Here is a 72089-nt window from a genome sequence, read left to right as displayed (position 1 = left end):
TCCCCCGAGCCATAACTAACTACCAGAAAGAGAATTGGTGCCCCCCCCCCCATTTTAAAATGCATGTCATTGTGGAGAAGGATCATGACAAAACTGCTCCCCGAGAAAGCCTGTGATATGATTCATCCAGACACATTTCTAGAACATTGCAAGGAAATGGAATAGGATACAAATCCTCTTTTTATCACAGTCATTCCCAAAATAACTCAGGTACTAATTAAATCACCTGTGCTCAAGCTCGGATATCACTAAAACCTACACTGTTGGTGTGCCTTGAGGACCGTGGTTTGGAATGCCTGTTATACCACATTCGTTGAGTTACAGTACCCTTTAGTAAATAAGACATTTCTATATACTGCCATACCCAGGAGTTAAACCCAATACCTGTTGCATTCCAATCAAACACCTTACTCATTAAACTAGTCAGGAGATGCTGGACCTCAATAAGGAGGGAAGCTTACAAGTGAAACTAATTAAAACATATAATTGACAAGTATGTACCCCCTACCCTGCAACACTGTATGCAGCGGCCCCCTCCCACCACCCTAGTTATGGCCCTCCCTCCCATCGAGGTGTGTAGAATTGAGCCAAATGCTGCCATAAGCATCAAATACAATACGTTACATCTGCAAATATATAAACATGTCCTTTGCAGTCCCTCAGTTGTGCTCATAGATAGTTTATTGTAGTCTTTGATGGTGCATTTGTTGTATTGCCTTTCCCTACACCCCAGTTACAAGTCAGAATATGGTTTCCCAGCCACGAGATATAACCAATGGGTCACAGGAAACATTAAAGGGCTTCAGATAAAAATGTGACTTATTTATCCAGCGGTGACTGAAGAACAATCAGTTGCCGGGGAAACCTTGCCTTCAAAGGAAGTAAATATTTGTGTTGACATTTAGAAATATAAGATGCTGTGTGCTGTATGTACTGCACATGTATGTACTCTATGGACCATATTCTGATTGACTCGCAAGGCTGCGAACGCACGGAGGACCGAATCAATCAGAATAAGGTCCCATGTGTTGTATGGACTGTATGTGATAGGACTGCACGGGTTGGGATCATTTGGTCTATTGCATTATGGTCGAAAGTCATTAGGTCGAATCCATTAGGTCGACATGCTAAAAGGTCGACATGACTCTAGGTCGACATGATTCTAGGTCGAAAGGTCATTAGTTCGACAGGTCATTAGTTCGACAAGGTCATTAGTTCGACATTGTCTATGTCGACATTCACAAGGTCGACATGGGGTTTTTCACTGTTTTTTTACCTGAATGTCAACACAGTCGACATGGACACAGTTTAAAGTGCACTGCATCCCCTCGCAACGCTCGCTGCGCTCGCAATGTGTCGGGCACGGTGCCTCGCTACGCTCGGCACACTATTTTATTCTCCCACCACGCCCTAGTGGATGGTAGGGCATGAAATACCGCCTGTCGGCACATGTTGGCTCAAAAAACAGTGAAAAACTCCATGTCGACCTTGTGAATGTCGACATAGACAATGTCAAACTAATGACCTTGTCGAACTAATGACCTGTCGAACTAATGACCTTTCGAACTAGAATCATGTCGACCTAGAGTCATGTCGACCTTTTAGCATGTCGACCTAATGGATTCGACCTAATGACTGTCGACCATAATGCAGTAGACCAAATGACCGCATCCCGACTGCACATATACAGTATCTGGGAAGCTTTTTCTATGCAGATAAAGAGAAACTAACGAGCAGCATAATCTAAATAAGGTCATAAATCTTCATGTCTGTAAAAGCTACAGTAAATGAGTTAGCAAGTAAATTGATTATTAAACGTGACCCCTAATGTTCTGTTCATTTCCATGTGAATGTTGGAGAATACCTGCTGAGCTGTAATGGATTTCTTTACACAAACGGGAAGAAGAGGGAATTACTAATAGATAAGATGGCGCAGAATCTATAGAGAGCTCCGTACATAGGCAATAGGTACAGTACACGTAACATCCTCTGCTATACGCTGAGAGAATAATACATTTATATTCAGTTGTATCGTCCATGTACTCACATTGCTGCTGAGTATTACATGGGTCATGCCCGCTTCTTCAGGGCTATGGGATGCCATAGATGACAGATGGCATGAGACAGCAACTTGTGGGCGGGCACAACTCGACAATATATTGAGGGGTTGATTTATTAAGCTTGGTGAAGTGATAAACTGTCTGGTTTTTATCACCGGCCAATCAGCTCCTACCTGTGAAGTTACAGGCTTGGTTTGAAAAATAAGAGGTAGGAGCTGATTGGCCGGTGATAAAAACAGTTTATCACTTCACCAAGCTTAATAAATCTACCCCTCAGTGTATTGGGTCCACCCAGGGCCAGCTCTTCTATTAGGGAGATGCCTAGAGGCACCAGAATCTGGGGGTGTGCCTGAGTCTGACTATCACATCATTTATGATGAAACGGCAGGTGCTGAAGACGTCACCTCCACATCTTCACCCAACGGTCTGGAATGGGGGTATTTGGGTGTGCAGGGGGTGGGAGGAAGGAAGCTGAGTTTTGCCTAGGGCACCAAAACAGTATGTACCGGCCCTAGGCCCACCTCTGTGTGGAATTGAAGGAAGCCAAATCGGGGCGCTTTATTCTCCCACATGGATGCTTGGCATCAGAGCTCACGCTCACCAGCCCTGTACTGGCTGCAAATATATGTCTGAAAACACATGTGGGGACAGAACTGAAATATGGGCGACTTGGGATCAGCTGAGTTCCAGTGCATGCGCAGAATGAGAACATGCGCAATATGCTCCACAAATGCAAAAAGTACTGTGTGTGTACTCCGCTTCTTCTCCTGGTGTTTGCTGACACCAAGTGGTTACCCGCACTAAGTGGTGTCCAGTATTGTCACAAGGGAAAGGGGGCCATATTGTCACAGCCCATCTGTCCCTGGCTTGTGGGGTACACGCAGAAGCAGCCAGTAACTGAGCAACTGGGTAACACCATGCTGTACTGCAGGGGCGGATGTAACATGCGGAGATTAGGTGTGGGAGGGGTGTGTCCTAACTCATAGCTGTAATGCAGTGTGAGAATAAAGCTGCCCAGCATGTGTGGGCTACATGCAGTAGCAGCCGGTAACTGAGCACCTGGGTAACACCATGCTGTACTGCAGGGGCGGATGTAACGTGCAGAGATTAGGTGTGGGAGGGGCGTGTCCTAACTCATAGCTGTAATGCAGTGTGAGAATAAAGCTGCCCAGCATGTGTGGGCTACATGCAGAAGCAGCCGGTAACTGAGCACCTGGGTAACACCATGCTGTACTGCAGGGGCGGATGTAACGTGCAGAGATTAGGTGTGGGAGGGGCGTGTCCTAACTCATAGCTGTAATGCAGTGTGAGAATAAAGCTGCCCAGCATGTGTGGGCTACATACAGAAGCAGCCGGTAACTGAGCACCTGGGTAACACCATGCTGTACTGCAGGGGCGGATGTAACGTGCAGAGATTAGGTGTGGGAGGGGCGTGTCCTAACTCATAGCTGTAATGCAGTGTGAGAATAAAGCTGCCCAGCATGTGTGGGCTACATGCAGAAGCAGCCGGTAACTGAGCACCTGGGTAACACCATTCTGTACTGCAGGGGCGGATGTAACGTGCAGAGATTAGGTGTGGGAGGGGCGTGTCCTAACTCATAGCTGTATTGCAGTGTGAGAATAAAGCTGCCCAGCATGTGTGGGCTACATGCAGACGCATCCGGTAACTGAGCACCCGGGTAGCACTGTGCTGCGCTGCAGGGGGGTAGATGTAACCCCACATGCAAGCATTCGCCCCTTCCTTCGCTTCAGACCATTCGTACCCAATGCAGCCTCCTAAGTTTGCCCAATACTTTCCCTGGCACTGACTGTTATTTGCAGCTTCCAACCCCTTGTTCTCAGTTTTTGATACTATTTGGGTAGAGGATCTTCATCAGTGGTTAATTAATGTAAGAGAAAGAACACCTCTCCTCTGAAGATCTACTTTAATTAAATCCACACAAAAAATGTAAGCGACCTCTGTCTATGAAACAGCAGCGACTCTCTCTCCAGCCGCCGCCAGCTTTGTGCGGTTATCCTGGCTATTGTTCCCGGCGTGGATTCTTATTAAGAGATGTATGAATTGATGTATTTCTCAGACACTGCGTTATTGTCTTATCTACAGACATGAAACCCAGAGTAATGTGCCAGAGATGTCTCTGTGCAGTATCACAATAAAGCCTGGAGCGTGGGGGGGGGGGCACCCCGAGACACTGCATGCGATCAGCTCCCCATCTCAGCGATGTCCTCGCTCTGACATCTTCGAGATAGGAAACATCAGCTCACTGCAGCCAACTCTTCAATGACTTCATAAAAGCTCAGCGCCAGAGAATGCAGCCCTTTCAGGGAGGATCTGCCATGCGAATTGGGATGAGCTCAGACAATGCGATACATTGGGGGCTTCAGATCCGCCCTGGTGGACAGCGTGGGATGTCTGTTGTAAGCAGATAAATGGTTACATACATAGTAAAGAAGATATTCAAATATATTCTTCCAGAACAGAGCATAGAACAAACGAACATGAATTTTTTTTCTAAAGAAATGATTCTGTCTTCGATTCTCTTAGCATCCCTTTGTATCAAAATCCCCTCTACCCCACGTACTGTACTTCTATCCAGGACTACATATATTTGAGGACTGCGGTGTTTCCTATTTAAAATAAAAACTATCAGATTAGATTCCGGGCCTGGTCCTAAGTCGCCACAGAAGGTCGCACATCAGCCTCTATTGGCCATTGCCCGAGTGCCACTTTCTGTAAGTGGTGCAACATACTCTTCTCCTTGTGGACATCTGTGCAAGGACTGTCGCCCACCGCCAGCATCACTGTTTGTAGTGACATCCGATGCCAACTCTGTGTCAACCTCACTTGCCTCCAGTGCTCACTGCTGAAAAGGAGGTGTGGCCAAAGATAAAGGGGCATGGCCTGGGTTGGAATATCGATGATGTGACTGGGGGAAGCAACAGCATCGATTTGATCAAAAGGTCAACACAAGCAAAAAGTCAACATGGGACAAGGTCGACGTGAGGTTTTATTAAGGGGTTTTTGGTATCTGTCGAAATATGTCAACATGGACCGAGCGCTTCGGGCATGGTGCCCCACTCTGCCCTGCACACATGTATGATAAATGATAAAGTATGAACAACACGTTCAAAGAAAAAAATCAAGATGACCTTTTGCTTGTGGCAATCTTTTGTCCATGTTGACCTTCTGCCTGTCGAATAATAGTAGTCGACCTATTGACTGTCAACCTAGACCCTCTTGACCTAATGACTGTATACCGTAAAGCACATGAGTGTCAGCTCTGGGACATTCTTGTAAATCACCGTCAAATACAGTATATCGCAAAAAAAAGGCCCCGTACACTAGTGCAATATTATTCCTTCTGATTCTGCTGGATCGGTCCGACATATTGGATGAAAAGTATCAAATCAAATGTTATACAGCTCCTTCTTGTGCGCTCCCATACTCATTGGATCGGAGCTGGGAATTTGCCTTTACTATAGATTTATCAGATCCTGCAGGCCTTGCTAGGATCGTATACAATAGGCCTGCATACAATGTCTCATAAGTGATCCTGCCGCCACAGAAGCTGCTGGGCGGTTCAAGGGGGATCTTATGTGACTTCTTCCCTCGGAGGAGTCGTAGTAGTGTATGGGGACCATTAAGCGATTTCAATGTGGGAAGGGCTGGCATTCCTTGTTCCAGCACCTGCCACTACACCTGTGTCAACTCCAGCAGCAATCATACATTTGTATGTGCAGGTGGGGGAGAGCCGCAATATCCGTTCATATGGCGTCAACTTGTACTGTATTGTCTTTGGCCTATCTGTATATCCCACTGTCATCTTTATATTGTATATATTTGCCACAGAACTAAATTAACCCCCTAGTCCCCATCTCACACGTCGTTAAGCGAGCCGCCTGATCTGTCTGCCCAGCCCTGCAGTGATGGCACCGATGGCAGTTTATAAGAAGAGGATAATTCTGTCTGCGCAGATGGCAGCATCAGGAGTAATTGGAAGTGTGGGCAGGTAACACAATGTAATGTGTGTGTCACAGACACTGATCACGCTGCTTGACAAATGTTTGCACAATAGAAAGAAAACACAACAGCAGAAGAAACCCATCCGGCATTCAGCAGCAAGAACTCCCATTAATATCCCCAAACACGGGGGCGATGCGTCACTGTCATCGCTCCGCCTGATGCTTCTGCAGGGTGTCATGTTATCTCTGAGAGACAATTGTATGTCAGGCTCCAGGTGGGCACCGATTGTGTGCGGGGGCAATTAATGGATCTCTGCCGCTTGGTAACATTTATAGGCGACCTACGAATAGGTTTCTCGCCAGGTCCCTTTAAACAGGGACACTGATGAATTACACAGGTTCTGGGGTTGGCTGCCTTTAGACCTGCATGTCACCTGGTGTAGTCAACCCCAGAACTTGTGTAATCCATGAGTGTCCCGGTTTAAAGGGACAGTATGCAGTATCAACAAGCATTAAAGTAAAGACACGCCTTGCTTTTCTGCTTTCTGAAGTTTGTCCTTTTTGGAATTAAGGGGTTTATTCAGAGTTAATCAATACGATTATCGAATGATTGCGCATGCATACAGTTCCCAGCGAGGGTGTGCGAGCCAAAATAGCGACAAATATCCCCTCACAATTTGACTGACAGGAAAGGCCCCCATACACTATGCGATTTGGTCCCGATTTCACCCGATTCAGATGGATCGGGCAGTGAAATCGTGCCAAATCGCATGTCCAGACACCCGGTCCGACCCGATGACCGGTCCGGACCGGCTGCACATAAGATTTGCTAAATCTAATGTGCAGCCGGGCAGGGGACGCCAGAGCAGGGAGCTGTGCTCCGGGTAGGTGGAGGAAGCAGGGTGGCTGGGACGCTGCGGGGCGGATGTCGGGGGACGCTGCTAGTAGGGCAGAGGCAGAGGACACTGCGGGGGACAGTAACAGAGGCGGCAGTAACGGAGAGCAGGGCAGGGGGAGCCGGGAGCTGTCAGTGCTGGGGGAAAAAGCCCATACAACAAATGGGCAGCCTGTGATTGGCTGAGCCAGTCAGCAATTGGCTGAGAGAGCGCTCAGCCAATCACAGGCTGCCCATTCATTTTATGGGCTTCTTTTTTCTCAGCACTGACAGCTCCTGCCTCCCCCTGCCCGGCTCTCTGTCACTGTCCCCCGCAGCGTCCCCTGCACGCTGCCTCTGCAATTCTAGCAGTGCACCCCACCAGCAGCCCAGCAGTGTCCCCGCAGCTCAAATTTTTAAATAGGATTTTCTCCCGCTGCTCGCCACTACACCGGACCCTGCGGCGAGCGGGAGAATAGAAAAAATCCTATTCAAAATACTGGGCGGCCACTGATTGGCTGAGAGCTCAGCTAATCGGCGGCCGCCCAGATTTTGAATAGGATTATTTTTTCTATGCTCCTGCCGTTCGCCGCTGCTGACTCTCCGGCCCCCGCGGTGCCCCCTGCCACGGACCCTCTCCTGCAGCCCCCCCTCCCCGGGTTTGCATGTGATAAATCGAGCCGGTTTATCACATGTAAAAAATGGCACATCAAATGCCAAATCTTATCAAGCTCCCCCGGGGAGCTGCCGGGGAAGCTCAGGGGAGATCGGGGCTGACTTGCCCTAGTGTATGGAGGCCTGAAGTGATCATTTGTGGGTGGTAACCGGACATTTTCCCGCGACTGTCAGAAAAAAACGCAGACGTGCCCAGGCGTTATCAGGGAGGGTGTGTGACGTCAGCATTGTCCTCGGTCACAGTGTCGTGGAAGGGTCAGAGTTACCCAATCATTCCACAGTGAGTGATTTGCATATGGATGCACAGGGCAGGTTACCTTTATGTGTGGGCAGCGGCTATCTACTCGCAGTCATGTGCAACTATGCATATCAGCGCTCAGTCATGAATCAGGCCCTCAATGTATTCAAAATGAACCGCAGAAAATTTCCTGCAGCTGTAGCAGAAGAATGACACAAATCACAAGTGGGGTGAAACGGTGAAAGCTTTCTCCTGCAGCGATGACAGCCCCCCACTTACGCCGCCGCTCGGAACGCCCTTCATGTACAGAACATTACTTAAGCCAAAGTGGGGAAATATTTGTGACAATGATGTTTCAGCATTGTATTATACTATAGTCGGCCCATAGGGACCCTTTAGATAAAAGTGCCCTGAGCTACGTCTGCCATTGTCCTGCTGTCTGGTCTAATCACGAGTATTCTGCTGTGAGTGCTGTGCGGCGTCCGCCGATAATACACAGTGCAGCGCCCGCTTCCTCTTTCATGTGACAGATATAAGTTCATCTCCTAATGATTATTTAGAAATTAAAGCGTATGTTAGTCGGGGCTTCAGCGCTGCGGACATTCAGCTTCGCAGCCTGGACACTGCTCTATCTGCATTTACAGTAGATATCAATTAGGCGAAGGCACGGATGTGTGCAGAGGAGTCATCAAAACAAAAAACCCAAATTTACTTTTGAAGTCAACATCAAAGGATCATTATGCAAATGTGGATTCTTATTGTAGCATCTACTGCAACATTGTATCCAATAGCATCTTTCTTATAAGCGGCATTTAGAATCTGGGGAATAAACATCATTAAAGTTGATGGTATCTGTCACATACATACATACATATATATACATATATATATATATATATATATATATATATATATATATATATATATATATACACATATATATATATACATATATATATATATATATACACATACATACATACACACACACACACACACACACACACACACACACACACACACACACACACACACACACACACATATGTATATATGTATGTATATCTGGATAGAAAGATGAAGGAGAGCGCTTCATAGTGCAAATATTGCTTTTATTTTCAAAAGACATTCGGTCACTTTCAAATTCAATAAGAACAAGACACTGCGTACCCTGCTTTTCAGCAGCGTGGGCTGAATTATCAGTGTTACCGCGTCCACAGTCAGTATCTCCTTGGAGCGATTGCTGGAACGGCTGCCGCGTCTGGCATCTGGCTGATAACCAAGGCTTGCTGGCGCACTTTCTCCTCACCGCTCTCCTGACCTGTGCCGGGTACAATGGTATGCGTCTGGTAGGACACGCCCAGACGCGTTTCGTCGATGACTTCGTCAGTGGGCTGTCATCGACGAAACGCATCTCGGCGTGTCCTACCAGACGCATACCATTGTACCCGGCACAGGTCAGGAGAGCGGTGAGGAGAAAGTGCGCCAGCAAGCCTTGGTTACCAGCCAGATGCCAGACGCGGCAGCCGTTCCAGCAATCGCTCCAAGGAGATACTGACTGTGGACGCGGTAACACTGATACATTTAAACCATGTGGTATTTCAGCCCATGCTGCTGAAAAGCAGGTACGCAGTGTCTTGTTTTTATTGAATTTTAAAGTGACAGAATGTCTTTTGAAAATATTTGCACTATGAAGCGCTCTTCTTCATCTTTCTATCCAGATCAATTTTAATCCCGTGGGTTCCCGGGATTCTCTTCGATTGGAGAGCAGCGGCCTGGAAAGAACTGAGGTCTAGTGCATAACCCCGTGGTTTGCAGGGGCCAAAATCTAGAGAATTACATCAGATTTTATTCTGTGAAGAGAAGGACTAGCACTCCTCCGATCTGCCTGTCTGATATATATATATATATATTATATATATACATACATACATACACACACACTAAACATCGGCACTCACCTTTCCTAAATTTGGGGTGCCCTATGGTTTGTGACCACATTGTTTAAACAGACATTGTAGGGGCTCTGCACTCTCTTAATTAACTGATATTAATAAATAGTGGAGATTTAGTTCATAAATTGATCAATGCATTTAAGCCAGCAGGCCCCCTTCACGGGACCCCACTTTTCTGCAGGTCCTAACACTATCGCTCAAAATAGGACCTTCAGAAAAGTGGGGTCCCGTGAAGGGGGCTGCAGGCTTAAATGCATTGATCAATTCATGAACTAAATCTCCACTATTTATTAATATCAGTTAATTAAGAGAGTGCAGAGCCCCTACAATATATATACATATATATAGGAATCATTATAGCGACGCGCCTGGCCAGAGCGGGGGCAATATAGGATGTGCACTGGCGTGCGCAAATCAGTCATCTAAGTCATCTAAGGGCCTGATTCAGAGTTGCTCATGAGGTTGTACAGAAAAAAAGGGATCCTTTAAACATTTGCAGGTATTTACATTGTAGAAGATCAAGTGGTGGAAACTTATACCTTATAGGGGTACAGTCACTATAGCTTATGTAAGCGTTCCTTTCCAAATGGTATCGGGAACTCCTATCCCTGAGTGATTAAAATAATCAGGCTTTTCACTAATACCCCTCTTTCCCATATACATCGCATGGAGGCTGAAGTGAAAATGATACATATGGACATTATTTCATCTGGGAATTATCTGAACTTTCTTGATGTGAGACAGTTTTTTTAAAGTGGCAATCATTTACACTTCAAAATCAAACTGGTTTAGCAGTGTAAATGATTGCCGCTTTAAAAAAACTGGAGATTTCTTACCAAATCTCTCACTTTCTGAATCTCTCATCCTATTAAATCTTTGGCGCAAATGGTACTGTTTTCCTCTGCATAAATTGCTCATGAGGTTGCATACTTCCCTCCGCCTCACTTGCATGCGAGCAGATACACTCACTGACACATCCACCACCCTTCTCCCCTCACTTGCATGCAAGCGGATACACTCACTGACACATCCGCCACCCTTCTCCCCTCACTTGCTTGCAAGCGGATACACTCACTGACACATCCGCCACTCACTTGCATGTGAGCAGATGCACTCACTGACACATCCGCCACCCTTCTCCCCTAACTTGCATGCGACCGACCTTGCTTCCGACCCCTTCCCACGGCCTATTGAGCAAACACCCCAGCAAGTATAATTGTGTGCCCTAGGCTTGTCGATCATAGAGTTCATTACAGTGCAAATTATAATTTCAATATGTTTAATATAATATGCATATATATGAGCAATATAATAAAATAAAACTAAAGGTGGGTATAGGCAATAGTTATTTTAAACATTCTGCGGGTAGGGTTGGACTAGGTATAATTTGGTCAGCCCATCTAAACAAGATTAAATAATTTTGTTTCATTAAAAGAATTAGATTGAGTTGGCACTGATATTATCAGTATAAGATATAAATCCTGATCTGCTGGGCGGAATCTATTGTCCGCTGTATGGATACTGGTACCCAGAACAGCGGGAGAATGGAATTATTGCAGTAATTCTGTTGGTCGCAAGATGAAAGCAGTCGTCTTGGGCAATTAGATGGTTTATTTGCTCAAAGTAGAAGCTCTTAAAAGAGCCCTCACCTAGGTCCCTAGGAGGTACAGCATACAAGTAATGTTACAGCATTCAGATCAGGTAGATACGGATGGTGTAATGGTTAGCATTACTGCCTCACAGTGCTGAGGTCATGGGTTCGATACCCACCATGGCCCTAACTGTGCGGAGTTTGTATATTTTCCCCTTACTTGGGTTTACTCTGGTTTACTTCCACAATCCAAAAATATACTGGTAGGTTAATTGGCTCCCAACAAAATTAACCCTAGAATGTCTGTGTGCGTGTACATGTGGTAGGGAATATAGATTGTAAGCTCCACTGGGGCAGGGAATGTTCAAATATTCTCTGTAAAGCTCTGCGTAATACAGTATGTGTGCGCTATATAAGAAACTGACTGTTAATAAAAAACAAATAATAATTAGTATATTGTGTCCCTGACAATTGGGATGTACAGCTCACCTGTCTCCGTAGTCTCCGTCAATTTGGTGGTGGCATACGATGTCATACGATGCGATACGATGTTTTACCGATTTTTGAGCAAAAATGGTGAAAAATCGGTAAAACATCGCATGGCATCGTATACCATCGATGCGATACGATGTTTTACCGATTTTTGAGCATTTTAGCTCAAAAATCGTATGCGATCGCATCGGATGCCATACGATGGCATCCGATGCGATGGCACCCGATTTTGCACTGAAATGCATCAGAATGCATTGAAATGTGTATTAAAGTAGTGAAATGGCCCCAAATGCCATTTTTCATAGTGCACCACCCCCACTATCAACGTCAACCCGAAGCGTGGCGAGCGCAGCGAGCCCGCGAGGGGCGGCGGTACGCGTCCTACGACCTTTTCATACCCCCACTATCCACGTCGGCGTGGAGTTGAGAATAGAATAGTGTGGCGAGCGCAGCGAGCCACCGAGCCCGAAGCGTGGCGAGCGCAGCGAGCCCCGCGAGGGGACGCGGATACCTGTAAAGCCCGCGAGGAGACGCGTATAGCTGTGAAGGTATCCGCGTCCGCTCGCCACGCTTCGGGCTCGGTGGCTCGCTGCGCTCGCCACACTATTCTATTCTCAACTCCACGCCGACGTGGATAGTGGGGGTATGAAAAGGTCGTAGGACACGTACCGCCGCTGCTCGCCACGCTTCGGGTTGACGTTGATAGTGGGGGTGGTGCACTATGAAAAATGGCATTTGGGGGCATTTCACTACTTTAATACACATTTCAATGCATTCTGATGCATTTCAGTCCAAAATCGGGTGCCATCGCATCGCATGCCATCGTATGGCATCCGATGCGATCGCATACGATTTTTGAGCTAAAATGCTCAAAAATCGGTAAAACATCGTATCGCATCGAATGACATTGTATGCCACTACATATGGCATACGATGTTATGCGATGGCATACGATTTTTGAGCAAAAATAGTCAAAAATCGGTAAAACATCGCATCGCATCGTATGCCATCGTATGCCACATGCGATGTGATGCGATGCGATTTTTAGCATACGATCTGCATACGATCTGCATACGATGCAGGTCGTGGGAGCCGTGATACTCCACAAGTACCCACTACTTTATAATATTTGCAACTGTAGTCACAGGAATATCAAGCTGCTAGGACTCGTATAGCCTTCACCTGTACCATGCTTCTCTATCATTTTCTGATCTCCTCCCTCCACCGTTTCCCTTTCTTTCTCAGGTCCATATTCGGTGTGGTGCATATGATGATACCAAACAGCACAGGCACCACATCTCCCAGTTTAAACAGGCTGAGCGACGGATTCGAAGATTGAGGACGTGATACAAATGGAGGAAATCAATTAACTTGAAAAAGCTCTACAATCCCATTTCTTTCATTATATTGTCTAAGAAATACCAACAAATCTGTCTGACCAGGATTCTGTCAAGAGCCTGTAGCAGCTGACACCCCCCCCCCCCCCATCCCCCCTTCATCTGTGAATTATGCGGCGGCGCACATTACACCTGTTCATTATTTTTTTCTGCCAATGTAGTAATAATAATAAAAGTTCATATCTGTGATTCCACAGTGAATAAGATCCCGGCACCTCTTGCAGGAGCATCGCTCACCCGCGCCTGGGAGAGATTTACGGGGTTCTCACAGGCAATGAAAATAAGACAATTAACACTACAATTTGTGTCCCAACTGGCGGTGGAACGCGCCATAAATCCTGGAAATAAAAGGCAGAAGTGATTGCTTTCCTTTTTGGAGTTTATGTTGTTTGGGTGGTTTACGGCTGCCGGGGTCATTCACATCAAACTGGTGCAGTCCGCTCCTCCAATGTCTCATATTATACCTGCGATATATGGAGCATAGTGCTCCACCAGGGCCCACCGCCACCAGTGCCATGGTGAAACACACAACTGATACTTCTGCAGCATCCGATAAGCCAGAGCCGGCCTTAGGCATAGGCAAACTAGGCAATTGCCTAGGGCATTTGGAATGCCTAGGGGCATCGGCAGCTTCTGCTGATTAAAATGAGATTAAGATTCAGCATGTATCTGCGTATGAAATAGTGTATTCATGGAAATCACTGACATAGCATTCCGTAAGCAGGTACAGCCACAGTCGCACACAGAATATAGGCATGCCACATATCATTTTAATTATTGGAAGCTCCATTGCTGGTCATAATGCAAATAAGATGAATTTTCAGCAAAAAAGGCACCCAATGTTAGCAGAACTGGCCAGGAGCTGCATGGCCTATTGAGGCAAGATGTATGAGGAAACATCTGTATCCAAGCAGAGGCAGAGGTCACAGTGTTAGTGGCTGTGCGAGTGCTGTCTGCGGGTGGGTTGGTTGTGCAATAGTGTTCGGCATATGTGTAAGGGGCATTATGTGTGTCATGTGTATAAGGGCATTAATAATGTGCAACATATGTGTAATGGGCATTATGTGTGTCATGTGTATAAGGGCATTAAATATGTGCAACATATGTGTAAGGGGCATTATGTGTGCCATTATGTGGATGAAGGGCATTAATAAAGGTTGGCATAATGTGTAAGGGGCATTATGGTTATAAGGACATTAATAATGTGTGTCATGTGTAAGGGGCATTACTGTGTGGTATTATCATGGGTGCCGAGAGAAAGGGGTAGGGGGTACAAATTATCCAGGACAAAGTCTGATGGAAGGGCCCCGGGCCCCTTCCCCTTAAGTGACAGCAGCAGCTGCAGCTCTTCTCCTCTGCCCAGCACACACTGCTTTGTGCTGGGTTGCAGTGTGGCCATGGAGGTGCTTAAAATACAATATTTTCTCAGGATTTTTTTCTAAGGGTATAATGTCAATAATATGAGGAGTAATGTATATAAGGTAAAGTGGTACTACTGTGTGATGTAACGTGAATAAGGGACACCATCGCATGATATAATATGAATAAAGTTGCACTACTGTGTGGCATAATTTGAATTGGGGGTACTATTGGGTGGCCATGCCCCTTCCTAACAAGAACACACCCCTGTTTGGTCCGCACACCGAATGTGTGCACTGTTTCTATTTAAAATATTGCGGGTAGGAGCACCAAAATGATGACTGCTATGATGAGGGTTGATGGTGCTGGGAAAGGGGAGCAGGGTCAGAGGCGGAACTAGTGGCGGTGCTAGGGGGCACCAGCCAAAATCTTGCCTAGGGCATCATTTAGGCTAGGGCCGGCTCTGCAATAAGCATGATAGCTTAGGTAAATTGAGGGGGACTAGGCCCAAAGGCTTACAATCACCAGAGCTTGATAAAGAGGTACAGTTCTTATTGTTGGCACACTGCAGGGTGGAGCAAACAGGTGGAAAGGTGGTCAAGTCTCCGCATCCCCCCCGGACCCCATGCACCAGCCCAAGTCTCCCACTCATGAGCAAAATACCATAGTCTACTGCGCAGTGAAGAGGAGGGGGGTCATCCAGAGTTTGCACACAGATGCCCTACTCCTGCTAATGGGTCTATTTGGAGAGAGATATAGTGGTTGGTACTTTATCTCTCTCCACGGCTTCGTAAACAGACTTCAAAAACTTTTTTAAACCAAGATAAACTTTCAATAAAGAAATCCAAAGCGATATCGGCCACAAGTTCCTACGCAGACAGTGGTTCTTGCAGTTGCTTATAAAGTGCACCAGTGGTTCTTGCATGGTAAATGATAATTATAAACTGGCGGACTTGTAAGGCTCAGATCTCTCAGCATCCTGGGATCCACAGACATTTTTGTTGCATTTCCAAAGGGAGTTTGAAACGTATTAAAAAATATTTTGATGATTAAACAATCTGCAATGTCTCCCCCTTGGTATGTTGTGACATAGGCCCTTATTCAGATCTGATCGCAGTACAAGTTTGTTCTCAAAATGGGCAAAACCATGTGCATTGCAGGTGGGGCAGATGTAACATGTGCAGAGAGTTAAATTTGGGTGGGGTGTGTTGAAACTGAAATCTATATTGCAGTGTAAACATAATACAGCCAGTATTTACCCTGCACAAAAACACAATAACTCACCCAAATCTAACTCTCTCTGCACATGTTACATCTGCACCACCTGAAGTGCACATGGTTTTGCCCATTTTGAGAACAAATTCTTAGTGCAATCAGATCTCAATAAGGGCCATAGACTGGAGTGTGCAATGGTTAGGTGATATCGGGGCCTGTGTGATGGATTGCACCTGTCTGATGGATCCGGCTGGTTACCATATGCGAAAGCAACAGCAGAGGAGTGCAGATTCTGCCAAGACAACCCCTATGCCGTTATAAGCTGCAGCGCTGTGCGAGGGATCTGAGCAGCATTAGGAGAGTCGGCAACTTTGCAGGGATTGGAAACGATGTTTCAGCAAGTGGTGTAAAGGGGACACGAGTTCATCTGGTCTCTGTACCCTTGCGCCAGGGATGTTTCTAGACAGTTTGGTTTCCAGTGCGATCAAAAAAAAAATGCACGTCCCCCCTATTTTAGGAATAAAACTTTTGCACGTGCCAAAAGGGGTGTGGCCTTGCTGCAATGGGCGTCACCTGGCCATGACTGTATGGAAACAATATAGTGCCCCTGGCACCATATTATGCCCCACACATTAATACCCCATGCACCATATTTTGCCCCACACCTGAGCATGTGGGCCACCTACCCTTACTTTGCTTCGGGCCTGGTGCCCTGCTCCACTGTTGCCATGCTCTGCACAGTTTACTGTTCCCTATCCAAGTCCACGCGGGAGACAAAGCATGAAGTGTGAAAAACTCATGTCGACATTTTCACATGTTGTCATGTTCATTGCCATGTCGACATTTTGCTTGTGTCCATGTCGATCTAGTTCATGTTGACCTTTTGGTGTCGACCTATTAACTCCTGCCCAAGACATTGTCTGTGAGCCACCCCGATACCTCGGTGCAGGTGTAGATGTAATGGGTGCCAGGTCTTGCAGACAAGCGAGGGGGCGCAGTAAATTATGATGCAGGTATAGAGAATGGCATCCTATGATATTGTCTGGTGGGGACGTTCTCGCCTCCCCCAGTGCCGGTGTCATCAGCTGCACTTTTACTGCTAAGAAATACGCTCTTGGAATTTCATGAATTACTAATTGGGCTGTAAAACACTGCGCAGATAACACGGTCGAGGGAGACGCGAGAGCCCATAAAACCTGCACCTGTACCCAGCACACTTTTATTTCTTCCTCTGCTTATTATCTCCTCCGCCGGCAGCTGCATAAGCATTTTCCTATGACGGAGAGTTAATAATAAGAAACCAGAACCAACTTCCTTCACAATTTCCCTGGTGCCCTGAATCCGCCATGAGATGCTGACACGTTTCACAAGCCTGGGAGATGCCACCAACCTTCCAAAACACGATAAAGGTTATCAGAAGGCTATAGGCTTCCCTGTGGCAGGTGGCATGTGAGATAACTAGATAACGTTTGCCACCATTTCAGTGGCAAAATACTAAGGTGGTGTAATGACGGGTTATACCGTGGTTAGGAAGTCCACCAGAGCAAGGAGTCTGCTTCTTCCTCCCCTCTGTTCAGTTCTCCTCATCTTAGTTATCACTCTGCAGTGAGGCTTTCAGATAACTCTGGGGTCATGTCAGCAAATGGTTGGGACCACAAAGCCATAGGCACACACATAGGCAGTTTCCAGTTGGGGCATGTTTTCCAGATGTCCTCAAAATTGCAAAATTTAGTACCATCTGTGGATCTTTTATAATGTGCACCGATGGGTCCCTGAAGACCATGCTTGGTAATCACTTCTATGGATGATCTATAATGGTAATTATGAATACTATAGTACATACCCCATAGACTGTATACGGAGACGAAGGTGCAAACATGTCCAGGACTGTTCTAGGCTCTGAGACCCCTGCTCGTGGTTCAGTGCTCTGTAAAGGAGGAGACTTGGAATGGGGCCACATCCGGGTATAAGGCCATAGGCTTCTATGTGGTAGCGCCATCTACAGGTGGTGGTTTCAAGCATATGGGCTTCTCCCTATAGCGCTGTGTGAGAGATCGGACACTGGAGCTGGTACACAGGAACGCAGGGTGGAAATGCACAAATTCTCCCCTCACCTTGTGCAAGCATTGTATTGAATAACATAAATGGAGGCGAAACCAGCTGTGGCGGTCTCTCCTTTTTGTTGTTTGCCGTTTTCTCGCACACCCCGGTAGGATGAAACTTTAATGAAACATGTCGTCAGAATCTCCCATGTATAAATTATCTTCAGAATAAAAGTAGAGGTCAGCGCACTGGGCTACTACTCCGACGATTTACATAGAGCGGACCCTGGAAGGGTCACCCCCAGACACCTCAGGGCCCATATAACAAACAGCCGGTGGGGGATGTCAGGTTAGAGGTGAGATTGTCTCTGCAGCGTTTATGTCTGTGTGATATGTTTGTAGCGGTTATCTCTGCCTAGAGGACACAATTATACGTACTAACCGCTGCTCTGTTACATTGTATCACAGTCCCTATGTCTCCCACAATACAAATCCTGCTACAGTAGGTTGATTAGCTTCTGAGAACAATTAACCCTTGTGTACATATAAATACTGTATTTGGTAGGAAATATAGATTGTAAGCTCCACTGGTTTGTTCTAATGCCATGTAACATCCAGTGCTACTATTAGGATGTGTTGCAAGTTGCAGAAAAATAATGTAATGTAATATATAATTGTTTGCTTTCTGGTAGAGGGTGCTTTCTGGCAAAGGCCACAACAGTCCGCACCCTAAATTAGACCAGCTTCCGTGACAAAACCACGCTGCATTGCAGATGGGGCTGGTGTAACATGTGCAGAGAGAGTTAGATTTGGGGAGTTATTTTGTTTCTGTGCAGGGTAACTTCTGGCTGATTTATTCTTACACTGCAATTAAGATTTCAGTTTGAACACACTCCACCCAAATCTAACTCTATCTGCACCTGTTACATTTGCCCCACCTGCAGTGCAGCATGGTTTTGTTAATTAGAGAAAGATTTTGCTTTTGAGGTCCCTTATGAATAAGCCCCATAGCCGGGTATTGCTGGCTTTCCCTGTTTGTTCATACCTCGTACCGTACCAGCTCTGAGACAGGGGCCACACACTTATCTCATGATACCTATACTGATATGATACCGATCTCGCTCCCCGGGGACAAGTGAATACAACGCACTAATCATCAGTACTAATTACAGCTTGCTGGGGTAATGAGCTGAAGCAGAAATGGGAGGCTAATGAAACATTATTTATCCTAATAACATATGTCACAAGCTGGCAACAAGGAACTGGCGTCTGCATGTACCAATGTCTGAGAACTGCTCTCTGCAATCTGCCCAAACTGCCCGCCCACATCCGGCCTGAGCTCCATATAAGTGACCCTGGGTGTTAGGCCCGGATCTCTGGTGTGACCACTGGGAGGGCACTGTGTCTGAGCCCCATATAAGTGACCCTGGGGGTTAGGTCTGCATCTTTGTGATGACCAATGGGAGGGCACTGTGTCTGAGCCCATAAGTGACCCAGGATGTTAGGCCCGGATCTCTGGTGTGACCACTGGGAGGGCACTGTGCCTGAGCCCTATATGTGACCCAGGGGAATAGGCCCGGATCTCTGGTGTGACCACTCGGTGAACACTGTGCCTGAGCCATATATAAGTGACCCAGGGGGTTAGGCCAGGATCCCTGGTGTGACCACTGTGAATGTGTCCCATATAAGTGACCCAGGGGGTCAGGCCCGGCTCTCTGGTGTGATCACTGGGAGGGCACTGTGCCTGAGCCCCATATAATGACCCTGGGGGTTAGGCCTGGATCTCTGGTGTGACCACTGGGAGGGCACTGTGTCCGAGCCCCATATAAGTGATCCGGGGGTTAGTATAAACAAGCAGGCCTGAGCTGAGACATAAAGGTGAGAGAGTGCGAGGCCAGGTGAGTTACCTGATGGCACCTGCACAGCAGCGGGCACCACACTCCTCTTACCAGGGTTCAGAAACAAAAGGAATAATCCCAGTATTTGCCAATTAGAGGCTTTTCGGGGCTGTTGATTTCTTTTCAGGCAAAATGTATAGTATATCTCATATCTAACCATTCGGATAATGAGGGATTATTTACAATATTATTAACCCTTTCAGAACGGCCCTGTACACTGTGTTGCAGCACCCTGCTGGGGCATCTGGCAGTAGAAAGGTTACCCAGGCCGGCCCGCTGTGCGATGGTTCTAATCCCTTTTTAGGATGAATACTGGGGGCAGCCAGCAGTCTTTGTATGTGATGAGGATTAGTACATCCCTGAGGGAGAATTTGCTGGTGTGTCTCCCTGGAAGCGCAATGAGCCTGAGATATTAGCAACTTTTTCCAATTTCACAGAGCGCTGCACCCCACTTCCTGGAAGGGTTTTGCATAGAATTAATGGCCCGGGGCTGTATTATGAGGTAACCTGATAGTGCAGGCTCCTGGCCTGGGCGCGCCGCACGTTTTACTCTGCCATCACTGCACAGCTCATAAATTTACCGGAGGGGGCAGAGCCGACTCAGACTCATAAATGTCTTTCCCAATTGATTACACATGTGTATGAGCCCAGCACTTCTTCAGCCGGTGACAACTGCACAATGAGAGCCGCCAGCGCGCACCATTACCGAAGTCACCGCGCAGAGTCGTAAAGTCCAAGGTAAATTTGCAGGTGCATCCATTTCAGTCATATCTCTGGCAGGATTTACGGAGGCAGCACTAGAACTGTCCTGTCACACCCCACTAACAGGCCGGGAACCTGTATATTATGTACAGGAGTGCTCTGCTAAACCTGGCATGCCAGGACGCTGGCCGTCATACTTGCTAAGGAATGTCATCAGTCTACTCAACTCCTATTGGCTGATGCACATAGTTGGCCACTAATAGAATTTGATTTGGTGGTAGTCCTCTCAGGCTGGTTCTCCACCATCAATGGCAAAAATATTCAACATTGGTCATAGACAGTGGCGTAGATAATGTAAGGCAGCCCCCGCTGCTGCTTGGAGGAGCAGGGGCTGCGTGGGCGCCGGCACACTGAGTGAGTGTGACAGTGTGTATGTCAGTCAAAAAAAAAAACCTTCCTCCCCACTCACAATCGTGACTGCTGCCTGCCTCCCTGGTCCAGCTGCTCCTGTAGCTGCTGTAGCCGGAGCTAACAAAAATGGCTGCCTCCATAGGGCTACAAAAAGATGGCTGTCGTCCTCCAATGAGCAGCTAGTTTCATTTCATAGAAACACTAGAGCTGGGTAGAGAGAGGAAAAGGGGCAGGGCCTAACGGAGGAGTGCTCTGTGCTGGCCAGAGGAGCTGAAGGAGGAAGTTTTGATGAACTCCAGGAGCCTGAGACACAGAGGTCAGGGGTGAAGATACTCCAGAGAGCAGAAGACCCTGCTGCATGCCTACTCCACCTTTTCATTAATCAGGTAAATGTCTTGGGGGAGGGTAGAGCTTATCTATCTATCTACAGCATCCATCTATCTATCTATCTATCTATCTATCACACAATATATGTGTCATTGGGGCAGATGTATCAACCAGCGTTAAGTGCAAAAATGCACTTAACGCTGGTTAACTGTGGGGGATTACATCTATCCCTAATGTATTACTAGCGCACCTAACGTGCCTGTCCCTGCAATCCCCCCCAGGGATTAGCGGCCGGGGCGATGTATTAACAGCCTTCAAGGCGTTAATTCGCCCCAGCCGCTTCGCCAGCTCAGGGCTAGCGTTGTCCTATCCCCCACTGTGGGGACAACGCTAGCCCTGCTTCTGGCTCGGGCTGCGCTGGAGATCTCGCGTTTTTTGCGAGATCTCGCGCATGCCCAGTAAGCCGGGCAGGGGGGGCGCGACGGCGAGTGCGCTTGTGCGGGGCGGCGAGGGAGCCGATAAGGAGAGCCGTTAACGCTGGGGATAACGGCTCTCCTTATCGGCATGGGGGATGTTAATACATCTCCCCAGTAACGAGTGCCAGCTTCTCCTCGTTATGCAGGAGAAGCGGGACGTTATTTCACAAGCGCAAAGGGGGGGGGGGGGGGGTTAGTACATCTGCCCAATTGTGACATATGAAAGCTTTGCTGGTGTGGGGTATCATTTTGCTTAGAATATGTGTAGACTATGGGCCTTATTTTGGTTCATTCTTTCTGACAAAATCCTTCTTAGATGGACAAAACCATGTCCACTGCAGGGGGGGCAGATGTAACATGTGCAGAGAGAATTAGATTTGGGTGAGTAATTTTGTTTCTGTGCAGGGAAAATACTGACTGCTTTATTTTTACACTGCAATATAGATCTCACGTTGAAGTAAAACCCCACCCAAATCTAATTCTCTCTGCACAAGTAACACCTGCCCCACCTGCAGTGCACATGGTTTTGCCCATCTAAGAAGGATTTTGTCAGAAAGAATGAACCAAAATAAGGCCCTATGTCCGGAATTCAGGATACATACAGATGGCCGGCAGTTGGGATGCCGGCAGTTAGAATACCGACACCAGCATCCCAAAGGAGGGAATCTTGTCCCCACAGCCTAATTCTTCCCCCGAATATATTGAGGGGGGGGGGGGGGTCGGGGAGAAACTTTTTTGGCAGGGAGGCGCAAAATTTCTAGTTACGCCACTGGTCATAGACCATCGATTCTGAATCTGTGATGGCGCAATTTTTTGTGTGGGAGGATTGCCCACTATCACAGCCCTGCCACCACAACATCATTCTGACCCCACCTCCCTAAGGGCGGGATGTATTAAAATACATCGCCGCCCGCCCCGATGCTACCGCATATGTACTAACATATGCGGATGGCATCGTGGGGTTTTACCGCATTTTCAGTTTGATACATCTCAATGTGAGCACCTTATGTAAAGTATGTCCTCCTGGCCTGATGTAATAGGTTTTCTCATGTCGCCTTATCACATGGTTGCCCAACAGGCTGCACAGTACAGGGGGTACAGGATAACCCAGTAGCTTGTCACTGCTTAGTTGTGTCCAGCCAGGACAGGTGAGTGAGGGCACACCTGTATGTCTACAATGTAAGTGCACTGCTGCAGATTCGGATGCATGGCAACAAGAAAGATTTTGCAATGAGCGCCGTCCATTTTGCCCTTTGCACAGGATGCCCGATGCCAAGAATGGCCTAGAGAGGATGTTGGATGCAGTGGAGTGATTTTTGCCAGTGGTTATGCGTAGAAGTCACACAGGCAGCGCAGACATGTGTCGGCTATTTTGATGGCGTGTTACAGCTTGCTTCTGTGATCCCGTACACCGTAACAATGTCTACAGCATCTTCAGACAGCCATGCTCCATAGGGTTACACAGAAGATCATTTCTAGACCAGTGTGCGCCCGTTGTCTGCGTCTTGCTACAGAAGATCTCAGGCGCCTCCCGTGGACATCTCCAAACAAAACCCGGGGGCTGCGTCACTTTGTCGCACATTACACACGAAGTAACACTGCTGGGAAGATGCGGGTGATGGGTTAAGAACTAAACTGTCTGGTTCTGAGAAAGCTGAAGTTAAACTTTCCCAGTGCGCTGACCACACAAAATCCTGCTGTAATCTGAAATGAGATCCGGCTGTTATCTGGCCCTCTCTCCTCTATAATTCATGGGATGTGCAGAGCGGCTGAGCCGAGCGCCAGCCATCAGATGCTCCAGGATTCCCATCTAATATGAATTCCACATTGATACAGTCTCCTCATCCTGAAGGCTTTGGGCGCGGCCCGGAAACGGTTTCTGACCCGCAGCAGAAATGAGGAGGCACTGGGACTATGTAAAAACCGGACCGGACATCAAAATCTGCATTCCGGAGCTTGTAGTGTCCAGTCCTGGGAGTGTCCCGTCTGGAGGGATGCCTGTGACAGCTTTCCCCAGGGACATTGTCTGATCCGGACCGGTCCAATTTTTGATATATGCCCAGACCATACAGGGAGGCTTTATTCTCCCCCTCCTCCTCTCCCTGGTGACAGCTGTCATGTGAAGCCCCCCAGGACGGGACATCCTCGTCACGGACACTACAGGCTCCAGAATGCAGATATTAATGTCCAGGGTCTTGCCCGGGTCCGGTTTTTACCCATACCTGGGGGCACGGACAGTGCTGGATTTACAATGGGGCACCCGTACAACACTACATCGCCAGCATAGGGAAGTGTGACATATGTGATCTGGGCTGTCTGTGTGGTATAATGTGAACTGGGGGCACTACGACATTTGTGGTGCTGGGAGTATTATACATATACTTTTTATATGCATTGCCAGTAACATTAAGCTGCTCCAAGGGTCCCACAGACATTAATCCAGCGCCAGAGCCATTGTGGTTTCTACAGGATAAGGTGCAGATGTACCAAGTCTTGGAGAGAAAGTACCATCCAATCAGCTTCTAACTACCATGTTACAGTTTGAAGAGTGATAGTTAGGAGCTGATTGGCTGCTATTTTGTGGTCTATCACTTTTCAAACACAGCCTGTAAGCCTGTGACTGTCAATAGGGCGGCACCAAAAGATCAACATGCACAGTCTATCTAGACACAATCAACCCTTTCATCAGGAACCGTAGTTGGGGCATAATACAGCTTCAGTTTTGCAAAAATCCCGGCTTTCCCAACATGCCGTGTCATTCCCGTGTGCTCCGATAACTATGGTAGTCCGCTGTCTGCACAGCCTGGCTGTGATGGCAGACACTAGGTAAGTAGTCATGCAGCCACTGCAAACTGCCCCGAAAACAGTCCAGGCACACCTCAGTGATCCGGATCATGCCCACGCAATGCCACCTTGAACTTGGTTGCATTTTCCTGAATGTGAAGTGGAGGTTGCAGAGGTTTTGCTGCATCACAGTCCAGAATACAAATAGGGGAACCTCACCCATTGCCCATGAGTCCTCACTGGCCTTGTTTAGCAGTACTTGGGGTGTCACTCCACGCCACTCCCCTAGTCTACAGTCCTAGCCTGCAGGGCAGTCCCATAATATTATGTAAACGTTTCAGCCAATGCCATGAAGTTATTCCCAGTAGCTCTGCGCAGATCCAGGACGCTGCGTCTACCTGCAAGGGTGACCTGTGCGACCAGAGTTTATTGCACCCCACTATTATTCAGAGAAAGTTTTATACAGACTTTTTTGATGTAAAAAAAAAAGAAAAAAGAACAATGAGAATTGATTGTGGTCCGTATCTCCTGTCCCTCGGTGCTCGGCCCAGTTTCTTGGGTCCTGGAGAACCAGAGAGAAGAGCTCTCAATTTATTCTGGTTTCTCAGGTTCATTGTGCAGAACGACAGGAGCTGCCCAGAGAGAATCTGTCGTGTTCTGAAGCATCACTGCCGCAGGAAAATGACTGGAGACAGTGGGGGATGTCGATACAGGACAAGCCTGTAGCTCTATTACGTTGGTCGTTACAATAAAAAAGTGGGGGAAGTAATATACAAAGTATCTGTTTGTAACATGTTTTTCCGTCTCGTTTCCTCCCCGGTGGCACTGCCCTAGGCCACAGTCAGGCAGATAGAAAGCGGTGTCCGAACGAGACAAATATATGAAAAGGGGACAAATTCTGAAGCTGTCCATTGTTGCCGCCAATCTGTTTAGCACAGATAGTAAATGGAGATGTTTCTTTTAGCACAAGCGGCTGTGTGTGAATTGAACCTTCTGAGTGGGTGACCTCCATTTATTTCAGCCGCTCTGTTCTATTCTCACCTCCCTCAGCACATACAATAGATGGCATCAGACAGAGGACGATGGACAGGGAATGGCGTGGCAATGCTGCCCTCTAGTGGTGCTGCGCTGGAAATGCCCTGTTATCCTTTCTGCAGCAGGAACTTGTCAGCAGTGTTATAAAGTAATGATTGTTGCACACTTCAATTATTCATCTGGAAACCAATCTCGGCAATACCTCTATGGATTTCTTGAGCACACATCAGGCCATCTGAAAAAACAATGACAACCACGGGTGCAGTGGGCGTGGAACGTACGCCATCACCGTGTAACATGTCATTGGGCCTGCTGCCTACACATAGTGGTGGATTCTGTGGGGGGAGCAGCGGGCTCTGCACAGGACATGCTGACAGTAAATGATCGGGTTATACATTTGTCTCCTCTCAGCCAATGGTCCATCTTCTCCCTAAATCCTGCTCGCTCTCAGCTCACATATAGACAGTCTTTTAACTCGCCTTTGTATTGAGATAAATGGGAGCCTCTTTAATATGACAGAGCGCCAGACAAAGGTCCTATTCCTCTATTATGTTCTATGATCGCAACGCTGCAACAACAGACGGTAACTCTATAAACAGAGACGTCTTCATGGATCCTGCAATGCGGGGCTCTCAACTTGCAAGGCTGACCTTGAAGAAAGACACTGCCATGTACTCTATAGTGCGCGGTACATGCATTCTCCTTACTGATACATTGTCGTTGCAATGATAAATACTTTGCAGATCTTCAGCGCACACAAAACATTTCCTAATGCCCACTAAAAGCCGCCCCCGCCAACAACAATCCTATTCATATAAAATGTCATTATAAGCTGCCGAGCGGAGTCCTTTAGATATCTCACCTTTCACATAAAATAAAAAGCTATTTACTGCGCACACAGAAGCCTTATTTACAGGGATCCGCTTAGATTTCTGAAGTTGCTTTGGAAATGTAGAACACAGAGTAAGCAAAAAGCGAGTAAAGGTTTACATCTTTGTGAGGTTCTACCATCACCGAGCCGATGGTCCACAAGGTACACACCAAGCATATCGTTCAGAAGGGCCAAAATTAGCAATATCATTTCAAATATCGCTTAGTGTGTATGGGGGGGATTACATACACCCTTTATGTCCACAGACCATTTATTGTGAGTATGTGATATCCAGCTGCTCTCCATTCTTAGAGACAGAAATTATTAATGCGCATAGGACAGAAGTCCGATGTAGACCTCCACGCACCTTAACAGTCCAGGTTTCAAGTATGTCCATGCGTGACCACAGGTGTATTAGTACCTCAGTCTATTTGATTTAACTGTCTGTGCTGAAGCGTGGATATCCTTGAGACCTGAACTGTTAAGGTGCTTTGGAGGACTGTATTTGGGGATCTGGCCTAGGACATAATCTGGTGTTTGACAGATCATTACACTATTGTCTAGTAATATACTGTGTATAATGTAAGGCAGGCTCATATGTGTATGCTGGTTCAGTGTCTATCAAAAGCCAATTACTCCACAGGTGGAACCTTCCCCATCTATACTGCTGCAATGAAGGTGACTCAGAACATCTCAGCTGATCAGAGTCTTTAACTGTCAAGAATTCCACAGACTTCCCATACTGGAGGTAGAATAACTCACCCACACAGCGTGCTAGTTATTTAATTCATTTTAATATTACCTTCATTTAAGAGAATCATTGCACCAATCAGCTGCAAAAGGCAAAATGTGATTTGATTTCAAAATACAAAAATGAAATGAAATAAACAAAGTTTAGCCCCGGTATAGGGTCACAGACCCCAGTAGGCAGCCATAGTGATTTATTTGGCACAGTGAGCTCCGGAGAAGAAGTAGACACCAATATAGACCAGTGCGCGGGAACATAATTCAGGAGACACATAGCCTGCAGGTAAATTCACTGCCCAAGGGTCGGCAGTTCGATCCCGCTGCCCTCTCCCAACACTAACAGGATATACTGGGTCATGCAGGTGAATAAAGCTCCTTCCTGTAGAGACCACGCAGCAGCTGAATGCACCTGGGCACAGAACGCCGCTGCCAGCACTCCTAATCCCTCCACGTACCAGACAAGAATTAGGGTACAGTATGGATTGGGATGAGATGGGATTTATTGCTATAACTTGATAACAGATTCTGGGAGATTTATGGACAAACAAAATGCTATTTCAGCACCAAGTGAGTCCTCAGCAGTAACTACTAGTATTGCGTCTCCGTAATGTCCCAAATTTGTGCATTCTCCCCCCAATCCATTACCAACAAAAGTGCAATTATTAGTTCAAGTAAATGTGAGTACAGTAGTCCCAGCACAAGTTATTATTCCGCATATCGTTATCAACGTCTCGGGATTAATAAATTAGGTCCAGAATAGATTCATAAAAAGGAACGCCCTGGTTTCATACAGTCCCAATGATTTGCATAGGTAATAAGAGAGCTTACAGACCGATTCCGGAGAGCATCTTTATGTAAGCTGGATATTAGGGAGACCCCTTGTGTAGACGAGAGGGGATTAAGAGTCCCTTCTACTCATCCAATCTGCAGTGTCCCATTAAACCTACATTTTGGGGTGCACCCCATGCACGCTGTCCTCTCTCCACCCTGGGTTTGCACAAGTAGAGTACTATACAAGACAGTACATACAGTATACATCCGATGGTCCACGCCTGTCCGCTTCCAGCCAAACCCCCAACACTGGAGAACTCCACCAGGGCCACAGTTATTTCTCGGTCACCTTAGCTTCAATCATAAAGTTATCGAACTGCGCCAATTCAAAAGACTTGGTTCCTATGGCGGCCCAGCCCCGTACAGGCCCAAGGGTGAGGACGTCTTTCCACAAGGGATTTCCATTCAGTAGTCCATAAGCCGTAAAACCCTGAATGATAAAATTTGGATATTAATATAATACATGAGTTTCCAGGGAAGAACAGGGCACAGTATAGAGACTGCAACATCAACTGCCTCCAGTATCTTTACCACAGTGCACAGACCAAAAGATAAACTGCCTCCAGTATCTGTATCACAGTGCACAGACCAAAAGATAAACTGCCTCCAGTATCTGTATCACAGTACACAGACCACACCACAAACTGCCCCCATTATCTGTACCACAGTACACACCACAAACTGCCCCTAGTATCTGTACCACTAGGATGCAGAACAGCAACCACGTGTATGGTAATGGGGGGGGGGATCCTCTGATATTTACAGGGACACTTCGATTTATAGAAAGGATCTGCTAACAGCACTCAGAAGAATTGATGTACACATTTCAATACCTTGACAACCTGAAATCTATATACAGTGGGCAGAAGATGGCAGGATACGGCTATTACTGTCTGTATCTGGCATGAGCAGTTTTTTTTTGTATGAGACCCTTACATCAGGATAATATTTACATACAATAGGAAAGAGATGTGGGCGGAGGAGAGCACAGAAAGAGAGTGTTAAGAACGGATGTGTGCAATGGGAAGCTCTCCGCACGCATCTTACCTCAACATGGAGGGTGAGCGTGTGCCAGCTCCTGGCACGGACCCCAGACTCACCCTTATGCAGCACGATCTTCCCCACTGTTAAAGGAGAACAAAATTATTAACATGTAACATTGCAATATGCTGAGTGAGAAGAGACGCAGTGCCTCAGTGAGGTCGCTGTCTTCTAGCGGTACTAAGCTACGGATGCCTCAGTGAGGTCGCTGTCTTCTAGCGGCTCTGTTAAGCTACAGAAGCCTCAGTGAGGTCGCTGTCTTCTAGCGGTACTAAGCTACGAATGCCTTAGTGAGGTCGCTGTCTTCTAGCGGCTCTGTTAAGCTACAGAAGCCTCAGTGAGGTCGCTGTCTTCTAGCGGCTCTGTAAGCTACAGAAGCCTCAGTGAGGTCGCTGTCTTCTAGCGGCTCTGTAAGCTACGGATGCCTCAGTGAGGTCGCTGTCTTCTAGCGGCTCTGTAAACTACGGATGCGTCAGTGAGGTCGCTGTCTTCTAGCGGCTCTGTAAGCTACGGAAGCCTCAGTGAGGTCGCTGTCTTCTAGCCGCTCTGTAAGCTATGGATGCCTCAGTGAGGTCGCTGTCTTCTAGCGGCTCTGTAAACTACGGATGCGTCAGTGAGGTCGCTGTCTTCTAGCGGCTCTGTAAGCTACGGAAGCCTCAGTGAGGTCGCTGTCTTCTAGCGGCTCTGTAAGCTACGGATGCCTCAGTGAGGTCGCTGTCTTCTAGCGGCTCTGTAAACTACGGATGCGTCAGTGAGGTCGCTGTCTTCTAGCGGCTCTGTAAGCTACGGTTGCCTCAGTGAGGTCGCTGTCTTCTAGCGGCACTGTAAGCTACAGGTGCCTCAGTGAGGTCGCTGTCTTCTAGCGGCACTGTAAGCTACAGATGCCTCAGTGAGGTCGCTGTCTTCTAGCAGCACTGTAAGCTACAGATGCCTCAGTGAGGTCGCTGTCTTCTAGCGGCTCTGTAAGCTACCGAAGCCTCAGTGAGGTCGCTGTCTTCTAGCGGCACTGTAAGCTACAGATGCCTCAGTGAGGTCGCTGTCTTCTAGCAGCACTGTAAGCTACAGATGCCTCAGTGAGGTTGTCAACTTCTAGTGATCCGTAGGCCAGGGCTTGACAATTTATTTATTTTTAATCTAGGAATAGGGGCAGTGCGCGCCGAAGGTGTGGATTTTTTTTTACAATGCAATGCGTAGTACACGTCACACACCCATTACATGTTATTCCGCATGCCATAATGCCCAATACACATTCTACAAACCACTGGCATGAGCATTACATATAATACCACACGCTGTAACGCTTAGTACATATTATGTCACTTATCGGCCACTTACCTACATGCCCAGGGGTAACTTGCCCCTTTTTCCCAGGGGTAACTTGCCCCTTTTATATTGTGCTCTACTTGATATATGTGCGTGGTGCTGCTTGTCCTAGGGGTTGTCCGGAACCCCTCTGGTAATAGTTTTAACAGGATGACGGATAGCGCACTCTGTGATTGTTTGCAGTGTTGGTCAGTTGAGGGGGGGGAGGGAGGCCAGTTGTAGGGAAGGAAGGGGAACGGGGGGGGGGGGGGGTGGAAAAATGGTGGGGAGGGGGTGAGGTGGTTGACAGGGTTATCTGGGTATTTAAATGATGGTCAGAGAGTGGTTTATGATAAAACTCATGATTTATTCAATAAGGAAACAATATGTAAGACTTGTGCTCCACTGGAGCTGGTGGTGACAATGTCAATGATTCAGTTCAGTGGGTATTGGGGGGGGGGGGAATCACCTAACTGTCCCTATTTGGAGCCCTTGTAGGGACTGGAATGCCAACGGGTTCCCTTATACCACACGTCCTAATAGGACCTATGTCTCCTAATAGGGGTACAGTTTAGGTGTGGATAATAAGATGCCTTTGTGTTCTGTGATAATCTCTGCGGATAGCGTCTGGCTGTACTGATCAGGAGCCTCGTGACGATCAGGAAACCAACAGGTACCTTTAAACCATAAATCTAAGTGGACTTATGTCTCCTGGAGTCTCCTGAAGTGCTTTGTATGCTGTTAGTACATGCGTGATGTGGAAGTCCTGGAGGGGAGAAAGATAAGAAAGTGGCGGCGTCCCGCACCTTGCTTCTTACCCTGTTCCTGGTGGATATGTTGTGCCATCCAAAGGCTCTCTTGGAGTCCAGAGTGTCTGTGTCGGGATCGGTGTGGCGTCTGCTGTGGGTGATGGCGATTCCCTGCTGACAGCGTGTGCTCCGAGCTGCCGGTCTGTCGGACCCAGCGTGTCTCAGCGCACCGCTAGTGATGTCAGCGCGCTCGACTCACTTGGAGGAGACTAGTGAAGGTCTGCAATGCCTTGTGGGTGCTGCAGTTTTGCTGTGTCCAACGCGTTTCGGCTACAAAAGCCTTTGTCAAGGATAATGTCTTGGAGTGTGGACAATCTTATATAGGGCATGGGGGTGTGTCTGACCTCATTAATTAGTAGGAGTGTCTCCTGTTGTGTTTTAAGCTCCTTCTACTATAGAGTGGCGGTTGTCATGGATACTCCGTCTCCTGCGCTACGTTTTGGACAGGATTTAGTCGGTTGTGTTTATCATGGGAAACGGAATATAGTATTTAGGGGATAATGTTAGGTATGATAGTTATGGTGCCGTGCTTGAGTTGCTTTTATGAGTTTTAATCAGATTGTTTGATTTGATGCGGTTTATTTAAATTAGGGCGGGAGGTTAATTCCATTTATCCAATTTTAAATTTGGTTAATCATAATGCATTGTATTTTGGTAAGTGATTCAGGTCCTGTAATTACATTATTATATAGTGGGTAGTAGCCGCTGTCTCCCTCTCTGATCCACATAGCGGGAGAGTCAGGAGGCGCAGCGGCTCTGTGGGGACTCGGTGCCCAGCGTCTGTCAGGATGACGCACGGCAGGCTAGGAAGGTCAGAGGTCTCAGCCTCAGGCCGCCCTGCAGTGATTGGAAGGGGCAGCGGCGTCGCTGGGGACTTCTATTGGCTGCTGCAGGAGTCAGACTCAGGACCAAGCGTATTTTAAAAATGTGTTCTGCTGCCGCCGCTGAAATCCCGTAAAGGATGAGAGGACCGCGCTGCCGCTGGCCTGACAGGAGGGGGGAGATGGGTGGTCGGGCTGCCGACAACCAGATCCTGCTTCCTCCCTCCCTGCAAAAGATGCCAGTTACGTAGGCTACAGAAGCCTGCCTCAGTGAGGTGCCGGTTACGTAGGCTACAGAAGCCTGCCTCAGTGAGGTGCCGGTTACGTAGGCTACAGAAGCCTGCCTCAGTAAGGTGCCGGTTACCTAGGCTACAGATGCCTGCCTCAGTGAGGTGCCGGTTACGCAGGCTACAGATGCCTGCCTCAGTGAGGTGCCGGTTACGTAGGCTACAGAAGCCTGCCTCAGTGAGGTTATTACTATCTAGGGAATGAATGCTGACATTTTAATATTTATATGTTATTTTGGTGCTGACACTATAACACAAACGGACAGAAATAATTTTGTGATGGCCTCAAACATCTGACGCTACAGATCTTATTTTGCAGACTGACTACTTACGCAGATCCCCGGTGACTCTGTAAGTGCCATCTGCAAACACCCAGAAATAGATCCCTCTGGCCAAGTGAGTGGGAGACCCACCCTGATCCACTCTGGCAGCAATAAACACCCCACCGGTGTCTTTAGTCTCAATGTAGATGTCACAGGTTACAGTGACATTAGACCTTTGCCAAGAAGGGACAAGAGACAGAGTTAAGGCCCATACTAGAAGATATGAAAGACTAAAGACATTGGGGAACAATTTAACAGGAGCTGATCATGGAAGATATTAAGCATACACACTGAACGATTTCATAAACAATATCAAAGAAAAAGATAGAGGCTAAAATCATCTGGGACACTTCAGTGATTGTTAATTTAAATAATGGGCTGACCTTACAGGGAAGGTGGGAAAATCCTTGCACTGCATACATGTAACGCCCACACCAGTTCCCGACAGTAGTAGCGCTGCTTATCCGTAACCCCCACACTAGTAGCCGACAGTAGTAGCGCTGCTTATACATAACCCCCACACCAGTTAACGACAGTAGTAGCACTGCTTATACATAACCCCCACACCATTAGCCAACAGTAGTAGCGATGCTTATACATAACCCCCACACCAGTTACCGACAGTAGTAGCACTACTTATACATAACCCCCACACCAGTAGCCGACAGTAGTAGCGCTGCTTATACATAACACCCACACCAGTTACCGACAGTAGTAGCGCTGCTTATACATAACCCCCACACCAGTTACCGACAGTAGTAGCACTGCTTATACATAATTCCCACACCAGTTACCGACAGTAGTAGCACTGCTTATACATAATTCCCACACCAGTTACCGACAGTAGTAGCGCTGCTTATACATAAGCCCCACACCGGTAGCCGACAGTATTAGCACTGCTTATACATAACTCCCACACCAGTTACCGACAGTAGTAGCACTGCTTATACATAATTCCCACACCAGTTACCGACAGTAGTAGCGCTGCTTATACATAACCCCCACACCAGTTACCGACAGTAGTAGCACTGCTTATACATAATTCCCACACCAGTTACCGACAGTAGTAGCACTGCTTATACATAATTCCCACACCAGTTACCGACAGTAGTAGCGCTGCTTATACATAACCCCCACACCAGTTACCGACAGTAGTAGCACTGCTTATACATAATTCCCACACCAGTTACCGACAGTAGTAGCGCTGCTTATACATAAGCCCCACACCGGTAGCCGACAGTATTAGCACTGCTTATACATAACTCCCACACCAGTTACCGACAGTATTAGCACTGCTTATACATAACTCCCACACCAGTTACCGACAGTAGTAGCGCTGCTTATACATAACCCCCACACCAGTTACCGACAGTAGTAGCACTGCTTATACATAACTCCCACACCAGTTACCGACAGTAGTAGCACTGCTTATACATAATTCCCACACCAGTTACCGACAGTAGTAGCGCTGCTTATACATAACCCCCACACCAGTTACCGACAGTAGTAGCACTGCTTATACATAATTCCCACACCAGTTACCGACAGTAGTAGCACTGCTTATACATAATTCCCACACCAGTTACCGACAGTAGTAGCGCTGCTTATACATAATTCCCACACCAGTTACCGACAGTAGTAACACTGCTTATACATAACTCCCACACCAGTTACCGACAGTAGTAGCACTGCTTATACATAATTCCCACACCAGTTACCGACAGTAGTAGCGCTGCTTATACATAACCCCCACACCAGTTACCGACAGTAGTAGCACTGCTTATACATAAGCCCCACACCGGTAGCCGACAGTATTAGCACTGCTTATACATAACTCCCACACCAGTTACCGACAGTAGTAGTGCTGCTTATACATAATTCCCACACCAGTTACCGACAGTAGTAGCGCTGCTTATACATAACCCCCACACCAGTTACCGACAGTAGTAGCACTGCTTATACATAATTCCCACACCAGTTACCGACAGTAGTAGCGCTGCTTATACATAAGCCCCACACCGGTAGCCGACAGTATTAGCGCTGCTTATACATAACTCCCACACCAGTTACCGACAGTAGTAGCAATGCTTATACATAACTCCCACACCAGTTACCGACAGTAGTAGCGCTGCTTATACATAACTCCCACACCAGTTACCAACAGTAGTAGCACTGCTTATACATAACCCCCACACCAGTAGCCGACAGTAGTAGCGCTGCTTATACATAATGCCCACATTAGTAGCCGACAGCAGTAGCGCTGCCTATATGTAACACCCACACCAGTTACCAACAGTAGTAGCGCTGTTTATACATAACTCCCACACCAGTTACCAACAGTAGTAGCGCTGCTTATACATAATGCCCACATTAGTAGCCGACAGCAGTAGCGCTGCCTATATGTAACACCCACACCAGTTACCAAATGTAGTAGCGCTGCATACACATAAGGCCCACAACAGTACCCAACAGTAGGGGTGTTTGAGTTCAGGGATCATTGACCTAATGTACCCCCAACAATGTTTATCAAATGGCCACAAAGAGGCACTAAAATGTTCACGTGTAATATCCTCACAATGCGCATCACAGGAAGAGAACGGATTAGTGAATATTACAGCACTCACCATGTGAAGTTACCAATCACACTTATTGCCTGATCTGAATCTGAAACCCAGGTGATTGGGCGCTGAGTCAGCACCTGGCGGAATGTGAACACGTGGTCTCCGGGGTCAGAGGTGTTGGTGAAATACTCGAAGACACCTGACTGGTCTGCAAAATAAGGAGCCTCGCTGAACGGTGGGTTACCTGGGCGCAGAGGGAACAAAGATACCAGACTTAGAAGACATTGGGTATTTATACCTCCCAGACAAAGTTAGCTCTCTGCCCATCTGTATAGTATGTGCTCATAGCAACCAATCAGATTCTACCTCCCAGACAATGCTAGCTCTCTGCACATCTATATAGTATGTTCTCATAGCAACCAATCAGATTCTACCTCCCAGGCAAAGCTAGCTCTCTGCATGTTCTCATAACACCCAATCAGATTCTACCTCCCAGACAATGCTAGCTCTCTGCACATCTGTATAGTATGTGCTCATAGCAACAGGCGCTATATAATGGCAAAACTACATAGTCTACGGTTTCGTGAACAGTGACACATTGGAGTCACTTTATTAAGAGATGTTGCCCATAGCAACCAGATTATACTTCTCATTTACTTCGCACCTTCTAGAAGATAATACACAGAATCTAATAGGTTGCTATGGGCAACATCCTATCTTCATTAGAATTCCCATCTTAGTAAATTTACCCCATCACTGGGTAGAAAAGTAGCCTGTGTTGGGCGTGACAGTAACACATACTGGGTGCCACTCTCTATGGTTCAGATGCACTAAGCTTCAAAAGTGATACAATGGAGAGTGATAAACAGCCAGCCAATCAGCTCCTACCTGCCATGTCACAGATTGAGTTTGAAAAATGTCATGCAGGAGCTGATTGGTTGGTTGTTTATCACTCTCCATGTTATCACTTTTGAAGCTTAGTGCATCTGGCCCTATGTCTGATAGTTGCTGCACCTCCACTGACTTACGGACATTGAAGTCATCCTTGTATTTCACCGGGAAAGGCTGAGACTTTGGGGGGTCTGGGAAGGAGCCTTTCTGGCCGGACGTGATGGTTGTCAGAGTGTAAACTTCATCCACTCCAAGCTCCATGCTGAAGGATCCATTGTTAACCTGAAAATGATGACAGGGGATCAGTGACACCATTAGCGTCCTGCAGGGAACGTCTGTCTGTAACATGGATCCCCAGCTACTACAATGATAACTCAGCGATTTAGATCACTTTTCCAGGGATCCCTTTCTCCTACACCCAGAGATTGCTGCAGAAACCTTATCTAGTTACATTCAAGTTCCCCAGGAATAAATCATAAAATACTGGGCACTACAATATCCTCCACAACACAAGGAATAGAATCCTCACAGGATGCACCTAGCAACTCTTTATAGGGATAATGTCAGATGCAGGTACACGGACCTTCCCAGGGTTCCCTACAGATCGTTCAGTGGACATTCTGAGTGCAGCGATGACACCCATCCTACAGATCGGGGCTGATGGCAACGCAACCAATTATGGGGGTACTTGTGTATTATAGCGGCGCCCCCTGATTTCCATCGCGCGATGTTTTAATCGAATCGCATGCCATGCACCCGATGGCATGCAATGCGATGCGATTTTTGGCCCCTATACGATGAAAGATTGTATAAGCACCCCAAAGGGTGCTTTTAAGCACCGTAATGGGTGCTTACAATGTTAAATGCACCCCCACGCCCCCCCCCCACTATAAACGTGAACCCGAAGCGTGGCGAGCCCGCGAGGGGCGGCGGTACGCATCCTCCGACCTTTTCATACCCCCACTATCCACGTCGGCGTGGAGTTGAGAATAGAAAGTGTGGCGAGCGCAGCGAGCCACCGAGCCCGAAGTGTGGCGAACGCAGCGAGCCCCGCGAGGGGACGCGGATACCTTCACAGGTATCGGAGTCCCCTCGCGGCCTTCACAGGTATCCGCGTCCGCTCGCCACGCTTCGGGCTCGGTGGCTCGCCACACTTTCTATTCTCAACTCCACGCCGATGTGGATAGTGGGGGTATGAAAAGGTCGGAGGACGCGGGCTCGCTGCGCTCGCCACGCTTCGGGTTCACGTTTATAGTGGAGGGGTGCATTTTACATTGTAAGCACCCATTAGGGTGCTTATACAATGTTTAATCGCATCGCATTGTATGCCATATACAATGTCATACAATTTTAAAATTGTATGGCATTGTACAATATCGCGCGATATTGCGTCGCATCGCATACCATCGTATGCCTTATGGTATGCGATGCGCGCCGCCAAAATACACAAGTACCATTATGGGTTTCTGACTAATTAATCCAGTCTGACTGCTTTCCCTACATTTTAGCTAATTTTCTGATAATCCCAGCGCAATTGACTGTAACCGTTACCTTTATCGTGGGAGCCTTCTTAAATAAGACCGGTGCGGTGGCCTGCACACACAGCTTGGAGTACCAAACCTGCAGCGTCTTCACATTGTTCTACAACAACAGAAACAAGGCGACACCGTAACAAGGCGACACAGTGTAATGATAGAGTAAAATAATTGATATGGAACGTATTCAATTAGTTCTAAAACATACTTAAAGTGAAGGTGACTTTATATAGGGGCAAAAGCTAAAATATATATTGTCTATTAAATAGACTGATTGACCCAATATCAATGGAGTTGTTTATTGTACATGTTCCTCAGGAACCGGCATCTCTTTGTCTCCTGTCAAACTAGAAGTCCCAGCACGGCAGCTCTGCCTATGGCTGTGGGTGGATGATGGGGCTTGTAGTGTTCCAGACTCTTAGCCATTACTGTACATATCACTAGAGGCGGCTCGCCCAGCCATGGGAGTTACGATAACACACACGGGAAATGATGATGGTGGAAGTAGCTTTGTGCCAGACACATTATAGTAGTTTGGATACTTACGAAAGAGCCGTCAAGTTGGAAGGTGACGTTCTGCGGGGAGACGTTGTATTTTGGCAGCGGAGGTCGGATACAGATGGAATGGTCATGAGACTGCAGAGATAATGAGAGGTGGGTGAGACTCGGTGACTGTCAGTGTGTAAAGCCCCCACTTATACTGGGAGACTGCTCCCCTGGAGAGGTCGCAGCCGATCCCCCTTGAGCCGCCCAGGAGCACCCCAGACGCAGTATCATATGCGATATATTGCATGCAGTCCCATTCCACACTGCAGGGAAGCTGCCCAAGTCAGAGTACAGACATGCAGCCTGGGACCACACACCAGATCAGAGTCAAACACACACGATTTGGTCACTTTTTACCTGATTTCTCAGGCCAATCCATCGGAATCGGCTAAAAAGTGACCAAATTGGACAACTGTATGGTCAGCTTAAGAACCCTGTGGACGGAGATAAAGTATCAGCCAACCCGCTCCCAACTATCATGTTACCATACCAACTACCGGTATTGCAAAATGACAGTCAGGAGCTGGCTGCTACTTCCTCTCTTTCTTTACATAGACCCTATAGATTGAAATAATATCAGAACTGAAGATGCTTGAGATGAAGCTGTGCTTATAGGGAAGATATATCCCAGCACACTTCCTGTCAGTATACCTATTAAAGTACATTGTAAACAACCTCCTCCCAGCCTGAAATGGCTGACAACAGGGAACAATAGCTTGCCCTTAGTCCTGTGACTAATGTAAACAAAGGCACCCCTCTACTTCCCTTGCATGGAGCTACAATACTTTTGTGGAAATGTATTAAAGATAATACATTTTATAACGGTCTTGTTACATAAGGTAGCATAGGGGTGATATTCGGGCACTTTCTGTATAAGCCCCATGTAGTACATGCTCTCTGCATAATATGAGGATGGAAGCTACTTACCATGGTCTCAATGATAATGGTAAGGTTCCCCAGTCTGTCCGTGAGGGCCACATAGCTCCCACCTTTGTCAAAGTGACCGACTGTCCTGAGGTAGTACCAGCCCGGCTGTGTGAACTGAGTGGTGTGAGCTGGAACAAGAGACACAGATAACTGAGAGCCAGCCTCTAGGACCACGACCGATAACACTGACTGAGAGCCAGCCTCTAGGACCACGACCGATAACACTGAAGACATTATCTGTTACACTAGAACCACAGACTTCTATGTATCAGTATCCGGAACAGACAGAACATGGAACAGAAGTCGGAAATGCTGCTGCTCAATGTGACAGTGACCCCACAGCTTCGGGGTGCCGGACTCACCTGTAACCCATATAGGTGGTGACACCACGTAGTTACCGCTCCATGGTTCCTTGGCTGTCATCAGTCCTTCCAGGCCGAACGGCAGCTGCTCATAGTAACTGGCCACAAGATTCCAGGAGATGGTTCTGGGGATGACACATATAAAGCCAAAGATCAGCGTTGACAGTGCTGTCAAACTCGTGGCCCTCCAGCTGTTGTGGAACTACGCGTCCCAGCATGCCCTGCCACAGTTTTGGCAATCCCCTATATAATATCTGTGGCAGGGCATGCTGGGATGTGTAGTTCCACAACAGCTGGAGGGCCATGAGTTTGACACCACTGTACTAAAATAGAGGCCATTTTCTTAGCATTGCTTATATAGGATTTCCCACCAAATACAGAAAATGTTTACAGCAGCCGAACACAATACTATGAAACGCAGGAAGTCAGTGAGGTTATCTCTGGCGGCAATAACGGAATTGGCTTTGTGTCATGTGACATATAGGAGAAGTGTTATTACACTGTAATTACCAATACCACCCAGTAAGGAAATGGTCCTCTAGGCTAGATTGTAAGCTCTTACAGTGAGCCCACGCATTACAACACTGCTGCTCAAAGTGCGCCTGCAAGCATAGAGCACCAGGAGCATAAAGAGGAGACACATGCTGCGTAGCGAGAACTCACGATGTCATGTTGCCGTTAACGTAATTCTGGTTCAAGAGCCGTGCCCAGCAGCCTCCCCCAACCTCATCGTTGTAAGTGCTGTAATCCTCGGAGGCCCACAGCTTCTTGCCCGTGGTCACTGCGTCCTTGACAGTGTACGTGCCGGGGTAATGGGCTCTAGGTTACAGAGGATGGACAATGTTAGGGAACTTCTGCGACTGTCACCAACAGCATAACACAAGGTGTAAATACATTTCTATGAACCAAAGAATATTCTCCAGTATCTGCCTCTAGCGATCACCGGCAGCCATGTTCTAGGCCAGTGGTAGCCAACCCTAGCCCTCCAAAGCTACCAACAGTGCACATTTTCCAGACAACCTAGCTGCTGCACAGCTGCACTCATTAATCACTGACACATTTTAAAAGATACACAGATGGAGCTAATTAGCTCACTTGTGATTCTGTGAGGAGACCTGCAAAACATGCACTGTTGGTAGCTCTCGAGGACTAGGGTTGGCTACCCCAGTTCTAGGCAGACTCACAATGCCTACGCGTGCAGCCTATCCAATCACCAGTGGCATGTTAGGGACGTGTCATATAGGACACAAATTAAGGTGCGCACACACTAGACGATAATCGACCATCGTTAGTGACATTAATTGTGCACATTGTCAGTGTATGTACACTATATTGGTAACAATGCGCTCCCACAGCTCGTTAGCGATGTCCTCCATTGTCTGTACATGCAGGACAATGGAGGATATCAGCAGCGACAGCCATGGCCCCCTTTCCACTCCGCCCTCGCACATTATTGTGTTACCAGCTTAAGTAAATGGAAGAGCTGCACTCTGCTTATTGTGTAGTGTCCCAGTGACACAGACTCACACAAAATGGCTGCCTCTGCTGCATTAGACACACAGGGGCAGATTTATTAAGCTTGGAGAAGAGATAAACTGGAGATAAAGCGTAGAAAAGGTAAAAGGAGATAAAGCACCAGCCAATCAACTCCCAACTGTCTTTTTCAAACACAGCTGATTGGAGATAAAGCGGAGAAAAGGTAAAAGGAGATAAAGCACAGCCAGTTTATCTCTTCTCCAAGCTTAATAAATCTGGGTACTTGTGTAGTTTCACGGCGCCGCCGCGCGCACAGTCTGTCTAAGAAACTTGGCAGCTTGCCAGACGCTCTGTTTAACTGTGCGCGTGCCGCTCTAGTTGTTCTATGTAAGCTACGTTATCAGTTTAGCGCCGGGCAGCAGCAGCGCGCGCTGCCCAGCGTTTACAGGTCACTGCGGTACTTGTAGTTCCACAGTGAAATAGGCAGTCCTGCGCACCGCTGACAACGAGGGCATGTAAAACTTGACACCCCTGCACTCCGCTAACGTACGGGGCTTACAAACTAGACACCCCGGCACACCGCTATCAAAGGAGGTGTCCCACTAAATTTTAGACGCTAAAGTGTCTGAATCTAGACTCCCTGCAATCCGCTAAGAAGGGGGACATCCAAAATTTAGACGCTAAAGCGTCTGAATTTAGTTGGGTGTAGGGGTACATCTAAATTTAGACGCTAAAGCATCTAAATTTAGTTTAGTTGTAAACCTGTTCACAATGACACTAGTCGACGTAACAGCTGTCGACCTTGTAAATTCCACTAACCACGCCAACCCGAAGCGTGGCGAGCCCCGCGAGGGGCGGCGGTACGCGTCCTACGACCTTTTCATACCCCCACTATCCACGTCGGCGTGGAGTTGATTCCATATAGTGTGGCGAGCGCAGCGAGCCACAGAGCCAGAAGCGTGGCGAGCCCCACGAGGGGACGCGGATTACTTCACAGGTAATCCGCGTCCGCTCGTCACGCTACGGGCTCGGTGGCTCGCCACACTATATAAAATCAACTCCACGCCGATGTGGATAGTGGGGGTATGAAAAGGTCGTAGGATGTGTACCGCTGCGCTCGCCACGCGCTATGCTACATTACATTATAGCTAGAGTGGCACGCGCAGCGTCTGGCAAGCTGCCAAATTTCTTAGACTGTGCGTGCGGCGGCGCTGTGAAACTACACAAGTATCTAAATCTGCCCCACAATGTTAACAGTTATGAAGTGGAGATGACAGAATATAAAAATCAAAAAAAGGGACAATCGGCTAGCTGCCAACAGCATTAACTGAAAAGCAGGCAACAACCTTTACTAATGACTGCAGTAATTTCAAGCCCATATATACGGGCTCACAGACATGTCACCCAGCATCCCGAATGTCATTACTGGTGAGACTGAAGATGGGGTACTGACATGCAGGAACAGTCATGTGATGTCACGGGGGGGGTAGTAAAATGCAAGAACAGGTATGTGTTGTCACTGTGGGTGGGGTAATGACACAGGAACAGGCATGTGATGTCACAGGGGGGTAGTAATGCAGGAACAGATATATGATGTCACTGTAGGTGGGGTAGGAAAAGGTATGTAATATCACAGGTTGGGGTAATGACACACACAGGAACCAGCATGTGATGCTATGTTGTATATAAGGGGCACAGTGAGAGAACATAAAGGCCACTCAAGTTTGAATTCAGTTATTGGAGATTAATTATCGCTCAGCTTTGTGTTTCTTTGCAAATCACCATAAATACAAGAGCGAGTTATGCTGGACTTCAGCAAAAACCTAGAGCACAAAGCTCTATTACATTACAAGGACATCTGTGGGAGACAAGTAAGGAAAAATACACACTTGTGTACTATTAAACTATACTTATACAATGAGTGCGTATTCAATATCTTTATTTCATAACGTATGGAAAGGTTGACATTCCATATATTATAAGATTGTTACATGTGTGGCTACAGGTGTGTCCTCATACATCATTGTTGCAGTCACATCAGAGTGTGTCCCGTCCCCAGACTAGATGTATGAGGCGTCTCACGCTGCATGGTGTACTGAGGCTGGATGTATGAGGCATCTCACGCTGCATGGTGTACTGAGGCTGGATGTATGAGGCATCTCTCACTGCATGGTGTACTGAGGCTGGATGTATGAGGCGTCTCACGCTGCATGGTGTACTGAGGCTGGATGTATAAGGCGTCTCACGCTGCATGGTGTACTGAGGCTGGATGTATGAGGCATCTCACGCTGCATGGTGTACTGAGACTGGATGTATGAGGCGTCTCACGCTGCATGGTGTACTGAGGCTGGATGTATAAGGCGTCTCACGCTGCATGGTGTACTGAGACTGGATGTATGAGGCATCTCTCACTGCATGGTGTACTGAGGCTGGATGTATGAGGCGTCTCACGCTGCATGGTGTACTGAGGCTGGATGTATGAGGCGTCTCACGCTGCATGGTGTACTGAGGCTGGATGTATGAGGCGTCTCACGCTGCATGGTGTACTGAGGCTGGATGTATGAGGCGTCTCACGCTGCATGGTGTACTGAGGCTGGATGTATGAGGCGTCTCACGCTGCATGGTGTACTGAGGCTGGATGTATGAGGCGTCTCACGCTGCATGGTGTACTGAGGCTGGATGTATAAGGCGTCTCACGCTGCATGGTGTACTGAGGCTGGATGTATGAGGCATCTCACGCTGCATGGTGTACTGAGACTGGATGTATGAGGCGTCTCACGCTGCATGGTGTACTGAGGCTGGATGTATGAGGCGTCTCACGCTGCATGGTGTACTGAGGCTGGATGTATGAGGCATCTCAGGCTGCATGGTGTACTGAGGCTGGATGTATGAGGTATATCACGCTGCATGGTGTACTGAGACTGGATGTATGAGGCGTCTCACGCTGCATGGTGTACTGAGGCTGGATGTATGAGGCGTCTCACGCTGCATGGTGTACTGAGGCTGGACGTATGAGGCATCTCACGCTGCATGGTATACTGAGGCTGGATGTATGAGGCATCTCACGCTGCATGGTGTGCTGAGGCTGGAGGTATGAGGCATCTCACGCTGCATGGTGTACTGAGGCTGGTTGTATGAGGACACATCTGTATTTGTATCTTCATGGTCCTGTAACCTACACATCTCTAGTATGATAGCCAATCCTGGGGTGGACGTTGGCTGACAGTCTGCATGTGGCTGTAGATTGGACAGATAAATGAATGCACCTATGTGCGAAGTACTCAGTTCATCCAAACGTCAGTACCAGAGAGCAAGTAAGGAATTGCGCTTCTCATACCCTATCACATCGACCACCTGGAGGAGCTCGGCGTCCTGCAGCATCCGGTGAGCGATCGGCTGCCAAAGGTTATCACTAGCAATGATTCTCACTCGCTCCAATCCACTCTTATCCAGGGTGTAGCGCAATAACTGGGCAGGGAAGAGCGCAGAGGAGAAGAGAAGAGGCAGATCAGGACATTACCTTGTGCTTTATTGACCCTGTGCAGTTCCATTCTGTGATTATATAGGATGGTGTAACAATATCCATGCTGCAGGACTAGTCCCAGTTACCATAATGGTGCTACTAAGAGTTCTCGTTGCCAACAGAACCATAGTTTATGTTGCATGTCCCATAATGATCCAGTCTCCTCTGACAAGACACCAACTTGGAGCGGAGTGGCGCAGTGGCAGAGACTGGTCTTAATCCACTAGAAGTAAGCAGTACCTCTGAGGCAGAAGGCACTTTGGGATCGATAATTGTGAGGCACAGGCTCCTAGTGAATAGATGGGGGTGCAATCATATAATCCCAAATATATAGCACAAAAACAATCTCCTAGGGCCGCACCTACTGCTATTTGTAAGGAGATAATCAATCAAAGCAGATTGATTGGGTTCTGGATATAGGTAATCCTATGAGAGACAAGAAGAATGGCCGTCTGCTGAACAACGACTGTATCACCATCACAGAAACCAGAAAACATCACTAGAATTAACTCATGTCTAAATATCTCCTGTAGACAGATAATAAGAATAACATGAAACAAGGACGTGCGTGTGCGTGTGCGAGTTCACAGTGATGTATGAGCGAGGACGAAGTAGAAATTTAGTGTTGTCACGAAAATTAAGTGAATGCAAAGCCGCAAATACTGAAGCGCTTATTAGATACAAAGACGACAAGCAATAACAGACTACAGGTAGCAACAAGTGGCCTGGAGAGCTGACAATCTAATGAACCAAATTTCAAATGTTTAAATGACATATTTGTCATTATCCTTAATTCATTAAACAGAATCACCCATTAAATATGATGTTTGGGTGAATGTCCACGGTGCCGAATATAAGCTTCCTTGCACAGGGCGTGCGAACCAGTCTCATCATTACAAAAGATTCCCCAGACATCGGAGAGAACATCTTGCAGGGGGCAATAAGAGGACTCGGGGGACCTCACAATGGGAGAGCGGCAGGATAATATCAGTGACTGGTTTCGGTTATATTACCAATCACACATGATTTGAGGAGGGCTGTGGGGACAAGAGGGGTTATTGTAATAAATTATCCATCCTCATGGACACTGACTGGGAACGGTAAAGTATCAGAACACAGCGGTACTAGAATGAGGAAACTGGTCCGAAGCATGACGAACAGATGTGCAAAACTAATTGGGACCCACACTGAAGAAAATGTTAAAAAAAATATTTCAACCTTTTCATGTGCCAACATGATAATCTATACCACACCCACTACAGACTCCGGTCAAATCTTAGGGATCACTGATTTCAGATAAAGTTGAAGGGAGCAGAAAACCACCAAGTCAGGGAGTATTCAATGCAATGGCGAGCGCATGGCAGCGAATCCTGTTTTGGATTCGCAGTGCGCTCACCATGATTTTTCTCTCCCATTAAATTCGCCGCCAGCCCTGACTATTCAATGCGTCAGGGGCTCGCTGCCCCTGACGGCGAATAGTGTCATGAGTGACGAATCCCCCTGCGCAGATGCTCCATGCCTGTCTGGAGTCTGCAGGGGGATGGGAGGGACTGGTGTCGCGGCGGAGGAGCGCGCGGATGCAGGCGGGAGCCTCCGCACAGCCTGGGGACAGGTCCAGCAGCAGCAGAGCCTCCGGCTCAAGCAGTCCCAGCGCTGACATCACCGTGCTGTGGCTGCCGGAGCCAGAGGTCTGCTACTGCTGGAGCCGTCCCTGTCAGCTTGTCCCCCGCATATCTCTCCCCCCTCCTGTCCCCTCACCTCCCTCCCCTCACCTCACCCCCAGCAGAAGGGCTTGCAGGGTGCTGCTGGGGTCGGAGCCGCTGCACTCACTGGTCCCGATTGTGCCTATGTAATGATCGGGATCAGTGTGCAGTGAATATATGAATATTAATGAGCGGCTCCGGCTCCCGGCCCCCTGCTGGCGAATGTGTAAAAAAAAAATAAAAAAAAAAAAATATTATATTGTTTAAAAAAATATATATATATTAAAAATATATTCATGTGTTGCAAGTATATGAATAAAAATAGCATGCCCTTTCATAGGAAAAATATTCTGATTTTTTTACACCAAAAAAAAAAAAAAAAATTTAAAACGCTTTAATTTAAAAGATCACATTACAGTTCACCTAAAAAAGATGACGTATGCTAAACGGAGAATCATGGCGAAAATCAATGGAGAAAGCAGTTCTCCATTTGAGCATTGAATACACTGTGGCGAATTCCACTAAAAACCCCATTCAAAATCACAGGCGAATTGTGGAGAATCATTTACGGCGAATCGGCAGACATTCGCTGTTCATTTGTGGCGAATTGCCTCCATTGAATATGGCGAATTGTTTTTTTCTAACAGAAAATCCGCCGTAAACCCAGCGAATTGCCAGATTCACTGAAAAAAAACGGCGAATCTGAGGCATTGAATACTGGAGTGTTTAACCCAAGAAAAAGGAGAAAGTTGGGGACCAGCCCTCTGGTGGAGGTTTAATGTGTGCTGATTCTCAGCTGCTGCTATATAAAACAGGGGAGTCACTCCTGCATGTACATACTGTATCAGCAAAGCGAGAAAAGGGGGAGGGACAAGCAGCGCTATACCAACATGAATAAACTGATAGTAGCAATTGGATGGTCTTTACACAATTTAATAATAAGATTTAATAAAACATAACATATGACAAATGAAAACAGAATTAAAAAACCATGGTAACAGTCAAATATAGATAAAATAAGATATCCACCCATGCTCGCAAAAAAGACAATATTGGAAAGTCCGTTCCCATTTGTACCCAATTTTAGGAAGACAGGTATTTAGATATAGAATAGTTACCACCCCGGTATACACTGGCAAGAAGCATGTGTCCGCGCGATTGGCCCATGCTGGAAATAATCACCGATATCCACCGGAATTATGTTGAGGGAAAGTGAGATGTTGTATCCTTAAATTCCATATCTGGAATGGATAGCCTTGAGAGCGGTAACAATTAGTCACTTGTTGCCCAATTGCTAGTTCCTGTGAAGTTGGTGTAGAGGGGAAATCCTGTAAGGTTGGTACGGACTGTAATCCAAAGGTTAAAAAAATGCAGGGTTGGTGTAGCAGCAATCCGACGCGTTTCGCTACGCCTGGTAGCTTTATGAAAGGTAGGTCTACCTTTCATAAAGCTACAATATTGTGAGCGTGGGTGGATACCATATTTTATCTACATTTTACCATTACCGTGGTTTGTTTTCAATAATGTTATAAGTTATGTTTAATTAAATCTTATTATTAAATTGTGTAAAGACCATCCAATTTCTACCATCAGTTTTTTTTATATTGGTATAGCGCAGCTTGTCCCTCCCCTTTTTTTCGCGAGTATACAACCACCTGGTGAGATGGTGCTGTACATTTCCGCACAAGAGCCAAACGTTACAGCATAAATAAACTACCCCCATCTATTACCTTACATCAGGCATGTCCAATGTTGGCCCTCCAGATGTTGTGAAACTACACATCCCAGCATGCTTTGCAAAAGTTTTAGCATTCTCTAATAGCAAATCTGTGGCAAAGCATGCTGGGGTGTGTAGTTTCACAACATCTGGAGGGCCAACGTTGGACATGCCTGCCTTACATCATTATCTTGCTCACTCATTGACCTCCACCTGTCTAATACCCTCATGTTACTATCAACCCCCTGAGATTGAGGTTTCCTCTGTCAGTCCGTCCAACACCCAGAACATGGCCTTGGTGAAATATCAGTATTTCTGCTAGATTAAGGTTTAGGAGACACAGCTCAATAGTGAATGAGAAATGATCCACTCTCCATACTAGGTCACCATCTCCCTGGTCACTGCTGTGCAGGTTAGAACATATTAGGTCAGTTCTTTTGTGACTGTAGTGTATGAAGAATGGGTGCCCACTTGTAATTTGCAGGAAAGAAGAGCAGCGCAATGAGATTGGTTTTCTGTGGTCTGAGGGGGTGTCTGGTGCCAAGATCTACAGAGACAACTCTATGCACAATATGGAGAAAGTGTTTTGATGCAAAGAAGAGTGTATGAATGCATAGAGAAGTTCAAAGAAAATCGCAATAGTGTCAGCCATGAAGAAGGAGCCGGACACCGGCTGACGACTGGTGAGAACATTAAGGGTGCACGTGAACCAATTCTGTTGGATAGACTCGTGGCTCGCAGCCCAGCCTAAAACATTTTTTAATAAGGGAATACGAAAACTTGTTGGCAAATGGAGACAGTATCGAAAAGCAGGGAGGAGAATAATGTATTTGTCTTTTCTGAACGTTGATTAAAATAAATTCTACAGCCAGAGCGTGGACAGTCCGGTAAAGACAAGGATGCTGGGTGACATCGTGGGATGCGCAGTGAAGTCTATCGTCCGTCTATATAAGATCACTTACCCCACGACCTGCACAGCATCCTTAAGATAGGGATCAACTACCATATCTTTTGCAATATTCCAATCTCCGTCAGCGGCGATGATGCCAACGTTCTGTAGCCCCAGCCTGTCCAGGGTGTGCCGGAGAACCTCAAGAACACAGAGTCCATATATCAGCCGTTAGCGCTCCTGCTACAACCCAGGATTGCTGCCCTCACCCTCATCAGGAAGGGGGGGGGGGGTCATAGAAATGTATTGGGGTGCAGAAAGATGCAGTGCGTTACAGAGCGTGTCTCCCATCCCTTAAACACTGTGGCGCAATCTGGCATTTCACTTTCACCAGACTGAAAGTAGCTATAACCTGGATGGATGATCTGGGCTACCTTAATGGGTTACTGTCTGATTGTAAGCTCTTCAGGCAGGGGCGATTGCATGCACATGCAGTTTAATAGAAATGCAATTAGCAGATATTATCAATGAAAAATGCTACACACACAATAAAGCAATATCAGCGCATACAGGTGTGAAAACATGAGCTCACGTTACACGCGTGTTATCAGACCCTTACCTTTATGTATTTGGCATCATAGGCTCTCTCATTCCATATCTACAGTACAAAGACAACATTATAGATGAGACTTGAGAATGTCACAGATACCTTCACAGAGAATTCTAGATACAAACACATGACTGCGCGTTCTTCTTTACAATGGATTGTCCTAGATTTACTCAACTACAAAGGATTATATAGTAGAATTCTTTTTTTTAATCGTTTCCTCAAACATACAACTGCTGGAGCAACAGCTGCGTCCTTCTACATCTCAGGAGCAAAAGAGAAAAAGAGTGTCCTATGACGGTGCACCTCAAACAATTAAAATTTAACTTTTATTATTTTATTTAAGAACTGCGAGATAAAATAAAGACATATAATAACAAACAAGGATGGGGTTCACACAATTTAAAACCAAGGTGGCAGGCAGATATTGCAAAAAGGTGTTTGGTGTAATACTGGATTCGTGTGTCTGGTCGAGTCAGAAAATTATTCTGCTGGACCAGAATTACATATGTACGAGCGGGTTTTATAGAAAAAAAAACTCTTAAATTAGCTCTTAGTGACAAGATTTAACACTGCGTATCACGGTGGTTATTTCTGTATAGTTACTTGAGAGGCAATAGGGGATCTCCACACACTGTGATATGTCTCATCAGGTGTATGAGTGAAAATCATTTTCTAACTCTTGCAGGAGAATCCCTCTAAAAATGCACACCCTTAGAAAAATATGAACGCAGTGAGAAAAAGGACAGATAACCCTACAAGTGCAATTAGGGAGTATCTCCAAATCGCACGGGTGTCGATGCACCAATAGGGTATCCGGCTGCGAGTGTCCAGATGGAGCCGCCTCCAAATGACTGGACGTGCTGGGCAATATGCTCCGTGTTATGAGCCGTCTCAACGTGTCAATATTCAATGGAGTCTGTAGCGCCCTCTATATCGGTAAAGTGCGACAGTGCTGATTGCCCAGTGTGTATCGGATCTTAGCGTGAAAACGCTCTACAATCACTCCAGATGTTAGCACACTAACGGGATGACTGACTGCACTTGTCCCAGTGGAGCCGCCTCCGACTGTTAGGACCGTGACCGTGGGTCTGGGGGTATCGCAGCTGGTCACTAGTTCACACACAGAATCAAAATGCATATATATGAAAAATAATAAAATTGCAAGTATCTGCCTGCGCACCGCTAGCCGGCACGCGCTTCGCAGATATTAGCTTCCTCAGGGCCAATACACCAGGGGCCAATACACCACACAGCGCGAGATGCACAGCCTGAGTGATCCGCCAGGTAATGTGCAGCTTCACTAACGTCAGCGGGACTATTTTGACAAAAATGTAATCGTACACTAGTACGATTTGGGCCCTTTTCACCCAATTGACAGATCCGGGCAAGAAATCGGGTGAAAAGTGTCAAATCATATGCGTTTCATCTCAGATTCCGTTCCGTGGTCCTGTGCGCATCAAACCGGAGTCAGAAATAGCAAGTGCTGCAGTAAGGATTTGTCAGATCCGTAATGCATTGGGGCAGCACGGACGGTGTAATGTAGTGATTTTCAACTTTTTTACCTTGCGGCACACTAAGATTTTAAAATTGCCAAGGCACACCATGAGATCCCCTCAGGGCAAAAAAAACTGTCCCCCACAGTAAAAAAAACAAACCTATTGGCACCCATATAAAAAAAAAAAAAAAAAAACAAGCACACTGGTCCCTACAGGTAACAAAAAATAAAATACATTGGCCATTTACATGCAAAGAAGAGACCGGTAAATAAGTTGAACCGGTGGTAGCTGTAAACTGGTTTGTGCATCTCTAGATCTGGGGGCACACGTGAGAACAGCTCACAGTGGTTGAAAAACACAGCACTGAGGTCATGGGTTAGATACACACAACAGCCCTAACTGTGTGGATTTTTCTATTCTCCCGGGTACTCCGGTTTCCTCCCACAGTCCAAAAATATACTGGTAGGTCAATTGGCTCCTAACAAATTAACCCGAGAATGTCAATGGCTAGTGCTTTATCTCTTTTCACTTTATCTCCACTTTATCTCTTCTCCACACTTAATACATCTGCCCCACTGGGGCAGGAACTGATGTGAGTGTTCAAATATTCTCTGTACAGCACTGTGGAATATATATGTGGATCAATAAGGATTGCATGCGACTTCTCTTCCCACAAGTGTATGGTGGCCTTTAGCCATACGCAATGTGGCTAGTAAGCACGTGGAGACTGCACTCAGTAATGGGATATGTATTTCTTGTATATGTGTGTGGCAGAGCCTGTATGCGGCTGCTACATCTCATAAGCGGATCTAGTCCATTACTTCCTCAATGACGGGGGTCTCAGACTTTACCTCCACTAGTTTAAGGTTGAGGCAGATGTAATGACACAAATGCTAACTCACCCCGACATAGTCTATGTCCAAATCGTGGTACTGCTTGGCACCGATGATCCAGGAGACGACATAGTAGGCAGTCACATCAGGATAGTAATAAGGCCAGTTGTAGCCGTTTCCAATCCAACCAGGGAATGCCCACGGCAGGCCTATTATATACAGACAGAACATTACTGATATATATAAGGCCAGATCATCATCTCACCTGTCCAGCTCGGTCATTAGCAGATTTATACCGAGAATCGGTCATGTCCACCAAGCTTGGTAAGGGTGGCAGACAATCTCCTTGTTGGTGTATAAAATACACCTTATTCCAAGAAGCAATGCAAGCAATCGCTTTCATATTTGCCATTGTTGCAAACGGTCCCTGGGCAACAGATAGTTTCTTACCGACAAGTTTAATATTTGGGTTCCTCTTCTTGGCCTCCTTCATCAGCCACCACTCATACCCTCGGAAGTAGTTCTGGTCATCGGGGTAATGCATGTGGGAGGGCTCGGTGCCATCTGCGGACATACAAGACCCCAAGTCATCTCCAAATAGCAGAGAGAGAGCACAAGACATGCAGGAGAGACACGAGACAGGTACGTTACTACCAGCAATTTCTGGGTCCACATATGAGGCATAAAGAGGACCGATGGCATTCATTTCCACATGTGTCATAAGGACAGATGTACTAAGCCTTGGAAAAAAAAGTTATACAGTGGAGAGAGATAAAGTACCAGCCAATCAGCTCAAAACGGCCATGTTACAGGCTGTATTTGAAAAATGACAGTTGGGATCTATTTGGTACTTTATCAGTCTCCATTTGATCACTGGCCCATTATCACACCCTACACCAGACAAATGTTTATTACAGGTGTTACAATATACTAGAATGCTGCCATATACTGGGTATGTCCTCAGAAATACTACACACAGGTGAGAAATGCAATTAAGCTAATGAGTGACAAGTGTTTCACATCATAAAGCTTTGTCCCTCCTTCAAACTAATATTCAGAGCAGATGTTATTTTCCCTTTAAGGCCAGCTGCCATTTAGTGGCTTCATATCAGATAATCTCCGTGCAGCGGTCACGAGCCTGGGCGATAATGCCAACACTGACTGTTTAACGGCAATTTCCTGAAAACATGAAGTTTGTCTCTCAGAACATCAGAAGAACAGTATTTCCTGTGAGACTACTTCTACATCAGACAGAAATGTATTTTTTTATTATTGCAATAAAAAAAAACGATACTTGTGAAGAGCCCACCTGTCTAATACTATATGTACAGGAGTGAGGAGAGCTTACTATCTACAATGCACCTCCTGCCGCCCCACAATGAGTGGGACTGAGAGTGGCAGTTCCAGTATTCAGCAGGATAAGCCAGGGTCCTAAACTCAGCCCTTTATGTGGAGCAATATACAGCGGGCTATGGATCTTTACGTATAGAACTTAAGCTGTGTACACACGGGGGCAATATATTGCTCAGTGTCTTCTTTTCATTGGTGACCAGAGATGGTCGCTGATAAAAGGGAACCTCTGTCGGGGGAGCCGTAATCAGCTGGTCGGCGATCATAAAGGGGCTAAAAACGGGAGCGTGCACCTGGCGATTTATCGCCGGTGCACACTCCAATCTCTGGCAAGATGGTCGCTCAGCGACCATCTTGCCAGCGATTATAGCCCGTGTGTACGCACCTTATGGGGGTATTCAACCTCTATTTCCAACCAATATAATAAATATGACTTTGGAAAGGCAGGAGTTGTAATGAGAAACAAATGGGACGACGTATTATGGCCCATCCCTGCTTATGCCACCAGAATGTCTGCAATACAGTTGTTGATTTCCTGGATATGTCTGCACCCATCCTCCAGGGTGAGGGGGGGGGGGGTTTATTGCGTATGACACATTGTTCCAACAACAGTTTCCACACAATATATGTTAGAAGTCTGTGCAAAAGTTCAGATGAGATGTTTTATTGTGGATCACTGATCTGGCAAATGCTAGGAAATTATAGCTAGAATTGGTGACCGCTATCAACATAATTCTGTCTCGGGAATGTAGCAAATGCCATATTTCCTAAAGTCACAGCAGTACAGTTACACATGTCAGCGCGTCAAGATAGCAGTGCCTGGGCTAGGGCAAAAGCATGTACAGTCTGATAATCAGGCGGATAATGGGCATGCTTGCTGACAGCGCAATACATGCACGGATGACCCGGTCTAGGCTCGTGGGGAAAATTTCAACTTTGCATTGCAGGGGGAGATTATATTTAAAGAAAATAAAAGTGAGAAGACTTATTTATGTTGAAGGAGGGTGGATTACAATGAAGGCGCCTTCAAAGGAAAGAATTTTGCAACTTCCCGTTTTAATTTTCTCACGCTAGAGGCACATCACGGAATGTAATCTGTGTTACCCAACAGACCATGCTGACACGTGTACAAACCACGCTGGCGTAAGCGAACACTCATGATTAATTCAGGAGGTGAGTAACGCCAACGGAGCGGAATTGTAGTTAGAGAACTGACTAGATTAAAGGAATGATCCTGGAGCGTTGGTGTGATGGACAGTGACGCGGCCTTTCATCTTCTGCACATTCAAGTGGACCAGCCAAGTTAGAACCAGAAGTGGCTGCTGCTCACACTGGGAGCGCCTGCATGTGTAATACTGTATCATGTACCTGTGGTCTGGGCATCACCTCCAATCTCCACTTTAAAGATCTGTAACGAAGCCCCGAAGTTCGGCTGAAAAAGAGAACCATCGATGTTAATATGTCCTTGACCGTTACACTCCAGATTTCCCGATGCATCGCCCATAAATAAAACAACGTAGCAGTCTTGAGAACACATTACCCATGTAAAGGATGAGACCAGCAATTTTTGCCCCATAGGGCATAGAGAGCACCTTTGGAACAGTAGTTGATATAACAGTAAAACACGTAAATAAGTTTTGCACTTCTTACGCAATAAACCGAGTTATCCCCGGAGACATTTCAGTTAGGGCTTTATAACTCTCCATGCTTTGATAAATAGCCCCCCTTAAGGCTAATAGATGAAACATAACGTGTTCTGATCAGACACAGACAGCACTGCCTTACTCTCCTGTAGGAACACGTAGCAGGAGTACCGACCAGTGGTGCAGACACTGCATCCTGTGATTGGTACGTTCTCTCCTGTACTCCTCCATATCAGTTATTCTACAACAGTTTTGACCGTGTAGCCTGACAATGGCTTTGCTATGATTCCCGACTGGGCGTATTTGCACCATCACAAGGTTAGCAGGAGGTATAGCAGCTTTGGGTGATTTGCAACAACATAGAGATTTTCTTTCATCTCTGAACAAGGAATTGTCTTTACCTTAAACAGATAATCCAGGATCTGGGTTCTGTACGGCTCGGGGTAATTTACAAGCAGGCGGGAGGTGGCCTAGAAGACAAACATATCAGCTGGTATTGAGGAACAATGAGTTAGCGCAGGGACAGAAAGTTCTAGGGATAGGGAGGACGCACAGGTAATAAAGGACAATACACAAAGAGTTACATGTGAGCAATATTATATCAGAAAACCTCAGGTGCATACACTATATTTAGCAGGTGGAGCTGGCAGTGTGACCGTGCATTTCTCCACACCAGCCTGTGCCGTACAATACAGTCATCTTCTGCACACACACACCCCCTCCCCCCATTTTAACCCTGATTGTCTACCAACTGCCCAGTCACTCCCCTCATTCTCCACCTAAAGCCCCAGCAATCCCCCTATGCACCGGCTGCAGCCCAAAAATTACCCTTGTGCTCTCCCTGCAGACTCAGCACCCTTCCATACTCCAAATGCGGCACAACCCCCCCATAATCCACCTGCAGCCCCAGCACCCCCCCCCCATACTCCACCTGCAGCCCCAGCACCCCCCCATACTCCACCTGCAGCCCCAGCACCCCCCCATACTCCACCTGCAGCCCCAGCACCCCCCCCCATACTCCACCTGCAGCCCCAGCACCCCCCCCCCATACTCCACCTGCAGCCCCAGCACCCCCCCCATACTCCACCTGCAGCCCCAGCACCCCCCCCCCATACTCCACCTGCAGCCCCAGCACCCCCCCCATACTCCACCTGCAGCCCCAGCACCCCCCCCATACTCCACCTGCAGCCCCAGCACCCCCCCATACTTCACCTGCAGCCCCAGCACCCCCCCATACTTCACCTGCAGCCCCAGCACCCCCCATACTTCACCTGCAGCCCCAGCACCCCACCATACTTCACCTGCAGCCCCAGCACCCCTCCCCATACTCAACCTGCAGCCCCAGCACCACCCCCCCATACTCCACCTGCAGCCCCAGCACCCCCCCCCATACTCCACCTGCAGCCCCAGCACCCCCCCATACTCCACCTGCAGCCCCAGCACCCCCCCATACTCCACCTGCAGCCCCAGCAGCCCCCCATACTCCACCAGCAGCCCCAGCACCCCCCCATACTCCACCTGCAGCCCCAGCACCCCCCCATACTCCACCTGCAGCCCCAGCACCCCCCCATACTCCTCCTGCAGCCCCAGCAACCCCCCCATTAACTCCACCTGCAGCCACAGCACCCTCCCATACTCCACCTGCAACCCCAGCACCCCCCCATACTCCACCTGCAACCTCAGCACCCCCCCCCATACTCCACCTGCAACCTCAGCACCCCCCCCATACTCCACCTGCAGCCCCAGCACCCCCCCCCCCATACTCCACCTGCAGCCCCAGCACCCCCCCCATACTCCACCTGCAGCTCCAGCACCACCCCCTATACTTCACCTGCAGCCCCAGCACCCCTCCCCATACTCCACCTGCAGCCCCAGCACCACCCCCCCATACTCCACCTGCAGCCCCAGCACCCCCCCCCCCATACTCCACCTGCAGCCCCAGCACCACCCCCTATACTTCAACCTGCAGCCCCAGCACCCCCCCCCCCCATACTCCACCTGCAGCCCCAGCACCCCCCCCCCCCATACTCCACCTGCAGCCCCAGCACCCCCCCCCTATACTTCACCTGCAGCCCCAGCACCGCACCACCCCACCCCGAGTCCCCCTCCCCCGGTGACCGCTCCACGGGCACAGGCGCTCTCACCCCTCCTCCGCTCACAGCTCCGATACCATCGAACTCCCGGCCCAATCCTCCCCGGTCACTCAGCGCATAGTAAGCCCGGACCACATGCAGACAGAGCCCGACCAGCAGCAGCCTCAACATGACGGCGGCACAAGCACCGCTCAGCTCCCGCAGCAGCGCCTTCATCACCATCAGTCATGTGAATTGTGTGTGTGCCCGTGAAGCGCTTCCGCGTCACATGTCCTGTTCACGTGATCCTGGATTCGTCGTTGGCCATCCACCATTGATGATGAGATGGGATGTGTGTTTTTTAGTTTTTTGTGTACTTTTATACGTTTCGTGTTATATGACACAGTTACAACAGACGTGTAGTGTACCCTGGCACCGCTTGGTCATGCCCCAGGCGGCATTGGTCACTATATTCCCGACCCATCTGCCAGTTCATTGTCTGTACCCATCAGAGCTATTACCCTAGGGCCGGCCTCTGCTGCCACACCATATGGCAGGCTGCATCAGAATGTCCTCCACAACATATTGGGGGAAAGTCACAATACTGTCTGCTTGCTGCGTCTTCCCTACTGATGACGGGGATACGGTCACTAGGTCGGCCCTATGAAGGTCGACATACATTAAGTCGACCACTGAAGGCCGACCGGGTTTGGGTTGATGACACCTGAATTATGTCAACATGGCTAAGATTGACAGGGTCGGAAGGTCAACACAAGCTTTAAGCCAACAATGGGAAGGTCAACCGTCAAAAGGATGACATTAGTTTTCCATGTTATTTTTTACCCAACAGGTGATATTTCATGTCCTACCATCCAGTACGGTATGGCGGGAGAATATAAACGTGTGCAAAGCATAGAGAGCTATGCAAGGGGATGTGGTGCACTCATACAATGTCCACAGCGACTGTCAACATTCAGGACAAAAAAATCAGTGTGATCAGCTGTGTGTGTCCGATGGACCCGGCCAGTGATCAGACACCGCATCCACAGATCACCAGAAAATGGTCAATGCGCCATTTTTCGCCATTGCTTCTGGAGCGCTTCTGCCACTGTTGCGTGACTCCAGAGAGTATTTCCAAAATGGGTGCAGTGAGGGCCCCCCCAGGGACTAGGGGCTCCTGTGCACTGCATTATAGTTACTCCACTGCCACAATAGTATTGCGGAGACCCATCTCAGGTACTGAGCTTTCATTGGGCGGGTCCCCACTCCCCCAGGACCCCTGACCAGGCAGGGGGTAAGGCTTTGGTCGTGGGATTTATATAATAAGTGTCCCCGGCTGTGGCATTACCCTGCTGGCTGGTTGAGCCTGGTGCTGGTTCTTAAAATAAGGGGTACCCCTACTCGTTTTGTCCCCCGTATTTTGGGAACCGGGACCGCCCCTTGGGCCTGGTGCTGGTTTTAAAAAATGCAGGTAACCCCTACTCGGTTTGTTCCCTGGTTTTTAAAACCTGCACGGATATGACTGATCCGTGGAAGCTGACAATACGAATTTGTATTTAAAGTACGAATTCATATTGGCAAATCCATACACCATCGGAAAATACGAATCAGTCAAGTACGACTGAATTGTAAATTTCGAATTCGTAAATGCAATACGACATCGATGCCAGTCATATGCATTCGTATTAAGAATACTAATACGAATTTTTGTATTCATATTCTTAGTAAATTTCCCCCAATGGGTCATAGGGTTGACTGTATGAAGGCGACATTCATTAGGTCGACCACTAAAGGTTGACAGGGCTTAGGTTGTAACCTAAAATACCTAAAATGCTTGTGTCGACATAGCTAAGGTCGACACAATCATTATGTCAACAGCATAGTTGCTTACCCTCCTGCATTCTGCAGGAGACTCCCTGAAATAGCAGCAATCTCCCTCTCTCCCCCATTAGTCTAACAATCTCCCTCATTTCTTCCAGCCCACATTACACTGTTACATTTTTGAGTAAAAAAGGAATGCGAGATATACACAGTTACATTAAATCATCAGCACCATTTCCCAGCACTTTACCAACTATAGTAGCTCTTACTAACTGCTTTGGGGCTCATCTACATTTGGATATAAGTCATTTTATAAGATTCCTCTCAGATGTAGGAATCTCACACACCCACGCTTCTAGGTGCCATGTTCACAATCTCTTTTGACAATCTCTCCATATATGGAACTAGACACGCCCTTTGGGTGGAGCGTGACACGCCCCCTCAATGGGGCACTGTGCAAAATTCTGCTACCAACTATAATCTCCCTGAAACTAGTTTTCAAAAGTAGACAAGTATGGTCAACAGTCAAAAGGTCGACATGAGTTGCTCACTTTTATTGTGCCTACAGGCAGTATTTCATACCCTACCTTCCACTAGAGCCTGGAGAGGGGACGCAGTACACTTAAATGGCATCCATGTGGACTTACATCAAAATAACCCATACTGCGTGTGTTTCGGCAAAGGTGTATACAGTACGGTATGTGTGCATGGATTTGGATACATTTGAAAGTCCCACATATTGCATTGTGATATTAATGGTAGGCGATACTCACAGCGACTGTCCTGTTTTTTGGGTGTAATATTTAACTAAACTTCAATGATTTGTCTCGGCTGTATATGCTGTGAGCGGCGCTGGCATTTTTAGCAGACATTTTGAGGATCGCTTACAGCAACGCTGGCACACAAAGGGTTACACTCATATCTGTATACGTCTTGTAGCTAGGTGCGATGTTGAAAGGAGTCCACCACCTTGCCCTCAGACATTCCTGTCCTACCCCTCGCCCCTGCAGGTAACATGGCTGTTATAATCTCTCTCATCTGACTTTGCCTCATGACCGGGATCTGCAGCGGCGGAGGTAATAACTTGCACGCTTCTCTCAGGATTCTATCATGCTGCAGAGACATTTTCCTGAGGTAATCTGAGCTGGGATAAAAGGATAATTAAGAAATGACAATGAAACCAGCGGTGACCTTGGGGCTGGCTGCCCTTGAGAGCTGAGGATGGATGGACATGTTGAGGTGTTACTGTATATTGCCAGGTGCTCTCATTCTAGGCTCTGCCTAAGACTTTCTGATATGGCGCATCTGACGCGGTACTGTGGGGCTCATCCCGCTGTATGAGGTCAGTTTTTCTCTAATACTTAACGAGTGTAATATTGGCACCCAGAACTCAGCACAGTAGGTGATTATACCATGCAGATGTATCACCGAGCGATCGCAGGAACCGGAGCTCCGAGAGTAGCCCACCCCTGTGGTGCAATCAGTGTCGCAGTCGGACTCCATGGCGGCCATTGCTGGGGACCTCAAATGTAGCCCATAGGGCACAGCAGGGCCATGGTTGGAAATGTGACAGGCAGCCACAGCCCCTATAGATTCAATGGGGGTGTGATGCGATGTGCTGTGGCTCTTCCATGATATATTAAGCGGATAATATTTGCCGTTACGTTTTTGACATTATTTATATTTTTGAATGTTCTGTATATATTTTGTATTATACGTCGGTCAGATAGGTTCTTCTTCTTGTATCCTACACATTATGGTGGAACTACCATTGGTGCAGCCAGTGCAGTGCATCAGGGCTCCTGAGGATTAAAGAACTCAATGCTGCCCTTGTCACCCTTTCCTGCCTCTCCCTGTCATACTCCCCCCCCCCTGCCCCCTGCCTCTCTTTATCACACACTGCCTCTCCCTGTCACACTCTGGATCCCCCTGCCTCTCCCTGTCACTCTCTGCCTCTCCCTGTCACCCTTTGCGTCTCCCTGTCACCTTTTGCCTCTCCCTGTCACACTCTGCCTTTCCCTGTCACACTCCGACTCCCCCTTCCTCTCCCTGTCACTCTTTGCTTCTCCCTGTGTCACTCTCTTGCTTCTCCCTGTCACACTCTGCCTCTCCATGTCACTCTCTGCCTCTCCCTGTCACACTGAGCCTCCCCCTGCCACCCCCTGCCTCTCCCTATCACCCACTGTCATGTTACATATTGCAAACTTGGGTTTGGGTGGAGATGGGGGGGCCCAGTTTATATTTTTGCACCTCGGCTCACCACCCACAACCATGGCTGCCACTAGGAATTTTGTGGCCCTGGACTGATTTCCAGCAGGTCCCAAAGCACAGGCTTCTTCAATCCAGAATGCCTGTGGCCAATTGAAATGCAGCACCGGCTGGTGAGCCAATCAGAGCTTGTGTACTGGCAACCGCTCTGATTGGCTAATGGTACACAAGCTCTGAATGGTTCAAAAGCCAGTGCCAGCGCCTTGTTTTGAGGAAGCCTGTGCTTCGTTCAGTGCACCAAGAACAGCACAGGCAGGTGTGGGGTGGCGGGGTGCAGTGGGCAAAATGAGCTGCCCGGGCCCAGGACATATGTACCCACAGCACCCCCCTATCGGTGGCCCTGCCCACAACTACCGCCACTGTTCTATATGCATGCAGTGCTGCTACTCTCTCTCCATCCAATCTAATGTATACATATTCTTATTATATTATTATATGCTCTGTATATAGGGTCACTTCCAGCATCTTGGGTTATGGAGCCTCGATAGTGGTTTCATGCCTGCTCCTGGCAGTCCGTCTCCTATCTGCATGACATTCTGTGAGGTTGCACTAGATTTGGCTCTGCTCCATGCGGTTCCCTGGAGGAGATAGTACAGTTAGTGCTCTGAGAACACCTTGTGGTTTGTATATCCGCCCTGTAATGTAGCCCAGCAGGACACGGTGAGGGTTACACTGCACTGGAGATGAGCTTAGTGAATGATGCTGCAAGATCAGGGTTCTCTGCACCTGTGATGAGGTTGGAATTATTGACTGGACATTGTACTATCGGAGCAGATGATTGATGGGGACCTGGGAGCTGTCAGGATGGGGAACAGCAGAGGATCTGGGTGTAGAAATGTCCTGTAACCTTGGAATAAGGTTGTAAAGAGGAAACTGACATTTCTGCTCATACCACAAGACGTACAGGATCCAGGTGAGTGTCAGCTCCTATGCGAGATATATTCCAGTTCCCATATATATTTAGTATTGCATATGCAGCGGAGGACGTAAGGCACTGGGCTGTCGTAACTACGTATTACATTTTGTGATTGTGTAACTCAGATATATCACACCAGAACGTAGCGTCAGCTTGTGGGAGAGAAGTGCCTGTTATATTCCCCCTCTTTCACCATGCCGGTATACTGGTGTCGATAGGTCAATACCAAAAAGGTCGACATGCACTAAGTCAACAAGGACAAGGGGTTGACATACACTAGGTCAACTTTAACAAAAGGTTGACGCAAGTAAAAGGTCAACACATGAAAAGTCGACATTAGCTTTTCAAAAATTTGGGGACTTTTTCATACTTTAACATCTACATGGACTCCGATTGGGAACGGTGGTGTGCCGCGGTAGTGAAGCAACGCATCATGCCCAAAGCAAGCCATATGAGAATACGCGATACACTCATTGGGGATCCATGTCGACAAATGTCGACAGTAATAACAAAGTAATAACAGTAATAACAAAAACATGAAATACTCCAATACAGCATTGTGCTTTGTCGACAGTTTGTCAATGCTGACCTAGCACACGTCGGCCGTTTTGCAGTGTTAACCTAATGAATGTCGACCTTTTGATGTCGATCTATTGACTGTCGACATAGAGTCCACAGCCCCTGTCCATTATGTGACTCAGTACATGCAGCATTGTCATTCAGCATAAGAATTAGAATAGGAATCAAAGGAGCTGCATTTATTGTAATAGACCAGAGGCACACTGGGCAGCTGCACTGGGCCCCACGATTGTAGGGGCCTTTGAACAGGGGGAGGCTGGGCCAGAGGGCAGGTGCCTCCAGAGCTTCCTGGGAGGGAGGTAGAGAATGTTGCCCGGCCGCTCTCATTGTTAATTACACACAATTGGAGCTGTGAGGCTGCATTCTCTAAGCGCCTCCCAGGCTGCAGGACGGCAGCAGCTATCCAGCCATCAGCAGTATGGATGCATTATGTGGAGAGTCGGCACAGCACCACAGGAGGGGTAAGGGATGAGCTTTAGTTTATTTATTCCCATGGTTATGTAGGACCCCAACACATTGCCTTACCCTGGGCCTTCAGTGCAGTTAGGACGCCCCTGATCATGGTGTCAAAATTAATTTAGATTGGAATTTTTAGAAGTGCTCAAAAAACAGCATTCTGTAATGTAAAACCATATTACTAGAACGCGCTTTTTAATTAATTCATTATGCATAAAAACAGACAATAATTGATTAACCATAGGGGGTTATTCAAATTTCTTCGGTCCCCGATGTTTTGCATCTGCGTATGCACAAGCGCATTTCTGTGCAGGCGCAGGGTGCAAGCAGGCACGGCGAACTACATGTGTGCCGTCCCGCTCGCGCCTAGCAGTGTGGGTGGGCGGCGGCATTCCTATGAAAATCACCCTGGGTGCTGAGGGCAGGAAGCTGACGTCAGTGGATGTCAGCTGCCCTCCTGCTTCCCGCACAGGAAGCTCGCAGATCAGAGACACCATAGAGATGTCACTGATCTGCGAGTGCTGGAGAAATGTTCAATGGTCGCCGACCATCGAATGATTTCTCCCCCGCACCCAAGGCTGCAAATGGATGATTATGCTAATCATCCATTCGCAGCGGTGTGGGGGATCGCGGGTGCGAGGGGGTGGGGGCAGCACTGCGGTTGGCGGGCGGCGTTTACTCCACACTCAAAGCTGCGAATTACACAGTGCTGCGTGTGGACCATAATAAGGTCCATAGTACTACACTTTGCTAAGATATTTCTTAATACACCTGGTGCAGGCAGATATTGTATACATTTGTTGTATGATTTCAGTACAACTGTGCATTTATAGGGGTGTATTCAATGCCGCGACGAGTGGCCAGCGAGGGGGTTAAACAGCGAGGATTGCAGAAAACCAGCGATCCTCACTGTTTAACCCCCGCGCCGGCCGCTCGCTCTATTCAATGTTCTGGGGAAATCCTCACCGTCACAGGACGGCGAGAATTCCCCAAACAGCGAGACCCGCGGCTAATGCAGGAAACTCGCTGTATTTATCCGCGAGTCTCGCTGGTTCAGGAGCCGCATACGCCAATTCCCCCTCGCTCAAAAAATGGAGCGAGGGGGAATTGGCGTATGAGGGGGCTGCGTTAAATACTGTCAGGGTGAGTGGTGACAGCGAGCAGGAAGCTCTGCTCGCTGTCACCACTCGCCCACAGCATTGAATACCCGTAATAGTGTTTGAATTGATATACAGTAATAATAGATTCCACCTGTTGTCATAATGCTTCGTCATGCAGAAATGCAGCGCACATGGTTTTGTCCATTTTGAGAACAAATTTGTACTGCGATCAGATCTAAATGAGGCCCTATGTCAATATGTGGCTCATCTTTAATAAAGAAGTGTCATTAATATATAATACAGAATGCTGTGTGTTATATATATAGTTCAGATTAACTGTGTCCAGGGCCATTTCCAGAGGTGGGCGAGCCATGTAATCGCACTGGAAGCCCGCCACCCTCCGATCCCTTCTGGCTGTGGTACCGTCACTCTGCCCAATGCTTCTGGACTCCTATTTCAGCGGTACGCCCTCCCACCATCCTGGCTTCCTGTGTACCTGCATTTCTTTCTGTTTGCACTGGGGGAAGGGGGTCATTCAGGTGGGGTTGCACCAGCACCTGTTATTGAAAAGCTCACGTTCTGCGTAAGCGTGAAGGGTGCCGGACGGGCTCCCGACAGGCATTTACCCGACATCTGGATCCCGACTGTCAAAACCCCGACAGCCGGGTTCCCGATGGCTGTCGGCTATTTTCCCTTGTGGGGGTCCACGACCCCCATAGAGGGAGAATAGAATAGGTGGCTCGTGCAGCGAGCCACAGTGCCCGCAGCGTGGCGAGCGCAGCGTGGCAAGCGCAGCGAGCCCACAAGGGGCCATGCTGTCTGGCTCTGGCCAGTCGGGATCCCGACGTCGTGCTACTGACTGTCGGACCCCTGTACCACACCCGTGCGTGAACGGGTCCTGTGGCATAGATCAACAACAGTCTAATGCCGTTTTGGGGGTGGTGATGGTCATTGTTTGAAAAAAATGGAGGTGAGTCGCTGCCATTTCAGGGATGGGAAGAGGTCAGGGATCTACGTTGTAGGACAGCGATTTCCTGGGCTCTGAGATGGATACCATTGAAGCTGTCCGATGGTCAGTGCTTTGATCCAACGCTACGTCCTAGGATACAGATCGGATCACTACCGTAGCAGGAGGCATCTGCGTGTAATAGATGCCTCCTGCTGTGTCACCATACATCGCTATCACTGCGGCTTCCACACCTGATTCGCCGCTGGGCAGGATGTAATGTCTGATTTTAGCAGCTGCGCAGGATGCCGAGCAAACTCAGACTTTATTTAAGGGGCAATTATTTCTTATAAATGATTTTCCCTTTAAAAAACATAATTCCTGTATCCTGCACAGCTGCTGACCTCAGACACTGTTTCTCCGCACCCATTATTGACCAGAAAGAGCCCTGACGGTAGCTGCAGATAATGTAAGATTTGTGGTGACAGTTGCTGGTTGGAGTTCCTCTTGTCGGCATTTCCTGCCTGTCACAAACATTTGCACAATTTAAAAAAATCGAAACAGAGAAGTTCTGTGATGAGAAGAAGACGGAACCCGACAGTAAGTGCTTATGCCACCTTCCCCAACTTCTATTATCCAAAACCTACAATGTAGTAGTTTTATTAGTGTCATTAATAGAAATCCACCTGAAGTCTGACGTATTCAATTCTGACCCCTAACACACATCACACTGCACACATCACACCGCGCACATCACGCCACAAACATCACACCACACTGCACACATCCCATATCACTCCACACACATCATATCACACACATTACACTACACACAGCACGCCGCGCACAACATACATATTACTCTTATAAAAAGTTTGCAAATACAAAAAAATAGATGTACTATATGCCCTGTTCCCCCTTTAATGATTCCCAGTAACCGTCTGATATCTGTAGTGTATATTATTATCTGCTGAATGTACCACTTTCCGCTTTGGGTCATATCTACGTATGTAATGGATGCATACTTGAAGTTGTAAATTTTGTTAGGTGGCTTTAGAGTAAAGGTAAAAACACGGCTTAGTTAAATATGGACAGATTCTGAGACGTGCGCATTTGTGAATATAGTTACGCTGTGTCCATAGTCACGAGTAGCTGTGCGATGAGACCAGTGTCACTCTAGTTTGCAAATGTACAGGGGCAGACTCGGTGGGCCAAGTGGTTCTTATTTGCCCTCACATTCCATGTTTCTATGATGTTGTGCTTCTGTGTATCAAACCACCAGCAAAAGAGTCCTGAACCTGTCTCACATTATAATTACCATTTATATGACAGCTGAAGATGCAAGTGAGATCTAGCAGACAGAAACAATTATGCTGTAACCATAGAGTATAGTTGTTGACATGTATTTAAAATAATTATTAAATTCTACAAGCTGTCTATTGAGTGTTATTGTGCATGACTCATCAGCCTCAATAACATCACATGTGTGAGTCACCAGACTTTAAGGTCAGGATGATTAGACTGCAGGTGCATGTTGTTTATTTTGCTCTATACAAGGGTCTGTATATGCCCAAGCCTTTCAATGTGTTATTGGAGCTTACAGTGCTGTACAGGTGTAAAGTATTTATCCCAGGACAGCAGAGGTGGAACTAGCGAGTAGTGGGCCCAGGTGCAAAAATATGCTTTGCCCCCCTCAAAATGGGAACAGTGTCCACCAAAGACGGGCTGCAGTGTGTGTGTGTGTAAGATTAGGGTTATAGGCTGCAGGGTGTGTGTGTGTGTATTTTTATGGTTATAGGCTGCAGGGTGTGTGTGTGTGTGTATTGTTATGGTCATAGGCTGCAGGGTGTGTGTGTGGTTAGGGTTATAGGCTGCGGGGTTTGTGTATTTGTTATGGTTATAGGCTGCGGGCGTGTGTATGGTTACGGTTATAGGCTGCGGGGCGTGTGTATGGTTAGAGTTATAGGCTGCGGGCATGGTGTATGGATAGGGTTATAGGCTGCAGGGGTATGTGAATGGTTATAGGGTCATAGGCTGTGGGGGGGGTGCATGTTAGGGTTATAGGCTGCAGGTGTGGGTGTATGATTAGGGTTATAGGCTGCAGGGTGTGTGTGTGTATGGTTAGGGTTATAGGCTGCGGGCTGGGTGTGTGTATGGATAGGGTTATAGGCTGCAGGGTGTCTGTGTGTGTGTGTGTGTGGTTCTAGGCTGCGGGGGGTGTGTGTGTGTGGTTAGAGTTATAGGCTGCAGGTGTGGGTGTATGGTTAGGGTTATAGGCCGCAGGGGGTATGTGAATGGTTATAGGGTTATAGGGTGTGTGTGTGTGTGTTTGTGTGCGTGTGTGTGTGTTTGTGTGTATGGTTAGGGTTATAGGCTGGGTGTGTGCGTGTGTGTGTGTGTATGGATAGGGTTATAGGCTGCAGGTGTGGGTGTATGGTTAGGGTTATAGGCTGCAGGGTGTGTGTGTATGGTTAGGGTTTTAGGCTGCGGTGTGTGTGTGTGATTAGGGTAATAAGCTGCGGGGGGTGTATAGTTAGCATTATAGGCTGCGGGATGTGTGTGTGGTTAGGGTTACACCCCCCCCCCTCCCCTCCCCACATTAGGCAGAGACAGGGCCAATGGTAGGGTTTTTTGTACCCCTATGCAAACTAGAATGCTTTTCTGTGAGAATTACTGTTCAGGGCCAATGTGGAGGTTTAAATGTTCCACCTCACATTAGAGGTGGTGTAACTCAGTTTCACCCCATTCCCCCTCACTTTAACCCCTGGTTACAGGCTTTGGGGGTGCATGGTTAGGGTTTCAGGCTACGGGGTGTGTGTGTGTATGGAAAAGGGTTATAGGATACGGTGTGTGTGTGTGTGTATGGTTAGGGTTACAGGCTGCGTGGTGTTTGTGTGGTTATGGATATAGGCTGTTGGGCGTATGTGATTAGGTTAAAGGCTGTGGAGGGGGTGTGGTTAGGGTTATAGGCTGTGTGGGGTGCATGTGTGTGTATGGTTAGAGTTATAGGCTGCGGGGGGTGTGTGTGTGTATGGTTAGGGATATAGGCTGTGGGGTGTATGTGGTTAGGTTACAAGGTGTGGGGTGTGTATGGTTATTATCAATGTCCATATAAAATTAAACTGATAGATAATAAGTGAAGTGCGCTGTTTACGTACTGTGTCTGTAAACCTATAACCTTTTTATTCCTAGCTAAATGCGAACAAAGCGTAGCGAACCTTGTCCGTGTATAAAGATTATATATAACAAGATATACAGACTGCTATACAATACAAAATAGGTTCTAAACTAACAGAGGAAAACAACAGATATAAATACAATCAGCCACAATGCAGTATTCACATACAGGAAGGCAACAGTTACCTTCTCATCAATAGCGCTGGCTATAGAATAATAGAATCACTTTTATCCTTGTTCATTGAGTGTTTTTCTTTTCTGATACCAAAACATTGTGTTGTTTTTATTGGTCTCTGAGTGACTGTGTTTTATTTAATTTTTTTAGGCACTCCAGAGAGAACCCACGACAAGAACGCTGTTGCCACATTTTCACCAGGCTGCTGATAAGCAAAGGGAGAGAATGCTACCGGGAGCAGAAAATGTCATCAATAAACCGGCACACGCCTTAGTGGATTGATATGACCCAAGGTCAAGGCACGAAACATTAGAATTATTTGATCGCGATTATAATGAACATTGAGCATCTACCTAATGGAACTGCCAGCAATTACTGCACACCAGAACACGACGTAGATCAATATATATTTCCTACCATCTATATAACTGTAATAGTGCTGGGAATCCCAGCCAACATCATATCCCTGTATGTTTCCTACTTGCAGGTGATGAAGAGGAACGAATTAGGTATCTACCTCTTTAATCTGTCTTTCTCTGACCTCCTCTATGTCCTCATTTTACCTCTTTGGGTCGATTTTAGTCTGCACCACGACAGCTGGAGGTTTCCCAGTTGGCTCTGTTCGCTGAGCGTCTTCTGTATGCACACAAATTTATATAGCAGCGCTGGCTTCCTAACGTGCATCTCATTGGACAGGTACCTGGCGGTGGTGTATCCATTAAAATTCCATTATCTAAGGACAAGAAAAATGGCTGTGCTGGTCAGCCTGGCAGTGTGGGTCATACAAGGTGCATCAAACATCGTCATCTTGGTAGAAAAGCAGACCTTTAATGATACGATTGATTTGTTATGTTATGACACCTTTCCGATGGAGCAGTGGAAATCTGAGTTCAGCATTTTCAATGTCTTCATTGGCCATTTCCTGCCATTGGCCATCATGGTGTACTGCTACTACAAGATCTACGTTGCGGTGCAGGGTAACCAGGCCACCGAGGACAGAGACAAGCACAAGATTGCACACTTACTCCTGACCATCGTGGTGACTTTCATACTGAGCTTCACTCCCTACCACATCGTGCTGTTAATACGGAGCATAAAGGAACCGGGGAACTGCACCTTTGCACATGAGATATTTACCCCATACAAACTGACCTTGGCGTTGTCAAGTTTTAACTGTCTTGCTGACCCTCTTCTTTACTGCTTTGTCAGCGAGACTGGCAGAGCCGATGCCAGATCTTTGATCCATTGCTGCCAGCCTCGATCTGAGTCTACCACCAGCACTGAGCTGCGTATGTCAGTCATCGCAGAGCACAATAAAAGGAAAGAGTACATATAGTTTCAGAACTTTTCTACAAAAATAAATAAAGCAAATGCTTGGAAAAAAAATCTAGACTTTCATTCAATCTATATTAACGCAAAGTTACTGGATATTGTCGTAGCAGCAACAATGAACTTGTGGGTTAAACGTAACATGTTTACAGGACCACACACCATAAAGTTTTGTTTTATGTAAGAACTACGAGAAACATTCATGCGTGTATGTGTGACCACCATTGGAATGGTAAAAATTCTTGCCATACTGCCGATTTTTGTATAACACCAGTAAAAACATATGAAAAGAAAGGGGGGGGGGGGGGGACACACATATTTTGGGGATGCATTATACTTCCTGTTCATGTCAGTACTTTTTTTTTTTGTACTTGTTTCCTGGCACGGCGCCCATTGCATCGTATACCATTACACTAAATAAGGTATACGATGGGATGCAACGTGATATTATATATATAATATCGCATCGTATGCCATTGTATATGATTTTTGATTGTACAAGCACCCTTACAATGTTAAATGGCCCCCAATAGTCAATGCCACCCCCAGGATCAACGCCAACCCGAAGTGTGGTGAGCGCAGTGAGCCCGCAAGGGGTGGCGGTACGCGTCCTCCGACCTTTTCATACCCCCTTATCCACGTCGGCGTGGAGTTGATTTTAGATAGTGTGGTGAGCCACCGAGCCCGAAGCGTGGTGAGCGGCCGTGGAATATGAGCCCGAAGCGTGGTGAGGGGACGCGCAATACATGTAAAGTAATCCGTGTCCCCTCGCTGGGCTCGCTGTGCTCACCACGCTTTGGGCTCGGTGGCTCGCTGCACTCGCCACACTGTCTAAAATCAACTCCACGCTGACGTGGATAGTGGTGGTATGAAAAGGTCGGAGGACGCGTACCGCCGCCCCTCGCGGGCTCGCTGTGCTCGCCACGCTTCGGGTTGCCGTTGATAGTGGAGGTGGCGTTACCAATGGGGGGCCATTTAACATTAGAAGCACCCATCAGGGTGCTTTTACAATTAAAAATTGGATCGCATCACATGCATCGCATGCTGCTATATTGCATGCGATGCAATTGTATAAGATGTAATACAATCAAAATCGGGGGTGCCGTAGTAGGAAACAAGTACCTTTTTTTTTTTTGCAGAATACGTGCAGATTACAGAGAAAAATAATGACTCCTGTCCCGCACAGAAATTCTTTTTATCATCTATATATGTCTAGTGTCCGTGAGTCTCCAAAACACTGCCATCTGATGGCAGAGAGCAGAGCCGGCCTTAGGCATAGGCCAACTAGGCAATTGCCTAGGGCATTTGGAATGCCTGGGGGCAGCAGCAGTTTCTGCTGATTAAAATGATATGCAGCATGCCTATATTCTGTGTGTGAGTGAGGCTGTATCTGCATATGAAATAGTGTATTCATGGAAATCACTGTAACATAGCATTCTGTATGCAGGTACAGCCACAGTCGCTCACAGAATATAGGCATGCCACATATTATTTTAATCATTGGAAGCTCCTTGTGTGTGCTGGTCATAATAATGCAAATAAGACAAATTTTCAGCAAAAAAGGCACCCAACGTTAGCAGAACTGGCCAGGAGCTGCATGGCCTATTGAGGCAAGATGTATGAGGAAACATCTGTATCCAAGCAGAGGTCACAGTGTTAGCGGCTGTGCGAGTGCTGTCTGCGGGTGGGTTGGTTATGCAATAGTGTTCGGCATATGTGTAAGGGGCATTATGTGTGTCATGTATAAATGCGTTAATAATGTGCGACATTTGTAACAGGCATTATGTGTGTCATGTGTATAAGGGCATTAATAATGTGCAGCATATGTGTAAGGGGCATTATGTGTGTCATTATGTGTATGAAGGGCATTAATAAAGTTTGGCATAATGTGTAAGGGCATTATTTTTATATGGACATTAATAATGTGTGTCATGTGTAAGGGGCATTACTGTGTGGTATTATCAGGGGTGCCAAGAGAAAGGGGTAGGGGGTACAAATTACCCAGGCCAAAGTCTGATGGAAGGGCCCAGTGGGGGCCTCGGGCCTCCTCCCCTAAGGGTATAATGTGAATAATGTGACGAGTAATGTATATAAGGTAAAGTGGTACTACTGTGTGATGTAACGTGAATAAGGGACACCATCGCATGATATAATGTGAATAAAGTTGCACTACTGTGTGGCATAATTTTAATTGGGGGTACTATTGTGTGGCCATGCCCCTTCCCAGCAAGAACACACCCCTGTTTGGGCTGCGCACCGAATGTGTGCACTGTTTCTATTTAAAATATTGTGGGTAGGAGCACCAAAATGATGACTGCTATGATGAGGATTGATGGTGCTGGGAAAGGGGAGCAGGGTCAGAGGTGGAACTAGTGGCGGTGCTAGGGGGCACCAGCCAAAATCTTGCCTAGGGCATCAGTTAGGCTAGGGCCGGCTCTGGCAGAGAGTGCACAAATACAGAAGGTAGCAGACTAGCTTTCAAAGCTTTTGCTTCGAGCCGGCTTACTAGACTGTATATTGTAGCCAGTGGCGTAGCTATGGCTAGGCAGCCCCAGCCGTCGCGGGGGGGAGCCGGTGCCACTGGGGCGCAGCAGGGTCACGGCCAGGGGCGGATTGGGAACTAAAAGTGGCCCTGGAAAATTTCTGAAAGTGGCCTCATGTG

General features: G+C 47.4%; 2 protein-coding genes across 5 annotated transcripts; one reads left to right on the top strand and one right to left on the bottom strand.

The window, feature by feature from the left end:
* Nucleotides 1-27140: 27140 nt before the first annotated feature.
* On the bottom strand, nucleotides 27141-56937 carry GALC (galactosylceramidase). 2 transcript variants are annotated; one of them, XM_083167306.1, is made up of 17 exons: nucleotides 56733-56937; nucleotides 54990-55058; nucleotides 54314-54377; nucleotides 52046-52159; nucleotides 51665-51804; nucleotides 49276-49314; nucleotides 48730-48857; nucleotides 40012-40167; nucleotides 39349-39473; nucleotides 38987-39114; nucleotides 38060-38149; nucleotides 37530-37619; nucleotides 36116-36260; nucleotides 35151-35331; nucleotides 32536-32699; nucleotides 28991-29067; nucleotides 27141-28373 (listed from the first exon to the last, which is right to left on the bottom strand). In XM_083167306.1, exons 1-17 carry the CDS (start codon nucleotides 56901-56903, stop codon nucleotides 28218-28220), a joined length of 2037 nt encoding a protein of 678 aa, XP_083023432.1. In that variant the 5' UTR covers nucleotides 56904-56937; the 3' UTR covers nucleotides 27141-28217. The 2 variants fall into 2 exon arrangements, with proteins under 2 accessions (XP_083023432.1, XP_083023431.1); XM_083167305.1 differs by lacking the exon at nucleotides 48730-48857 and adding an exon at nucleotides 44162-44292.
* A 4591-nt stretch (nucleotides 56938-61528) lies between these two features.
* On the top strand, nucleotides 61529-69700 carry GPR65 (G protein-coupled receptor 65). 3 transcript variants are annotated; one of them, XM_083166258.1, is made up of 2 exons: nucleotides 61529-61662; nucleotides 68249-69700. In XM_083166258.1, exon 2 carries the CDS (start codon nucleotides 68433-68435, stop codon nucleotides 69432-69434), a length of 1002 nt encoding a protein of 333 aa, XP_083022384.1. In that variant the 5' UTR covers nucleotides 61529-61662; nucleotides 68249-68432; the 3' UTR covers nucleotides 69435-69700. The 3 variants fall into 3 exon arrangements, with proteins under 3 accessions (XP_083022384.1, XP_083022385.1, XP_083022383.1); XM_083166259.1 differs by lacking the exon at nucleotides 61529-61662 and adding an exon at nucleotides 62585-62705; XM_083166257.1 differs by lacking the exon at nucleotides 61529-61662 and adding an exon at nucleotides 65230-65346.
* Nucleotides 69701-72089: the final 2389 nt, after the last annotated feature.

This window comes from Crinia signifera, chromosome 12 (genome assembly GCF_055691185.1).
Source record: "Crinia signifera chromosome 12, ASM5569118v1, whole genome shotgun sequence".
Classification (NCBI taxonomy): domain Eukaryota; kingdom Metazoa; phylum Chordata; class Amphibia; order Anura; family Myobatrachidae; genus Crinia; species Crinia signifera.
This window is presented reverse-complemented; position numbering and strand designations above follow the sequence as displayed.

Excerpts from the sequence above, each read along its gene's own strand:
- GALC (XM_083167305.1), bottom strand. The coding sequence starts at position 56,903 with ATGGTGATGAAGGCGCTGCTGCGGGAGCTGAGCGGTGCTTGTGCCGCC. Across the intron at positions 39,474-40,011 it reads GTTAACGGCAACATGACATC|AACCATCTCCTGGAATCTTG; the intron begins GTGAGTTCTCGC and ends TGTCATCCCCAG. Across the intron at positions 32,700-35,150 it reads GTGATTGGTAACTTCACATG|GTCTAATGTCACTGTAACCT; the intron begins GTGAGTGCTGTA and ends TTCTTGGCAAAG.
- GPR65 (XM_083166258.1), top strand. The coding sequence starts at position 68,433 with ATGAACATTGAGCATCTACCTAATGGAACTGCCAGCAATTACTGCACA.